Source organism: Ranitomeya imitator, chromosome 5 (genome assembly GCF_032444005.1).
Source record: "Ranitomeya imitator isolate aRanImi1 chromosome 5, aRanImi1.pri, whole genome shotgun sequence".
Lineage (NCBI taxonomy): Eukaryota > Metazoa > Chordata > Amphibia > Anura > Dendrobatidae > Ranitomeya > Ranitomeya imitator.
Window position 1 is genome coordinate 320,859,140 of NC_091286.1, and position 72,089 is coordinate 320,931,228.

The window sequence follows — 72,089 nt, forward strand, 5'->3', positions numbered from 1 at the left end:
AAAAAAATTTGTTTCCAAAATTGTGCTGATGTAAAGTAAACATGTGGGAAATGTTATTTATTAACTATTTTGTGTCACATAACTCTCTGGTTTAACAGAATAAAAATTCAAAATGTGAAAATTGCGAAATTTTGAAAATTTTCGCCAAATTTCCGTTTTTATTACAAATAAACGCATAATTTATCGACCTAAATTTACCACTAACATGAAGCCCAATATGTTGCGAAAAAAAATCTCAGAACCGCTAGGATCTGTTGAAGCGTTCCTGAGTTATTACCTCATAAAGGGACACTGGTCAGAATTGCAAAAAACGGCAAGGTCTTTAAGGTCAAAAAGGCTGGGTCATGAAGGGGTTAAAAAAATTACTGTATTTTGTTTTTTTTTTTTTAATGCTTTCTGATGGGGCAATGCATGCCAGGAAGGGTGTGGGGAGCAATCATAAGGATGGGGCCATGCATACCAGGACAGGGATGGGGCCAATCATATTAGAATAGCGAAGGGGCTATACATACTAGGATGAGATGGGGGCCCTGCATATCAGGGATGGGGCCATGCATACTAGGATAGGGATGAGGGGGGCATGCATACCAGGACAGGGATGAGGGGGCCATGTGTATCAGGATGGGGACACGGGACCATATATACCAGGATAGGGGATATTAAATACAGAATTGACCACATTTTTGCTTCAATTTTTTTTCCTAATTTCCTCCTCTAAAACTTAGGTGCATATTATGGTCCGGTGCGTCTTATAGTCTGAAAAACACGGCACCCCACACTGTCTCACTTATGGTACTCCATAAGTACCACACTATTCTCTCCTATAACATATTCCCACCACACTGTCTACCCTAGTGAAATATGACAGTAACACCATCCCCTCAAACAAAAAACACCACACAATCCCCTCCATAATGAGTCCCCCAAGTGGTCACCATACCGAGTCCCCACGTGTTCTCCAAACTGAGTCCCCCCATATTCTTCATGTCGAGTCCCCCCTGTATTCTTCATACCAAGTCCCTCCCGTGTCCTATACTGAGTCACCCCGGGTTCTCCATACCAAGGCACCCTGTGTTCTACATAGTTCCTACCAATATTCTCCAGAATTCTCTCCCCGTGTTATCCAGAGTTCTACCCCCTGTGTTACCCAGAGTTCTACCCCTCGTGTTATCCAGAGTTCTACCCCTATGTTATTAAGAGTTCTAATCCACGTGTTATCCAGAGTTCTACCCCCTGGGTTATCCAGAGTTCTACCCCTATGTTATTCAGAGTTCTAACCCACATGTTATCCAGAGTTCTACCCCTATGTTATTAAGAGTTCTAATCCATGTGTTATCCAGAGTTCTACCCCCTGTGTTATCCAGAATTTTACCTCCGTTTTCAACATATTCTGCAGCACTTTACAGTTTGCACAAATTATCATCGCTGTCACCATTGGGGCTCACAATCTATGTTCCCTACCAGTATGTCTTTGGAGTTCGGGAGGAAACCGGAGTACCTGGAGGAAACCCACGTGAACACAGGGAGAACATACAAACTCCTTGCAGATGTTGTCCTTGGTGGGATTTGATCCCAGGACTCCAGCTCTGCAAGGCTGAAGTGTAAACCACTGAGCCACCATGCTCCCCATTGATATCAACTGAAACTGCTCAAGCCCCCAGAAACCTTTTTGCTAAGTGGAGGATGCAAGTGTAAGTGGTTCTGTTTAGGGAAAAGAAAATAATTTACTTTTCATATTGATTTAATAAATATTGATAATCTCCCCTGATTGATAAAAAATGCTTTGTATTTTGAGAACAACTCATTTTATTTTAGCCATTTTTGCGGAGTGTAAATTACTATCAATTAGAGACTTTTTGATTTGTGAGGAATTTATCAAATCATTAACACATTTTTTAAATTTTCATTTGGTGTTTATTTTATTTGAATGTCAATACTTTTTCCAGATGTTTTGGGCTAATTCATCAAATGCTACTTGAAAAAAAGAGTAAAAAAAATTTGGCACAAATGTACTTCAGGCCACCCTAGATTAATATTAAATATACTAGTTGTTTTTTGTACCATTTTTGCTCTGTTTTACAAAACATTAAACTTTTTGTGCTAAAATTTGCAAAAAAGTAATGATGATTTTTGACTTTGTGCAAAAGTCATGCGTGGCGTGACCCATTTTTAATACTTCGGCACAAACATGGCCGGGACAAATTATTTTGGTGCCCTATGCAGATGAAGCGAATGGCGCCATCCCACCCCATTGTACAGGAGTGGGTCAGAGACTAAGGTAACAGGAACCTAATGAACCTCCCTCCTCCCCCTCCGAGGGGTTAGCAAGCGATCTCTGATCACCACTTCCACTAGAATTGTTACCTTTTTCCCCAAAAAAGTCATTAAAAGTAAAAAAAAGTGGTGTACTTTAGGGATGTGACTTAACAGAGTGTGAAACTTCAAAGTTAGATACAGAATCACTCAGGTTTTGTGGATCATTCACACAATACAGGGGGAAATGGCGATATTCAACCTTACATCCTATATTTGAAATGTAGAATCCAAGGTTAGCTATGGAAACTAATAAAGCGCAACTATCATTGGGGCCGTTTGGATTCAATTAAGAAATCCAGCATTTGGCAGATACCCTAATGGAAAATAAACAGACCCCATTATAGATATGTGTCTGAGATGGGGAAATCTCTCCAGCAGACCACTGAGGTGATCAGGTCTTTTTGGTGCCAATCTGGCTTGGATGGCAATGTAGATAATGGGTTTTATTTACACTTGATGAAAAAATCAGGCAAGTATGAAGAGAATTACAGATTTTAGTAGAAAAAATAGAGATATTTACCACAAGGAAGGTTGTGTGTTTGGCTTCAGTTAACATTATATTGTTAGCAGTGCTTCATGACATGTACTATATATGTAAGGCACAAGTCGGAAAATCGCCGGGTTCTCGACTACCAAGAGTAGCTGAAACCTTGTAGAACATGATCAGGGCTGGTTTTTACAGTCCCCTGTAACATGATTGCTGTTAATCACCGAATAATGGCGATCACAAAGAAAAGGTCTGATTTACAATTTATTTCTCTTTCCTCTGATATGATCTAGCATACCAAAGGAGAGAGAAATGGTGTCCCCCCTGAGCCTCCCTGGTACCTCCACCATCCCTGGACCATCCTGCTTTGTTCACTGGCCCTCCGCATCATCTTCCTGGAAGAAAATGGCGGGTGCATGCACAGTGCGCACACCGAGATCTTCTGGCTGGTACCTGGCAACGGTAGGAAATTTTTCATATTCGTTCATTTTGATCACTGTGATAGGGTCTATCACTGTGATAGGGTCTATCACAGTGATCAAAATAAAAAAAAAAACAGTAAATCAAACACACACTTAGTAACATAAAAATGATAAAATAAAATGTTTTAATTTTTTCCATACTTTGAAGTTAGGGTTGGGGTTAGGGCTGTGTTTAGGGTTGGGGTTAGGGTTAGAGTGAGAATTGGGTTTATTTCAAAATAAAAAAAGTGATGACGATATGATAGCTAGTGTTGAGTGCAAGTGCTCGCTGCTTGAGTTTGCATCAGGTGCTCTGGTATGCACCGAGTATCTCAGATCCCCCGCATTTTTTTAGGGATGTCTAACAGCTAAGAAACATGTGAGGCAGAGATTTGAGCATGTCACTCGAGCACCCACGATATTTGGTGAATACCCGTGCACCTGATGCAAACTGGAGTAGCTAGCACTTGCGCTCAACACTAATAATGATATATTCAATATTGCAACCTAATGTTATCAAATTCTGTGTCATATCTGTGAGTTCAAAATGCTCACTAAACTCCTGGATAAAATACTTGAGGGGTGTGATTTCCAAAATGGGATAATTTGTGGGGGGGTTTCCACTGTTTAGACATATCCATCGATTCCAGACAATTTTGTCGTCAAAAAGTCAAACGTTGCTCCTTCCGTTCTGAGCTCTGCTGTGCACTCAAATAGTACAGGGTGGGCCATTTATATGGATACACCTAAATAAAATGGGAATGGTTGGTGATATCAACTTCCTGTTCGTGGCACATTAGTATATGGAAGGGGGGAAACTTTTCAAGATGGGTGGTGACCATGGTGGCCATTTTGAAGTTGAGCATTTTGGATTCAACTTTATTTTTTTCAATGGGAAGAGGGTCATATGACACATCAAACTTATTGAGAATTTCACAAGAAAAACAATGGTGTCCTTGGTTTTAATATAACTTTATTATTTCATGAGTTATTTACAAATTTCTCTTTGTTTACAGCCATTGACATGTCGCAGAGGTTGAAGGGGTTGTCCACTACTTTCAATTAACCCCCCAATGTACCCCCCGGGGCCCCTAATGAATTGTGCAATTACCTCCCGTTTTCACCTGTGAGCCGCGCTATTCTGGCTGCTGAGTCCGGGTCACGTGACCCCCAGGCTGCAGCCGCCGCTCATTTCCGCCGACGTCACGTCAATTTCCAGACTCTGGAAATTGACATGACGTCAGCAGCAGGTGTGACCTAGCCTCACAGTCAGCAGTCACTCATCAAGAGTGACTGGGCTGTGGGCGGGGCTGGGGGCTGCCTGCAGGGCTGTGCTGGGGGCGGGCGGGGCTGTGTGTGCTGACTGTGCTCAGTGCTGGGATCTGCGGGCGGGCGGGGCTGTGCTGCGGACGCCGGGGCTCTGCGTGCCAGCGCCGGTATGTGCAGACCAGCGCCGGTGTCAGCGTGCCGGCGCCGGTGTCTGCGGGCCGGCGCCGGTGTCTGCAGGCCGGCGCCTGTATGTGTGTGCCGGTGCTGGGGTCCGCTGTGGGGGTGGTGGTGTGTGTGTGTGTGTCTGTGTGTGGGCATCGTCCGATGGGACTACAAGTCCCATCGGGCTCTGCCTGCTACACTGACAGTGAGTGACACATTAGCCAATGATGGGACAGTAGTAGTCCCATCATCCGGCTAATGTGTTGAATGTAAAAAAAAACAAAACACATACACAGTACATACATACATACATACAACACACACCATGTGACATCATGCGACGACATGCACCATGAGATGACATGCACCATGTGATGACATGGTTCAAGAGAGGCCTGGATGTCTTCTTGGAGCAGAACAATATTGTAACATACAATTATTAGGTTCTGTAGAAGGACGTAGATCTGGGGATTTATTATGATGGAATATAGGCTGAACTGGATGGACAAATGTCTTTTTTTGGCCTTACTATGTTACTATGTTACTATGACATGCACCATGTGACGACATGCCACATGCACCATGCGGCGACATGCATCATGCGCCGACATGCAGCATGCATCGACATGCACTATGCGGCGACATGCATCATGCGACGACATGCACCATGCGCCGACATGCGACATGCACCATGTGGCGACATGCATCACGCACCGAGATGCATCATGCGTCAACATGCACCATGCGTCAACATGCACCATGCGATGACATGCACCATGCGACGACATGCGACATGCACCATGCGGCGACATGAATCACGCACTGACATGCATCATGCGTCGACATGCACCATGCGTCAACATGCACCATGTGACGACATGCGACATGCACCATGCGGCGACATACATCATGCACCGACATGCACCATGCGTCGACATGCACCATGCGACAACATGCACCATGCAACTACATGCACCATGCGACGACATGCGACATGCGACATGCACCATGCAACGACATGCGCCATGCACCATGTGACGACATGCACCATGCGATGACATGCGCCATGCAACGACATGCGCCATGCACCATGCGATAGCATGCACCATGCGACGACATGCGACATACAGTACATACATACATACTACAGACCTACAGTACATATAACAGAGTACATACTCACCATCACTTGTCACTTTGTTCCCCGAAGCCATTGTCACCTGTAAAAAATATTAAAATAATAAACAAACACTATACTCCCTGATCCGCAGAAATCCAATTAAAACGAGTGTCCCACGACGATCTTCCGTGGAGAGCAGGAGCATCAGCTGATGCGACCGCTCTCCAGGGGCTCCAGGAACACAATGATGGAATGTATCCTTCCATCATGTATTCCTCACAAGGTATTCCTACGCCCCTGTGAGAAAATAGTCCGTAGTCTCACTATTGGCATTGCTGGGTGAGACATTTTCCCACGCAGCAAATGCCATAAAGTGAGACCAGTGAACTATAGTAACCTCAGTGATGCACTGCAGGAGCCATTGTCTCCTGTCAGTGTGTCACTGAGGGTCCTATAGAGCAGTGACATCACCCGATGTCACTGTTCTATAGGGGAGATCATCGTGGGACACTCGTTATTAATTGGACTACGGCAGAAAGGTAGTATACGGTTTATTATTTTACTTTTTTTTGCAGGCGCTGAAGTATGCTAAGTATGGTTAAATGAAGAATATTAAAATACTTTTTTCCAAATGTGTGCGTGTTTTATTAACCCTTTCTTACTATTGGATTAATAATGGATAGGTGTCTTATTGACACCTCTCCGTTATTAACCCGGCTTAATGTCACCTTACAATAGCAAGGTGACATTAACCCCTTATTACCCCATATCCCACCGCCACTCGGGAGTGGGAAAAGAGGGGCTAAGTGCTGGAATTGGCGCATCCTTCAGATGCGCCATTTCTGGGGTGGCTGCGGACTGGTATTTCTAGCCGGGGGGGGCAATATCCATGGCCCCTCTCTAGGCTATGAATATCAGCCCGCAGCTGTCTGCGTAGCATTTCTGGCTATAAAATATAGGGGGACCCCACGTCATTTTTTTTTGGGGGGGTCCCCCTATTTTAATAGCCAGTAAAGGCTACGCAGACAGCTGCGGGCTGGTATTTATAGCAGGCTACAGATATTGGCCCCGGCCGTCGGCTTTCCCCCTCTGGCGCAGAAAATTGCGCTGGAGCCCACGGCGTTTTTCCCCGCTTTTTTTTTTTAAATTCAACGCTCATTAAGGCCTCTTTCACTCTTGCGTCGGTACGGATCCGTCGCTATGCGTCGGGCCTACGTACCGACGCACGTTGTGAAATTTGTGCACGACGTGGGCAGCGGATGCAGTTTTGCGGGCGCGACGACTAAAAAAACTTTCACTTGAACGTTTTTTCGTGCTGACGGTCCGCCAAAACACGACGGATCTGTTGCACGACGGAGGCGACGTCTGGCCATCCGTCACGATCCGTCGCTAATACAAGTCTTTGGATAAAACGCATCCTGCGAGCACATTTGCAGGATCCGTTTTTTTGCACCGGATCATTTTTTTCCGCCAGATCCGTTTTTTCAACCGGATCCGTTTTTTTCCACCGGATGGTTTTTTTTCTGCCTGATCTGTTTTTTCTCATAGAGTTGTATTAGCGCCGGATTGCGCCTGATGGCCACACGTTTAATCCGGTTTTTGCAGGATCCGTCAAAAAAGCGGAAAACAGATAGAGAGGAACGGTTTTTTTGTACGTCGAAAAAATGCACAGCGACGAATCTAGCAAAAAACGGATGAAACGTGTGGCCATCAGGCATACTCCGGCGCTAATACAACTCTGAGAAAAATACGGCGGAAAAAAAAGATCCGGCGAAAAAAAACGGATCCTGCAAATGTGCTCGCGGGATGCGTTTTGTACCCATAGACTTGTATTAGCGGCCGATCGCGACGGCTGGCCACACGTCGCGACCATCGTGCAACGGATCCGTCGTGTTTTCGTGGACGCGACGCACAAAAAAAGTTCAATGTAACTTTTTTTGTGCGACGTGTCTGCCATTTCCGACCGCGCATGCGTGGCTGGAACTCCGCCCCCTCCTCCACGCTCATCAAAATGGGCAGCGGATGCGTTGTAAAACTGCATCCGCTGCCCACGTTGTGCTAAATTTAGCATAACGTCCGTTGGTACGTCTGGCCGATGGTTTGCGACGGCCCCGTATCGACGCAAGTGTGAAAGTAGCCTTACATCTGAATTTGCTGAGTATAATGCAGCCACCCCAGAGTATAATGTAGCCCCCCAAAGAATATAATGCAGCCCCCCATAGAGAATGATGCAATCACCCTTCATAGAATATAAATATAATACAGCCCCCCATAGAATAAAATGTAGCCCCGAATAGAATAGAATGCAGCCCACCTCCCCATAGAATATAATGCAGCCCCATCAAAGAGTATGATGCAATCATCCCTCATAAAATCTAATACAGCCCCCCATAGAATATAATGCTGCCCACCTCCCCATAATAATGTACTGTAGCCCCCATAGAATATAATGCAGCCCCCCATAGTATATAAGACAGCCTCCCCCATAGAATATAATATACCCCCCATAGTATATAAGACAGCCTCCCCCATAGAATATAATATACCCCCCATAGTATATAAGACAGCCTCCCCCATAGAATAGAATATACCCCCGCAATAGTATATAACACAGCCACATAGTATATAACACGGCCAAAGCCCGCATATAATATAGCACAACTTGCATAGTATTTAGCACAGCCTGCATAATATAGCACAGCCCGCGCAGTAGTATACAGCACAGCCCGTGTAGTAGCATACAGCACAGCCCGGGTCGTAGTATATACAGCACAGCCCGCATAGTAGTATATACAGCACAGCCCGCGTAGTAGTATATACAGCACAGCCCATGTAGTAGTATATGCAGCACAGCCCGCGTAGTAGTATACTTGAGAAAGCGGCGTGGCGGTGCCGCGAAACGCGCGTCGGGGCGCTTTTTTCCAGTGGAAAACCCCCCCTCTGCCACCTTATCGGTAAGCCTATGTTGTGATACTTACTGCGCTATTATGCACTACTTACCATTATGACTGTAGCCTTGTGTTTGCTACCGCACCACTTTGTACACATCTAGGTTTGCCCAACTTTACCTTCTATATGGGGCCTTTTTTGCCCCACTTTTTTATAGCTACTTATGCATTTCCATATGGGGGTAATTTTTGGGGGGGTTATTCCCTTTCTGTGCTTGACTAGGAACGCCTATTACTGAAATGTATTACTGCTTGTTTTAACATTTTGTACTAATAAAGATAATTGTTTATATATAAAATAGCATTATATGCTCCTTATTCCTCTTGATTATACATGAATTCTATGGAGCTTATTTGATTTGTCTGGGAGCACCTAATATGTGTGTGCCTGGGTCCAGACTATCGCTATGACTCTGGGATTCTTGTTAACAGTGGTATATACACAGCACAGCCCACACAGTGGTATATACACAGCACAGCCCACACAGTGGTATATACACAGCACAGCCCACACAGTGGTATATACACAGCACAGCCCACACAGTGGTATATACACAGCACAGCCCACACAGTGGTATATACACAGCACAGCCCACACAGTGGTATATACATAGCCCACACAGTGGTATATACACAGCACAGCCCACACAGTGGTATATACACAGCACAGCCCACACAGTGGTATATACACAGCACAGCCCACACAGTGGTATATACACAGCACAGCCTACACAGTGGTATATACACAGCACAGCCCACACAGTGGTATATACACAGCACAGCCCACACAGTGGTATATACACAGCACAGCCCACACAGTGGTATATACACAGCACAGCCCACACAGTGGTATATACACAGCACAGCCCACACAGTGGTATATACACAGCACAGCCCACACAGTGGTATATACACAGCACAGCCCACACAGTGGTATATACATAGCCCACACAGTGGTATATACACAGCACAGCCCACACAGTGGTATATACACAGCACAGCCCACACAGTGGTATATACACAGCACAGCCCACACAGTGGTATATACACAGCACAGCCTACACAGTGGTATATACACAGCACAGCCCACACAGTGGTATATACACAGCACAGCCCACACAGTGGTATATACACAGCACAGCCCACACAGTGGTATATACACAGCACAGCCCACACAGTGGTATATACACAGCACAGCCCACACAGTGGTATATACACAGCACAGCCCACACAGTGGTATATACACAGCCCACACAGTGGTATATACACAGCACAGCCCACACAGTGGTATATACACAGCACAGCCCACACAGTGGTATATACACAGCACAGCCCACACAGTGGTATATACACAGCACAGCCCACACAGTGGTATTTACAGCACAACCCACATCTCATCCCCCCGATAATGGCTCCACAGTCCAGTAAAAAAAAAAAACAACACTCTCCTCACCTTTCCTCTTGCCCGCACTGCTCCTGGCTCCTGTCTCCTGTCTCGGCAGCAGTCTGCCCGGGACACAGCAGGTGTGCGATGATATGACGTCATCATGCACCCACAGTGTCAGAGGCAGAGCGGGGAATGATGGGAGAGGGAGCGTCAGCGGACGCTATCTCCTCCATCATTGCATTGAACTATAACGGCATCATAGACGCCGGTATAGTTGAATGCGGCAGCGGCGGCACTGGTGGGAGGAGGGGGGAAAGAGTGCAGCGGCCCACTACTGGCACCGGCCCTTCTGGCATTTGCCAGAAGTGCCCGATGGCCAGTCTGGCCCTGGTCACTACCCACACACTTCCCTCCTCCTGAACTGCAGCATTTCTCGGACCCACATCCGCAGCAAAATTGCAGATATTGTTTACATCTCAATGAAAGTCTAAGGCCGAAGTCACACTACAGCGAGAAACGGCCGAGTCTCGCAGGTTAAATACAAGCTCTGGCACCGGCACTCCGGAGCGGAGCGTGCGGCTTCATGTATTGCTGTGCGGCCGCACGCTCCGCTCCGGAGTGCCGGTGCCAGAGCTTGGATTTAACCTGCGAGACTCGGCCGTATCTCGCTGTAGCGTGATCCCGGCCTAAGGGTGCAGAAACGCTGCAGTTCGGCACAAAAGAAGTGACATGCTGCGGAGAAAAAAAAGCTGCGTTTCGGTGCGGCTTTTTCCGCAGTATGTGCACAACAAGTCTGTGGCTCCCATAGACTTACATTGATTGTGCACTACACTGCGGATTTGATGCAATTCCGTACGGCAAAAAATGCTGCAGATCTGCAATCAAATCCGCAACGTGTGCACACAGCCTTAGCATTTAGTGAACCTAGCAAAAAGGCAAGCAAAAAACAAGTGTGGGATTGCACTTTTTTTGCAATTTCATCGCACTTTGAATTTTTTTCACATTTTCTACTACACGATATGGTAAAACCAATGGTGTCGTTCAAAAGTAGAACTTGTCCCGCAAAAGATAAGCCCTCACATGGCCATATTGACGGAAACATTATGGCTCTGGAAAGAAGGGGAGCGATAAACGAAAAAAGCTCCAACATGGATATGGACATATCTATGGAAATAGATATATAGATATATCTGTATGTATCTATCTATCTATCTATCCCATATCTATCTAATTCTATCTGTCTGTCTGTGTCTGTCTATCTATCTATCTATCTATCTATCTATCCCATATGTATCTATCTATCTATCTATCTATCATCTATCTATCTATCCCATATCTATCTATCTATCTATCTATCTATCTATCATCTATCTATCTATCCCATATCTATCTATCTATCTATCTATCTATCTATCTATCTATTATCTATCTATCCCATATCTATCTATCTATCTATCTATCTATCTATCTATCCCATATCTATCTATCTATCTATCTATCTATCTATCTATCTATCTAATATCTATCTATCTATCTATCTATCTATCTAATTTCTATCTATCTATCTAATATCTATCTATCTATCGATCTATCTATCTATCTAATATCTATCTATCTATCTAATATCTATCTATCTATTTATCTAATATCTATCTATCCCACATCTATCTATCTATTATCTATCTATCCCATATCTATCTATCTATCTAATATTTATCTATCTATCTATCTATCTATCTATCTATCTATTATCTATCTATCCCATATCTATCCATCTATATATCCCATATCTATCAATCTATCTATCTATCTATATATCTATCTATCTATCTATCTAATATCTATCTATCTATCTAATATCTATCTATCTATCTATCTATCTATCTAATTTCTATCTATCTATCTAATATCTATCTAATATCTATCTAATATCTATCTATCTATCTATCTATCTATCTATCTATCTATCTATCTATCTAATATCTATCTATCTATCTATCTATCCCACATCTATCTATTATCTATCTATCTATCTATCTATCTATCCCATATCTATCTATCTAATATCTATCTATCTATCTATCTATCTATCTATCTATTATCTATCTATCTATCTATCTATCCCATATCTGTCTTTCTATCTATCTATCTATCTATCTATCTAATATCTATCTATCTATCTATCTATCTATCTAATTTCTATCTATCTATCTAAAATCTATCTATCTATCTAATATCTATCTATCTATCTATCTATCTAATATCTATCTATCTATCTATCTATCCCACATCTATCTATTATCTATCTATCCCATATCTATCTATCTATCTAATATCTATCTATCTATCTATCTATTATCTATCTATCTATCTATCTATCTATCTATCTATCCCATATCTGTCTTTCTATCTATCTATCTATCTATCTATCTATCTATCTATCTATCTATCTAATATCTATCTATCTATCTAATATCTATCTATCTATCTAATATCTATCTATCTATCTATCTATCTATCTATCTATCCATCTATTATCTATCTATCCCATATCTATCTATCTATCTATCTATCTATCTATCTATCTATCTATCTATCTAATATTTATCTATCTATCTATCTATTATCTATCCCATATCTATCCATCTATATATCCCATATCTATCAATCTATCTATCTATCTATCTATCTATCTATCTATCTATCTATCTATCTATCTAATATCTATCTATCTATCTATCTATCTAATTTCTATCTATCTATCTATCTAATATCTATCTATCTATCTAATATCTATCTATCTATCTATCTATCTATCTATCTATCTATCTATCTATCTGTCTATCTATCCCACATCTATCTATTATCTATCTATCCCATATCTATCTATCTAATATCTATCTATCTATTATCTATCTATCTATCTATCTATCTATCTATCTATCCCATATCTGTCTTTCTATCTATCTATCTATCTATCTAATATCTATCTATCTATCTATCTAATATCTATCTATCTAATATCTATCTATCTATCTATCTATCTATCTATCTAATATCTATCTATCTAATATCTATCTATCTAATATCTATCTATCTAATATATATCTATCTATCTATCTATCTATCTAATATCTATCTCATGGGCGGCACGGTGGCTTAGTGGTTAGCACTGCAGCCTTGCAGCGCTGGAGTCCTGGGTTCGAATCCCACCAAGGACAACATCTGCAAAGAGTTTGTATCTATCCGTGTTTGCGTGGGTTTCCTCCGGGCACTCCGGTTTCCTCCCACATTCCAAAGACATACTGATAGGGAATTTAGATTGTGAGCCCCATCGGGGACAGTGATGATAATGTGTGAAAAAATGTAAAGCGCTGCGGAATATGTTGGCGCTATATAAAAATAAAGATTATTATTTATTATCTAATATCTATCTATCTAATATCTATCTATCTATCTAATGTCTATCTATCTATCTATCTATCTATCTATCTATCCCATATCTGTCTATCTATCTATCTAATATCTAGCTATCTATCTATCTAATATCTATCTATCTAACATCTATCTATCTATCTATCTAACATCTATCTATCTATCTATCTATCTAATATCTATCTATCTAATATCTATCTATCTATCTATCTATCTATCTAATTCAAATTCAAATTCAAATTCAAATGAGCTTTATTGGCAGGACTAAGTACATGTTAGCATTGCCAAAGCATATGGTAAAAATACGGGGGTGGGGGAGGGGGGGCATATAGAGGTCCAGGGAATATCAAATTCCTTTTAGAGGATAGGGGATGTTTCCAGGGTGGGGTATAGGAGTCCATGACATATCGGGCTCTTTAGTCGGGGGATAGGGATATGTCCAGTGTTGGGGTACGGGAGTCCATGACATATCAGGCTCCTCTTAGTCTGTGGCAGGCACTGACATATTCCGCTGCTACGGCCACTGCACTTTCCTCTTCCCCCAGTATTATCGGCAGTTTCTCTTCCTCCTCCTTGGAGGTGAAGTCTGGGAGGAGATCAGACAGTCTCTTGAAGTGAGTGTCCCTCACTGCGGAGTATTTGGGGCACCTCAGCAGGAAGTGCGCCTCATCCTCCACGGCCTCCTGGGGGCACTGCTGGCAGAGTCTGCTCTCTCGAGGCTTGTAGTGCCGCCCGGATTCGATGAGTAGGCTGTGGGCGCTCAGTCTGTACCGGCTCAGGATCTGTCGATCTTTGGGGTTTTCTAGTTTCTCTAGATATGGGGCCAGTTTGTACTCGCTCTGTAGATTCCGGTATATTGTCAGTTTCTGGGATTTGTTTATGTCGTTCCTCCAGATGCTGAGATATTCCTCTTTGACTTTGTGTACCATTTTCTGGATTTCACCTTTTGTCAGGCCATGGAGGTTGATGGCTTGGTCAGACTGGCTTTCGGTACTTTTACTTGGGAGGCTTCCTGAGGCTTCCTGGTGTAGGAAGGCTTTGTGATGGTAGGAGCTGGGACTGCTACTTTGTAGATGAGCCTTGAATGACAGCGCCTTCTTCTTTATTGCGATGTGTAGTGGGAATCTGCCCAGCTCTGCTCAGCAGGCGCTATTTGATGTGCTCCGATGGACTTGGAGAAGATGCTTGAAGAACTCTAGGTGGAATATTTCTGTCGGCCCAGCGTCCCACTTTGACCAGTTTGGGTATGAGACTGGGCCCCAGACCTCACTACCGTATAGAAGAATTGGGGCAATGATGGAGTCAAAAATTTTTAGCCATACGGTTACTGGTGCCTTGAGGTGGTACAGACGCCTTCTGATGGCATAGAAGGCTTTGGATGCCTTGTCTTTTAGTGACTCTATGGCTTGCTTGAAGCTCCCTGACTGGCTGAGTTCTAGGCCCAGGTAGGTGTACCTGTTGGTTTCAGTAAGTGGACAGTTGTCTATCATAAAGGTAGGATTGCCAGTGGGTTTCTGCTTTCTTTTCTGGAACACCATGATATTAGTTTTTTTCTCGTTGATTGGCAGTGCCCATGTGCTGCTGAAGGTCTCTAGGATTTTCAGATGATCTTGGAGGCCTTTCTCAGTTGGTGATAACAGCACGAGGTCATCTGCATACAGCAGAAATTTCACCTGGGTGTCATGGAGGGTGAGTCCTGGTGCTGAGGAGGACTCTAGGGCCACTGCCAGCTCATTGATGTAGATGTTAAAGAGCGTTGGACTGAGGCTGCAGCCCTGTCTCACTCCTCGACTTTGTTGGAAATAGGCTGTCCTCCTTCCGTTGACCTTCACACTGCAACTGTTCTCTGTGTAGGAGCTTCGGATGACATCATATGTTTTGCCTCCTATTCCGCTCCCCAGCAATTTTAGGAATAGTCCTGGGTGCCTATCTATCTAATATCTATCTATCTAATATCTATCTATTTATCTAATATTTATCTATCTAATATCTATCTATCTAATATCTATCTATCTCTGTGTGTAATGGAGTGTGGGTTGGACAAATGTAAAAGAGAAGTTGGACAGAAATGACATCACAAATCTTTTTGAAGAGAGAGGAGGGAGAGGAGGGAGGGGTTTGGTTGTGTTTTTGGAGTGGGTGTGCTAGGTTCGGGCTTAGTGGCAGTGCAAAGCATCATGGAACTTGTAGTATTAGAGCACAATAACTCAGGAGAAAGGAAGTTGTCGATTAACCCCATGAGAGCTGAATGCAGCACTGAAGATGTGCTGCTACAGCATGATAACAGGTAATATTGCTAAAATAAACACAGTAGATGTTTTCAGTGGCACATAGTAGCAAGATTTATGAAAAAAAAAATTATAGTAGTGGACAACTTCTTTAACACATGAGGAGCGGATAGATATTGTGTTGATGTCTGGCAAACGCAGTACCTGGGTCATTGCAGCAGATTTCAATGCAAGACACCCTACGAGACCACCTATCTCCAATGCTACAGTTAGCAAACTGCTTGCCAAATTTCAGTGTTGGATTTGCCAAAATGTGGACACAAGAAAACTGTCACTAATCATCAGTGTCTGCCCTAGCTTCATTCAGCAAGAGCCCACAGGGTAGCACTCGCCGCATGTCACTGGAGAGTGGCATCAGTCGAACATCCCTTCGGATATTAGCAACTCACAAATGGCACCCTTACAAAATCCAGCTGCTTCAGCATCTCAACGAGGATGACCCAGATCAGCACGCTAAATTTGCAGAATGGGCAAAACAAAAATTGGAACAGGACCGTCAGTTTACACAGAACATTATGTTCAGTGATGAGGCAAACATTTTTGCGAATGTTGAAGTTAACAAACAAAACCATCCCTATTGGCCTGACACTAACCCACAGTGGATAGATCCCTCCAAGAATGTTATAATACAAAAATTGATGGTATGGTGTGGTATATGGGGTACAAAGATATTGGGGCCATTCTTCATCAATGGAAACCCCAATGCCACTGGATATCTTAAATTGCAACATGATGATGTGTTGCCCTCTTCATGCACTGAAGATGGCAGGTTCCCTGAGTTTTTCCAGCAAGATGGTGCACCACCACATTATGGGTGTCAGGTCTGAAAATTCCTACATGAACAGTTTCCTGGAATATGGATTGGTCGTCATGGGACAGTTGAATGGCCACCAAGGTCTCCCAATCTGACCCCCTTAGACTTTTATCTTTGGGGTCACCTGAAGGCAATTGTCTATGCTGTGAAGATATGAGATGTGCAGCATCTGTAACAACGGATATTGGAAGCCTGTGCTAGCATTTCTTCTATGGTGTTGCTATCAGTGTGTCAAGTGTGGGAGAAGAGGGTTGCATTGACAATCCAACACAATGGGCAGCGCTTTGAACACATTTTATAAGTGGTCATAAACTTGTAAATAACCCATGAAAGAATAAAGTTACATTAAAACCAAGCACACTATTGTTTTTCTTGTGAAATTCTCAATAAGTTTGATGTGTCCCAAGTTGGATCCAAAATGGCCGACTTGAAAATAGCCGCCATGGCCACCACCCATCTTGAAAAGTTTTCCCCCTCCCATATACTAATGTGCCACAAACAGGAAGTTGATATCACCAACCACTCCCATTTTATTTAGGTGTATCCATATAAATGGGCCACCCTGTAGTATTCCCCCACATATGGGGTATCAACATACTCAGGAGAAATTGCAAAACAGATTTTGGGGTCCATTTGTCCTGATGCCCTTGTGAAAGTAAAAAAAGGTTTGGGTCTAAAGTAAAAATTTTTGTGAAAAAGTTAAATGTTAATTTTTTCCTTCCACATTGCTTCAGTTCTTGTGAAGCATCTGAAGCAGTAGCGTAGCTACTGGGGGGCAGAGGGGGCCATCGCCCCAGGCCCCATGCTCTGAGGGGGCCCACCCTGAGCTACGCTACTGTAACCGTAACGTGCCAATACAGTTGAATTCTGCGGCAGAGCAGGGAGAATCGATCTCCATGCTCTACCGCTGGCCACTGTGGGGCCCCTGAGCAGGCGAGGGGGAAGGCCCGATGCCAGCAGTGGGCCCCCACCCGTCATAGCAAGGTCAGCTGTATCGGCATTTAGCCAATACAGCTGACCGCATTGATGAGATAAGGAGCGCTACGCGCCTTCTAAAATGATTCCCCTGTTATTGTCTGACATTGTCGACACTGACAGCGGGCACGATCATGTCACTACCTTGCACCCGCCGTCAAGAGATGAGTAAGTGCTCAGAGCACCGTGGAAACAAGGACAAAGAGAAGTCTTTATTTATTGTTTTTTTCTTTAACGGCACTTATACTACAGGGTCTGCCTATGAGGGTGCTGCCTTATACCACAGGGTCTGCCTATGGGGGTGCTGCCTTATACTACAGTGTCTGCCTATGAGGGTGCTGTTGGGTGCTGCCTTATACTACAGGGTCTGCCTATGGGGTGCTGCCTTATACTGCAAAGTCTGCCTGTTGGGGGTGCTGCCTTATACTGCAGAGTCTGCCTATGGGGGGTGCTGCCTTATACTACAGATATACAAACGAATCCAGGTGCATAATATTGGGGGTACTAAGTAGTAGCCCAACACATGAAGAGCGATTCAGACCCCATAGATACTATAGGACTCAGGAGCAAAATAGAGGAGTGACTCGAATCATATTATATAGAAAAAAGTAGAAATTTATTTAAACAAATATTTTTTTAAAAACACATAAGATATGATAAGGTTTCAGGATATGCAGTATATGGTAATGTGCACACAGCAGGCCAATAACAAAGTTTTAACAGTAGTTATATATCAAGATATAATTATCATATAACTTCAGCCCTTTAAGAGCAACATAAATAGTGCGGCGGATACATATAAAAATAAGTGCATGTCATGCAGTAATATAGAGCCCAGCCTTAATAACCACAGCACAATGTTATGTCATAGCAGTTATGTATAAAACGCTGACACAGGGGTTAAATATTATGGTTGTGGCTATAGTTTGTAAACAGCGGCAAGAGAGGCAGGTAATTCCAATATATAGCTGGATACAGCCCAGGTGGGCGTAAACTCAATACACGCTGTACTATGCTACAAGGCTCTATATAATAAATAGTGCGTGTAAGTTGACATATAGAGAGCGCTTACAACAATATCCACATCGCCAGTGAAATATGCTTATAGTTATGGCTGTAATCTGCGAAGAGCGGCAAGAGTAACAAGTAAGGCTACGTTCACACTAGCGTTGCGCCGCCCTGCGTCGGCGACGCAACGCGCGACGCACGGAAAAACGCGCGCAAACGCGCGCGTTTTGCGACGCGTGCGTCGTTTTTTTACCAAAATCGGACGCACAGAAAATGCAACTTGTTGCATTTTCTTGCGTCCGACGCTAGCGTCGGAAACGACGCAAGTGTCGAAAAACGCCACCCAAAAAACGCACGCGTCCCCTATGTTAAACATAGGGGCGCGTCGCCGCTGCATCGCCGGCGCAACAGCGACGCACATTGGCGGAACGCCAATGTGAACGTAGCCTAAGATCTGGCACAAAGCCAGGTGCAGCCCAAATGGGAAATAAAAAAGACACACTATGCCATGCTATGAAGTGCTGCAGAGCAGATATGAGAAAATAACACAAGGCGCGTACTGAGATAGTATCCGCAATGCTTACCGCTGTGTGCACAGTGTTGTGAATTCTGCTTTTGGGTTCCCTCCAGTGGTTGTAGGTGGGAATGCAGTTGTCCCTGAGTCGCAGTCCTGGCCAGGTGTGTCTGCTGATTGCAGTTCTGACTGGGATATTTAGGTATGCAGGATTCATTAGTCCTTGCCAGTTGTCCATGGTTCTGGGAGGTTTTGGATCTTTGTCTGGTTCCTCCAGCCTTGCTGCCATTTCAGCAAAGATAAGTGTCTGGTTTTTGTTTCTGTGGCACACATGCTGTGTGCTTAATAATTCTGTGCTATTCATTTGTTTTCTCTTGTCCAGCTTTGATTGAGTCAGTGTTTTTCTCTGTCTTGCTGGATTCTCTTGAGTTGCAGATCTACGCTCCACATCTTTAGTTAGATGGTGGAGTTTTTTGTATTTTCTGCTGTGGATATTTTTGGAAGGGTTTTAATACTGACCGCTTAGTATACTATCCTATCCTTTCCTATTTTAGCTAGAGTGGCCTCTTTTGCTAAATCCTGTTTCCTGCCTGCGTGTGTCTTTCCTCTACTACTCACAGTCAATATTTGTGGGGGCTGCCTATCCTTTGGGGTTCTGCTCTGAGGCAAGGTAGTGTTCCTATTTTCATCTATAGGGGTATTTAGTCCTCCGGCTGTGTCGAGGTGTCTAGGATTTGTTAGGCACACCCCACGGCTACTTCTAGTTGCTGTGATAAGTTCAGGATATGCGGTCAGTATAGTTTCCACCAACTCCAGAGAAAGTTCCATGCGGCTCCAAGGTCACCGGATCATAACAGCACAGACGCTCTCTAGATGGTGAGAAGGGAATGCTTATGGGGGTGCTGCCTTATATTAAAGTCTGCCTATGGGTTCTGCCTTATACTACATGGTCTGCCTATGGAGGTTGCTGCCTTATACTGCAAGGTCTGCCTCTGGGGTGCTGTCTTATACTACAAGGTCTGCCTATGGGGGTGCTGCCTTGTGCTATAGAGTCTGCTTATGGGGGTGCATTATACAACATAGAGTAGGCCTATGGGGAGTGCATTTTACTATATTTAGGACTATCTGGTGCATTATACTATATAGAGGTGATCTAGGGGCCATCATACAGTGTGGAGATTACAGTAAGGGACCATCACACAGTGTGGAGATTACAGTGAGGGGCCTTCATACAGTGTGCAGGTTACAGTGAGGGGGCCATCATACAGTGTTGGAGCCATCAAACAATTTGGGGGCTACTAAGGGGTCAGTATACTGTGGGGGTGGTACTATACAGGAATTATACTGTGTATAAGAGAGCATCATACTGTGTATAGGGAAGCTGTACAAGGGGGAGAATCGGGACATCATTAAATGTAAAGTGGGCACTTATGGTTATAGGGGAACTCAGGTTACTGTAACTATCAAAGGGGCACACATGGCATTATTACTTTTTAGGGGGCAAAATGTGGGCACTGTTTTCTAGGGTACTTGCATCCGGCATTACTATATTATAGAGGGGTGCTTTAGAATTTAGAAGGCACAGAGAACCACACAGCAGGGGCAGTAATAGGGACACATACAGCAGCGGCTCAGTATTGGGGTATCAGCAGGATGAGGAGTTTGTGCAGGTTGGGAATAGATGGTGATGGGGCTGGAATGTGAGAAGTGAAATGTGTCTTTGTTGTATTCTCTACAGCCGAGTCGTGGCTGGAAGAAGTTATCATGTCGGTCTGGGCCAGATGGGAAAAATGAACGATTCCAGCGGTAAGTCATTATCTGTAATTGTGCTGTGATGTCTTATATGTTCTGTAGGACTGGTATCTACCACTGACCCTATGGCTGTAATATCAATATTGGTCTTAATATAGAGATTATCTTCAGTAACAGCGCTGTCATCTGCTGAGGTTCTCCTCCACTGTTAGGGTACATCACCCAGTTTTAATCAAGGTTACCTGGTTAGGGGCCCTCAGAAATTTAGCCTCCCTGAACCAAAATCCTAGCTACGCCTCTGGCCTGAAGGATTAATTTATGATTCAGTCCTGCAAGTGGAAATAACTTATGTGTCGGGCCTCATGTTGCCTTTTAAATGTCTGGATGAATTAATGGCTTGAGTTTACATTTACCACATAGGAGACACTGAGCCCATCACCTTTATTTTGATGGATTATAAGTGAGAATCTGCATGACTACATGTCACACCTATATCTATATTTTAGTTTATGAGGGGTGTACTACTTTGTTAAGCTTATAGAGTACATACAGTTTGGTGCTGATCATAGTGTTATTTTCACAAATCTCTGGACAAGAGCCTCTAGTATTTTCCATCTTTATTTTTTGTGGTAGAAGGAAAGGCAAGTCACAGCCCCTTTGCGAGCATTTGTGTCTTTTTGACTTTTAAATGTCTTTTAAATTATTCTGTGTTGTTCTGTGTATATCAATAAAGTATCTACATTTTTTATGTTGATGTGGCCGGATGTGCATGTCATCTACTTTTAGTCACATTACAGCTCGGCAACTGGAACTACGGTACTCATTTCGGAGCTGCACAGCTCTGTTGATGGAAAAGTGGTCACGGCCGGGTACTGCACATCTGTCCTTGAATTGCTGGTGGATGTGCAGTACTCTGCTCTGGCCACTATACAGTTCATGGAGCTGTGCAGTTCCCAAAGGGTCAACATGGACTTTTAGGATGGCTACTTTCTATAAATGGCACTAAAGTTCTAGTTCTCTTCCTCTCTGAAGAGACAATTTGCATATTTCCCAGAGGAACATTGCGGCTTAAAAGTCTCCTCATCTTGGCATGCTGAACATGTCACTCTCCACAAGGAGGAGCGTTACCCCTTGGCTCCTTAACTGACGCGAGGAACAGCTGATCTGCGGGTGTACCAGGTGATGCACCCCCAAGGATAAGACATTGATGACTCATCCTAATGGATAAGAGAGGAGGAGGTGTGTGTTTATATGTAAAATCATCCTTAAAACCCATCCTGCGTGATAATATAGGTGAATCTAATGAAAATGTAGAGTCCCTGTGGGTGGAGATAAGGGAAGGGGGAAAAAATAATAAATTACTGAAAGGGGTTAGTTATAAGTCTCCAAAAATCATAGAAGCAACAAAGAATATCCTCGTAAAGCAAATAGATGAAACTGCGACTCAGGAGAAGTCATTATTATGGGGAACTTCAACTACCCTGAAATAGATAAGGGAACAGAAACCTGCAGTTCCAGAAAAGGTTTTTGACAACTATGAGAGACAATTACCTTTCACAGCTGGTTCAGGACCCAACAAGAAGGTGGGCACTGCTAGACCTAATATTAACCAACAGGCCAGACCGCATAGCAAATATAAGGCTTGGAGGTCACTTGGGGAATAGTGATCACAAAATAATAAGTTTTCATGCATCCTTTAATAAGATGTGCAGTCGAGGGGTTACAAGGTCACTAAACTTCAGGAGGACAAATTTCCAATGGATGAGAGATGATCTTAGTGCAATTAACTGGGACGATATCCTGAGACATAAAAATACACAAATAAAAATAATTATTTTATTCATATAGCGCCAACATATTCCGCAGTGCTTTACACATTATAGAGGGGACTCGTACAGACAATAGACATTACAGCATAACAGAAATCACAGTTCAAAATAGATACCAAGAGGAATGAGGGCCCTGCTCGTAAGCTTCCAAACTATGAGGAAAAAGGGGAGACAGGAGAGGTGGATGGTAACAATTGCTTTAGTTATTCGGACCAGCCATAGTGTAAGGATCAGGTGTTCATGTAAAGCTTCATGAAACAGTTCACTGCCTAAGTATGTAGCAGTACAGGCACAGAGGCTATTAACTGCATAAAGTGTATGAGAACATGATGCGAGGAACCTGATTATGGTTTAAGTTTTTTTTTTTTTTGAATGGGCCACACAGGGATAGTTAGGTTAATGCGTTGAGGCGGTAGGCCAATCTGAACAAATGAGTTTTTAGGGCATGCTTAAAACTGTGGGGATTGGGGATTAATCGTGTTAACCTGGGTAGTGCATTCCAAAGAATCGGCGCAGCACATGTAAAGTCTTGGAGACGGGAATGGGAGGTTTTGATTATTAAGGATGCTAACCTGATGTCATTAGTGGAGCGGAGGGCACGGGTAGGGTGGTAGACTGAGACCAGAGAGGATATGTAGAGTGGTGCTGAGCCATGGAGTGCTTTGTGGATGAGGGTAATAGTTTTGTACTGGATTCTGGAGTGGATGGGTATCCAGTGTAATGATTGGCACAAGGTAGAGGCATCGGTGTAACGGTTGGTGAGGAATATGATCCTGGCAGCAGCAGCATTCAGGACAGATTGGAGAGGGGAGAGTTTGGTAAGAGGGAGGCCGAATAGTATAGAGTTACAATAGTCCAGATGAGAATGAATGAATGAAACAGTGAGAGTTTTTGCAGAGTCGAAAGTAAGAAAAGGGCGAATTCTAGAAATGTTTTTGAGATACAGATAAGAAGAATGAGGCAGTGATCGGATGTGGGGGGTGAATGAAAGCTCAGAATCAAGTATGACCCCAAAGGCAGCGGGCATGTTGCTTTGGAGTAATGGTGGAACCACACACGGAGATGGCAATGTCAGGCAAAGGTAGGTTAGTAGAGGAATAAAACACGAGGAGTTCAGTTTTTGACAGGTTCAGTTTCAGATAGAGGGAGGACATGATGTTAGAGACAGCGGTAAGACAATCACTGGTGTTTTCTAAAAAGGCCGGCGTGATATCAGGAGAAGAAGTGTATAATTGGGTGTCATCAGCATAGAGATGGTACTGGAAACCAAATCTACTGATTGTTTGTCCAATAGGGGAAAATGGGAGACGTTTATTAGCATCCTGGATAGGACCTGTGCACAGTATATACCATATGGGAATACACATACTAGAAATAGGAGGAAACCAATATGGCTAAATAGAGCTGTAAGGGGCGCAATAAGTGACAAAAAGAAAGCATTAGGGAATTAAAGGAAGTAGGTGGTGATGAGGCATTAAATAAAGACAGAAAACTAAATAAATTCTGTAAAACGCAAGTCAAGGCAGCAAAAACTGAGACAGAGAGACTCATTGCCAGAGAGAGTAAAAATAATCCCAAAATACTTTTTAACTGCATAAATAGTAAGAAACTAAAAAATGATAGTGTTGGCCCCCTTAAAAATAGTCTGGGTGAAATGGTGGATAAGGATGAGGAAAAGGCCAATATGCTAAATGACTTTTTTTCATTAGTATTTACACAAGAAAATCCCATGGCAGACAAAATGACTAGTGATAACGAAAATTCCCAATTAAATGTCACCTGCTTAACCCAGCAGGAAGTACGGCAGCGTCTAAAAATCACTAAAATTGACAAATCTCCGGGCCCAGATGGGATACACCCCCTAGTACTGTAGGAACTAAGTACAGTCATTGATAGACCATTATTTTTAATCTTTAAAGATTCCATAATAACAGGGTCTGTACCACAGGACTGGCGTATAGCAAATGTGGTGCCAATATTCAAAAAGGGGACAAAAACTGAACTCGGTAACTATAGGCCAGTAAGCTTAACCTCTACTGTGGGTAAAATCCTGGAGGGCATTCTAAGGGATGCTATGCTGGAGTATCTGAAGAGGAATAACCTCATGACCCAGTATCAGCACGGGTTTACTAGGGACCATTCATGTCAGACTAATCTGATCAGCTTCCATGAAGAGGTAAGTTCCGGATTAGACCAAGGGAACCCAGTGGACGTAGTGTATATGGACTTTTCAAAAGCTTTTGATACGGTGCCACACAAAAGGTTGATACATAAAATGAGAATAATGGGGATAGGGGAAAATATGTGTAAGTGGATTAAGAGCTGGCTCAGGGATAGGAAACAAAGGGTGGTGTTATGACCTGGTGGTTATGAGCACCCGAAATGACCTGATAATTAAACCTCATACAGGACGAGCTCTGGGATGTGGGAGCTCTGCTGACCGCAAGCCCTAATCCTATCACACACACTAAAAATAGCCGTGGAGCGCTCCTGACCAGACCTAGGCACCTCGTCACAGCCTAAGAACTATCTAGCCCTAGAGATGGAAAATAAAGCCTACCTTGCCTCAGACAAATTCCCCAAAGGTAAAGGAAGCCCCCCACATATATTGACTGTGAGTAAGATGAAAGTCACAAACGCAGAGATGAAACAGGTTTCAGCAAAGGGAGGCCAGACTTACTAAATAGACAGAGGATAGGAAAGGTAACTTTGCGATCAGCACAAAACCCTACAAAAGACCACGCAGAGTGTGCAAAAAAGACCTCCACACCGACTCACAGTGCGGAGGGGCCACTCTGCATCCCAGAGCTTCCAGCTAGCAAGACAAAATCATGAAAACCAGCTGGACAAGAAAACAGAGAACAAAATAAGACTATAAGGAACTTAGCTTCTGCAGGAGAAGGCAGGTCACCAGAGAGATCCAGGAGCGAACTGAACGAATGCAAAAACATTGACAGCTGGCATGGAGTAACGATCTGAGAGGAGTTAAATAGAGCAGCCAACCAAAGGATAACCCACGTCACCTGTGTAAAGAACCTCAGAAGCAGCAGCTTCACTCAAAGCCACCAGAGGGAGCCCATAGACAGAACTCGCCGAAGTACCATTCACGACCAGTACCCCCCCCTTTGAGGAGGGGTCACCGAACCCTCACCAGAGCCCCCAGGCCGATCAGGATGAGCCAAATGAAAGGCATGAACCAGATCGGCAGCATGAACATCAGAGGCAAAAACCCAGGAATTATCTTCCTGACCATAACCCCTCCACTTGACCAGGTACTGGAGTTTCCGTCTCAAAACACGAGAATCCAAAATCTTCTCCACCAAATACTCCAACTCCCCCTCGACCAACACCGGGGCAGGAGGATCAACGGAGGGAACCATAGGCGCCACGTATCTCCGCAACAACGACCTATGGAACACATTATGGATGGCAAAAGAAGCTGGAAGATCCAAACGAAATGACACAGGATTAAGAACTTAAGAAATCTTATATGGTCCAATGAAACGAGGCTTAAACTTAGGAGAGGAAACCTTCATAGGAACGTGACGAGATGACAACCAAACCAAATCCCCAACACGAAGTCGGGGACCAACACAACGCCGGGGGTTAGCGAAACGTTGAGCCTTCTCCTGGGACAATGTCAAATTGTCCACCACATGAGTCCAAATCTGCTGCAACCTGTCCACCACCGCATCCACACCAGGACAGTCCGAAGGCTCAACCTGCCCTGAAGAGAAACGAGGATGGAAACCAGAATTACAGAAAAAAGGAGAAACTAAAGTAGCCGAGCTACACAATCATCCTGATCAGCATAAACAAAGCATCTCAGATATGTCTCCAAAGTCTGATTAGTTCGTTCGGTTTGGCCATTAGTCTGAGGATGGAAAGCCGAAGAAAAAGACAAATCAATGCCCATCTTAGCGCAAAAGGACCGCCAAAACCTCGAAACAAACTGGGAACCTCTGTCCGAGACGATGTTTTCTGGAATGCCATGCAAACGAACCACATGCTGGAAAAACAATGGCACCAAATTAGAGGAGGAAGGCAATTTAGACAAGGGTACCAAATGGACCATCTTAGAGAAGCGATCACAAACCACCCAAATGACCGACATCTTTTGAGAAACAGGGAGATCAGAAATAAAATCCATGGAAATATGCGTCCAGGGCCTCTTCGGGATCGGCAAGGGCAAAAGCAACCCACTGGCACGAGAACAGCAGGGTTTAGCCCGAGCACAAGTCCCACAGGACTGCACAAAAGAACGCACATCCCGTGACAAAGAAGGCCACCAAAAGGATTTAGCCACCAAATCTCTGGTACCAAAGATTCCAGGATGACCAGCCAACACTGAACAATGAATCTCAGAGATAACTCTACTAGTCCATCTATCAGGAACAAACAGTTTCTCCGTAGGACAACGGTCAGGTCTATCAGCCTGAAACTTTTGCAGCACACGCCGCAAATCAGGGGAAATGGCAGACAAAATTACCCCTTCTTTAAGAATACCCGCCGGCTCCGGAACACCCGGAGAGTCAGGCACAAAACTCCTTGACAGGGCGTCAGCCTTCACATTCTTAGATCCCGGAAGGTATGAAACCACAAAATCAAAACGGGAGAAAAAGAGCGACCATCGAGCCTGTCTAGGATTCAACCGTTTGGCAGACTCGAGATAAGTCAAATTCTTGTGATCCGTCAAGACGACCACACGATGTTTAGCTCCTTCAAGCCAATGTCGCCACTCCTCGAATGCCCACTTCATGGCCAACAACTCCCGATTGGCCACATCATAATTGCGCTCAGCAGGCGAGAATTTTCTAGAAAAGAAGGCACAGGGTTTCATCACCGAGCCATCAGAACTTCTTTGCGACAAAACAGCCCCTGCTCCAATTTCAGAAGCATCAACCTCAACCTGAAAAGGGAGCGAAACATCTGGCTGGCACAACACAGGGTCTCTAAACAGCAAAAGCACAAAAAGAGGATTCAGAGATCCTCCAAAAATTAGAAAAAACAGCAGCAAAACACGGCAGAGGTTCTTACCTGCCTAGGCCTCCAAACAAATGCACTAACAGGATGCAGTGGACCCATGTGGTAAAATCGAAACACAGGTGCAGCATAACCGATGACGCAGCCACTCACCAGCTACCAAACTAATGGAGGGGGTGGCTGCTTGGCACATAGCTGCACATAAAAACTTGTATGTGGCGCTGTTCACACAATGGAGATGCACAGCATCCAGGCAGGCCTAGTAGCGACACCCTTCTATTAGATCAGGCGGGCCTGCCCAGCGCTATCCAAATGCACCCCATGTGCACAGACACCACAGTTTACAAGCAGAAAATGGGCCCAACTGCACCCCGAAAAAAAGTGCAAAAAACACATAAAAAAAATATTATGTGAGGTATTGGATTATATTCTGGCCAAAATACGCAAGCTCATAACCCACGTCAAGGGTCCTCACGCTTATGAGTCCTATCTCTAAACAGCAAAAGCACAAAAAGAGGATTCAGAGATCCTCCAAAAATTAGAAAAAACAACAGCAAAACACGGCAGAGGTTCTTACCTGCCTAGGCCTCCAAACAAATGCACTAACAGGATGCAGTGGACCCATGTGGTAAAATAGAAACACAGGTGCAGCATAACCGATGACGCAGCCACTCACCAGCTACCAAACTAATGGAGGGGGTGGCTGCTTGGCACATAGCTGCACATAAAAACTTGTATGTGGCGCTGTTCACACAATGGAGATGCACAGCATCCAGGCAGGCCTAGTAGTGACACCCTTCTATTAGATCAGGCGGGCCTGCCCAGCGCTATCCAAATGCACCCCATGTGCACAGACACCACAGTTTACAAGCAGAAAATGGGCCCAACTGCACCCCGAAAAAAAGTGCAAAAAACACATAAAAAAAATATTATGTGAGGTATTGGTTTATATTCTGGCCAAAATACGCAAGCTCATAACCCACGTCAAGGGTCCTCACGCTTATGAGTCCTATCTCTAAACAGCAAAAGCACAAAAAGAGGATTCAGAGATCCTCCAAAAATTAGAAAAAACAGCAGCAAAACACGGCAGAGGTTCTTACCTGCCTAGGCCTCCAAACAAATGCACTAACAGGATGCAGTGGACCCATGTGGTAAAATAGAAACACAGGTGCAGCATAACCGATGACGCAGCCACTCACCAGCTACCAAACTAATGGAGGGGGTGGCTGCTTGGCACATAGCTGCACATAAAAACTTGTATGTGGCGCTGTTCACACAATGGAGATGCACAGCATCCAGGCAGGCCTAGTAGCGACACCCTTCTATTAGATCAGGCGGGCCTGCCCAGCGCTATCCAAATGCACCCCATGTGCACAGACACCACAGTTTACAAGCAGAAAATGGGCCCAACTGCACCCCGAAAAAAAGTGCAAAAAACACATAAAAAAAATATTATGTGAGGTATTGGTTTATATTCTGGCCAAAATACGCAAGCTCATAACCCACGTCAAGGGTCCTCACGCTTATGAGTCCTATCTCTAAACAGCAAAAGCACAAAAAGAGGATTCAGAGAATCTCCAAAAATTAGAAAAAACAGCAGCAAAACACGGCAGAGGTTCTTACCTGCCTAGGCCTCCAAACAAATGCACTAACAGGATGCAGTGGACCCATGTGGTAAAATAGAAACACAGGTGCAGCATAACCGATGACGCAGCCACTCACCAGCTACCAAACTAATGGAGGGGGTGGCAGCTTGGCACATAGCTGCACATAAAAACTTGTATGTGGCGCTGTTCACACAATGGAGATGCACAGCATCCAGGCAGGCCTAGTAGCGACACCCTTCTATTAGATCAGGCGGGCCTGCCCAGCGCTATCCAAATGCACCCCACATGTGCACAGACACCACAGTTTACAAGCAGAAAATGGGCCCAACTGCACCCCGAAAAAAAGTGCAAAAAACACATAAAAAAAATATTATGTGAGGTATTGGTTTATATTCTGGCCAAAATACGCAAGCTCATAACCCACGTCAAGGGTCCTCACGCTTTTGAGTCCTATCTCTAAACAGCAAAAGCACAAAAAGAGGATTCAGAGATCCTCCAAAAATTAGAAAAAACAGCAGCAAAACACGGCAGAGGTTCTTACCTGCCTAGGCCTCCAAACAAATGCACTAACAGGATGCAGTGGACCCATGTGGTAAAATAGAAACACAGGTGCAGCATAACCGATGACGCAGCCACTCACCAGCTACCAAACTAATGGAGGGGGTGGCTGCTTGGCACATAGCTGCACATAAAAATTTGTATGTGGCGTTGTTCACACAATGGAGATGCACAGCATCCAGGCAGGCCTAGTAGTGACACCCTTCTATTAGATCAGGCGGGCCTGCCCAGCGCTATCCAAATGCACCCCATGTGCACAGACACCACAGTTTACAAGCAGAAAATGGGCCCAACTGCACCCCGAAAAAAAGTGCAAAAAACACATAAAAAAAATATTATGTGAGGTATTGGTTTATATTCTGGCCAAAATACGCAAGCTCATAACCCACGTCAAGGGTCCTCACGCTTATGAATCCTATCTCTAAACAGCAAAAGCACAAAAAGAGGATTCAGAGATCCTCCAAAAATTAGAAAAAACAGCAGCAAAACACGGCAGAGGTTCTTACCTGCCTAGGCCTCCAAACAAATGCACTAACAGGATGCAGTGGACCCATGTGGTAAAATAGAAACACAGGTGCAGCATAACCGATGACGCAGCCACTCACCAGCTACCAAACTAATGGAGGGGGTGGCTGCTTTGCACATAGCTGCACATAAAAACTTGTATGTGGCGCTGTTCACACAATGGAGATGCACAGCATCCAGGCAGGCCTAGTAGTGACACCCTTCTATTAGATCAGGCGGGCCTGCCCAGCGCTATCCAAATGCACCCCATGTGCACAGACACCACAGTTTACAAGCAGAAAATGGGCCCAACTGCACCCCGAAAAAAAGTGCAAAAAACACATTAAAAAATATTATGTGAGGTATTGGTTTATATTCTGGCCAAAATACGCAAGCTCATAACCCACGTCAAGGGTCCTCACGCTTATGAGTCCTATCTCTAAACAGCAAAAGCACAAAAAGAGGATTCAGAGATACTCCAAAAATTAGAAAAAACAGCAGCAAAACACAGGGGCAAAAGCAAAACAACGCTTCAACTCCTGAAAAGCCTCTACAGCCGCAGAGGACCAATTGACCACATCAGCACCTTTCTTGGTCAAATCAGTCAACGGTTTAGCAATACTGGAAAAATTAGCGATGAAGCGACGATAAAAATTAGCAAAGCCCAGGAACTTCTGTAAGCTCTTCACAGATGTCGGCTGAGTCCAATCGTAAATGGCCTGAACTTTAACAGGGTCCATCTCGATAGCAGAAGGGGAAAAAATGAAACCCAAAAATGAAACCTTCTGAACTCCAAAGAGACACTTTGACTCCTTCACAAACAAGGAATTCGCACGAAGGACCTGGAACACCATTCTGACCTGCTTCACATGAGACTCCCAATCATCCGAAAAGACCAATATGTCATCCAAATATACAATCATGAATCTATCCAGGTACTCTCGGAAGATGTCATGCATAAAGGACTGAAACACAGATGGAGCATTAGAAAGCCCGAATGGCATAACCAGGTACTCAAAATGGCCCTCGGGCGAATTAAATGCCGTTTTCCATTCATCACCCTGTTTAATTCGCACAAGATAATACGCACCACGAAGATCTATCTTGGTGAACCAACTAGCCCCCTTAATCCGAGCAAATAAATCAGACAGCAGCGGCAAAGGATACTGAAATTTGACTGTGTTCTTATTAAGAAGGCGGTAATCAATACAAGGTCTCAAAGAACCATCCTTCTTGGCCACAAAAAAGAACCCTGCTCCCAATGGTGACGACGACGGACGAATATGACCCTTCTCCAAGGATTCCTTTATATAACTCCGCATAGCGGCGTGCTCTGGCACAGATAAATTAAACAGACGGCCCTTGGGAAACTTACTACCAGGAATCAAATTAATAGCACAGTCGCAATCCCTATGAGGAGGTAGGGCACCAGATTTGGGCTCTTCAAATACATCCCGGTAATCTGATAAAAACTCAGGGACTTCAGAAGGAGTGGAAGGCGAAATTGACAGCAATGGAACATCACCATGTACCCCCTGACAACCCCAGCTGGACACAGACATAGATTTCCAATCCAACACTGGATTATGGACCTGTAGCCATGGCAAACCCAAAACGACCACATCATGCAGATTATGCAACACCAAAAAGCGAATATCCTCCTAATGTGCAGGAGCCATGCACATGGTCAATTGAGTCCAGTACTGAGGCTTATTCTTGGCCAAAGGCGTAGCATCAATTCCTCTCAATGTAATAGGATACTGCATGGGCTCCAAGAAAAAATCACAGCGCCTGGCAAACTCCAAGTCCATCAAATTCAGGGCAGCGCCTGAATCCACAAATGCCATTACAGAATAGGACGACAGAGAGCAAATCAGAGTAACGGACAAAAGAAATTTAGACTGTACCGTACCAATGGTGGCAGACCTAGCGAACCGCTTAGTGCGCTTAGGACAATCGGAGATAGCATGAGTGGATTCACCACAGTAAAAACACAGCCCATTCCGACGTCTGTGTTCTTGCCGTTCAGCTCTGGTCAAAGTCCTATCACACTGCATAGGCTCAGGCCTATGCTCAGAGAATACCGCCATATGGTGCACAGCTTTGCGCTCACGCATGCGCCGATCGATCTGAATGGCCAAAGACATAGACTCATTCAGACCAGCAGGCGTGGGAAATCCCACCATGACATCCTTAAGGGCTTCAGAAAGACCCTTTCTGAAAATTGCCACCAGGGCACATTCATTCCACTGAGTAAGCACAGACCACTTTCTAAACTTCTGACAGTACACCTCCGCTTCATCCCTTCCCTGACACAAAGCCAGCAAGATTTTCTCTGCCTGATCCACTGAATTTGGTTCATCATAAAGCAATCCAAGCGCCAGAAAAAACGCATCAACATCATGCAATGCAGGATCTCCTGGCGCAAGGGAAAATGCCCAGTCTTGAGGGTCACCACGTAACAAAGAAATAATGATTTTTATCTGTTGAACGGGGTCACCAGAGGAGCGGGGTTTCAAAGCTAGAAACAGTTTACAATTATTTTTGAAATTCAAGAACCTAGATCTATCCCCAGAAAATAAGTCAGGAATAGGAATTCTAGGCTCTAACATAGGATTCTGAACCACAAAATCTTGAATGTTTTGTACCCTTGCAGTGAGATGATCCACACAAGAGGACAGACCTTGAATGTCCATATCTACACCTGTTATTGTGAATTCTGTGGCTGAATTCACTCCTGTGGTCACAAGTGGTACTGCAGCTTCTGAGCTTCCTCCCTCAGGTGTTCTGGTGAGCTCGTTAACTGCTTCATTACTTAACTCCGCCTGATGCTGCTATCCTTGCTCCTTGTCAATGTTTCAGTGTTGGATCTGAGCTTCTCCTGATTGTTCCTGTGACCTGCTGCTCTGTATAGCTAAGTGCTTTTTGCTTTTTTGTTGCTTTTTTTCTGTCCAGCTTGTCTTTTGTTTTGCTGGAAGCTCTGAGACGCAAAGGGTGTACCGCCGTGCCGTTAGTTCGGCACGGTGGTTTTTTTTTGCCCCCTTTGCATGGTTTTGCTTTAGGGTTTTTTGTAGACTGCAAAGTTCGCTTTACTGTCCTCGCTCTGTCCTAGAATATCGGGCCCCACTTTGCTGAATCTATTTCATCCCTACGTTTTGTCTTTTCATCTTACTCACAGTCATTATATGTGGGGGGCTGCCTTTTCCTTTGGGGAATTTCTCTGGGGCAAGTCAGGCCTATTTTTCTATCTTCAGGCTAGCTAGTTTCTTAGGCTGTGCCGAGTTGCCTAGGTAGTTGTTAGGCGCAATCCACAGCCGCTTTTAGTTGTGTTTAGGATAGGATCAGGTGTGCAGTCTACAGAGTTTCCACGTCTCAGAGCTCGTTCTTGTATTTTTGGGTATTTGTCAGATCACGGTGTGCGCTCTGATCGCTAAGCACACTGTGTTTCTGGATTGCCTTCATAACACCTGTCATTCGCAAACCTAACAGTACAAGGAGCCAAACTAATGATTCTCAATAGAGGGAAAGAAAAAGTTCTGACATCATTTTTTTTTTTTTTTTTCTGCTCTGTGTTCACTTTTTTTTTTTCCCCTAGACATTTGGGTGATTCTGGACACAGGTGTGGACATGGATATTCAGGGTCTGTGCTCTTCAATGGATAATCTCGTTATAAATGTACAAAAAATTCAAGATACTATTGATCAGAAATCTATGTTAGAACCAAGAATTCCTATTCCTGATTTGTTTTTTGGAGATAGAACTAAGTTTCTAAGTTTCAAAAATAATTGTAAGCTATTTCTGGCCTTGAAATCTCATTCTTCTGGTAATCCTATTCAACAGGTTTTGATTATTATTTCTTTTTTGCGCGGCGACCCTCAAGACTGGGCATTTTCTCTTGCGCCAGGAGACCCTGCATTGAGTAGTGTCGATGCGTTTTTCCTGGCGCTCGGATTGCTGTACGATGAGCCTAATTCAGTGGATCAGGCTGAGAAAAATTTGCTGGCTTTGTGCCAGGGTCAGGATGATATAGAAGTATATTGTCAGAAATTTAGGAAATGGTCAGTACTCACTCAGTGGAATGAATCTGCGCTGGCAGCTTTGTTCAGAAAGGGTCTCTCTGAGGCTTTTAAGGATGTCATGGTGGGATTTCCTATGCCTGCTGGTTTGAATGAGTCTTTGTCTTTGGCCATTCAGATCGGTCGACGCTTGCGCGAGCGTAAATCTGTGCACCATTTGGCGGTACTGCCTGAGGTTAAACCTGAGCCTATGCAGTGTGATAGGACCTTGACCAGAGTTGAACGGCAGGAATACAGACGTCTGAATGGTCTGTGTTTCTACTGTGGTGATTCCACTCATGCTATTTCTGATTGTCCTAAGCGCACTAAGCGGTCCGCTAGGTCTGCCGTCATTGGTACTGTACAGTCCAAATTCCTTCTGTCCATTACCTTGATATGCTCTTTGTCATCGTTTTCTGTCATGGCGTTTGTGGATTCGGGCGCTGCCCTGAATCTGATGGATTTGGATTATGCTAAACGTTGTGGGTTTTTCTTGGAGCCTTTGCGGTGTCCTATTCCATTGAGAGGAATTGATGCTACACCTTTGGCCAAGAATAAACCTCAATACTGGGCCCAGCTGACCATGTGCATGGCTCCTGCACATCAGGAAGTTATTCGCTTTCTGGTGTTGCATAATCTGCATGATGTGGTCGTGTTGGGGTTGCCATGGCTACAAACCCATAATCCAGTATTGGATTGGAACTCTATGTCGGTATCCAGCTGGGGTTGTCAGGGGGTACATGGTGATGTTCCATTTTTGTCGATTTCGTCATCCACCCCTTCTGAGGTCCCAGAGTTCTTGTCTGATTATCAGGATGTATTTGAAGAGCCCAAGTCCGATGCTCTACCTCCGCATAGGGATTGTGATTGTGCTATCAATTTGATTCCTGGTAGTAAATTCCCTAAAGGTCGATTATTTAATTTATCCGTGCCCGAACACGCCGCTATGCGCAGTTATGTGAAGGAATCCCTGGAGAAGGGACATATTCGCCCATCGTCATCACCACTGGGAGCAGGTTTCTTCTTTGTAGCCAAGAAGGATGGTTCGCTGAGACCGTGTATTGATTACCGCCTTCTTAATAAGATCACTGTTAAATTTCAGTATCCCTTGCCATTGTTATCTGACTTGTTTGCTCGGATTAAGGGGGCTAGTTGGTTCACTAAGATAGATCTTCGTGGTGCGTATAATCTGGTGAGAATCAGGCAAGGAGATGAATGGAAAACTGCATTCAATACGCCCGAGGGTCATTTTGAGTATCTAGTGATGCCGTTCGGACTTGCCAATGCTCCATCTGTGTTTCAGTCTTTTATGCATGACATCTTCCGTGAGTATCTGGATAAATTCCTGATTGTTTACTTGGATGACATTTTGATCTTCTCAGATGATTGGGAGTCTCATGTGAAGCAGGTCAGAATGGTTTTTCAGGTCCTGCGTGCTAACTCTTTGTTTATGAAGGGATCAAAGTGTCTCTTCGGTGTGCAGAAAGTTTCATTTTTGGGGTTCATCTTTACCCCTTCTACTATCGAGATGGATCCAGTTAAGGTCCAAGCCATCCAGGATTGGATTCAGCCGACATCTCTGAAAAGTCTGCAAAAGTTCCTGGGCTTTGCTAATTTTTATCGTCGCTTCATCTGTAATTTTTCTAGCATTGCCAAACCATTGACCGATTTGACCAAGAAGGGTGCTGATTTGGTTAATTGGTCTTCTGCTGCTGTGGAAGCTTTTCAGGAGTTGAAGCGTCGTTTTTGTTCTGCCCCTGTGTTGTGTCAGCCAGATGTTTCTCTTCCGTTCCAGGTCGAGGTTGATGCTTCTGAGATTGGAGCAGGGGCGGTTTTGTCACAGAGAGGTTCTGATTGCTCAGTGATGAAACCATGTGCTTTCTTTTCCAGGAAGTTTTCGCCCGCTGAGCGTAATTATGATGTGGGCAATCGAGAGTTGCTGGCCATGAAGTGGGCATTCGAGGAGTGGCGTCATTGGCTTGAAGGAGCTAAGCATCGCGTGGTGGTATTGACTGATCATAAGAACTTGACTTATCTCGAGTCTGCCAAGCGCTTGAATCCTAGACAGGCCCGTTGGTCGTTATTTTTTGCCCGCTTCGACTTTGTGATTTCGTACCTTCCGGGCTCTAAAAATGTGAAGGCGGATGCTCTGTCTAGGAGTTTTGTGCCCGACTCTCCGGGTTTATCTGAGCCAGCGGGTATCCTCAAGGAAGGAGTCATTGTGTCTGCCATCTCCCCTGATTTGCGGCGGGTGCTGCAAAAATTTCAGGCGAATAAACCTGATCGTTGTCCAGCAGAGAAACTGTTCGTCCCTGATAGGTGGACTAATAAACTTATCTCTGAACTTCATTGTTCGGTGTTGGCTGGTCATCCTGGAATCTTTGGTACCAGAGAGTTAGTGGCTAGATCCTTCTGGTGGCCATCTCTGTCACGGGATGTACGTACTTTTGTGCAGTCCTGTGGGATTTGTGCTAGGGCTAAGCCCTGCTGTTCTCGTGCCAGTGGGTTGCTTTTGCCCTTGCCGGTCCCAAAGAGGCCTTGGACACATATTTCGATGGATTTCATTTCTGACCTTCCCGTTTCTCAAAAGATGTCAGTCATTTGGGTGGTCTGTGATCGCTTTTCTAAAATGGTCCATCTGGTGCCCTTGGCTAAATTGCCTTCCTCCTCTGATTTGGTACCTTTGTTCTTTCAGCATGTGGTTCGGTTGCATGGCATTCCTGAGAATATTGTTTCTGACAGAGGTTCCCAGTTTGTTTCAAGGTTTTGGCGAGCCTTTTGTGGTAGGATGGGCATTGACCTATCCTTTTCCTCGGCTTTCCATCCTCAGACTAATGGCCAGACCGAACGAACCAATCAGACCTTGGAAACATATCTGAGATGTTTTGTTTCTGCAGACCAGGATGATTGGGTGTCCTTTTTGCCGTTGGCTGAGTTCGCCCTTAATAATCGGGCCAGCTCGGCTACCTTGGTTTCTCCATTTTTTTGCAATTCTGGGTTCCATCCTCGTTTCTCTTCAGGACAGGTTGAGTCTTCGGACTGTCCTGGTGTGGATTCTGTGGTGGATAGGTTGCAGCAGATCTGGACTCAGGTAGTGGACAATTTGATCTTGTCCCAGGAGAAAGCTCAACTTTTCGCTAATCGCAGACGCCGTGTGGGTCCCCGACTTCGTGTTGGGGATCTGGTTTGGTTATCTTCTCGTCATATTCCTATGAAGGTTTCCTCTCCTAAATTTAAACCTCGTTTTATTGGTCCGTATAGGATTTCTGAGGTTCTCAATCCTGTGTCTTTTCGTTTGACCCTCCCAGACTCCTTTTCCATACATAATGTATTCCATAGGTCGTTGTTGCGGAGATACGTGGCACCTATGGTTCCATCTGTTGAGCCTCCTGCCCCGGTTTTGGTGGAGGGGGAATTGGAGTATATTGTGGAGATGATTTTGGATACTCGTGTTTCTATACGGAAACTCCAGTATCTGGTTAAATGGAAGGGTTATGCTCAGGAAGATAATTCCTGGGTTTTTGCCTCTGATGTTCATGCTTCCGATCTTGTTCGTGCCTTTCATGCGGCTCATCCTGGTCGGCCTGGGGGCTCTGGTGAGGGTTCGGTGACCCCTCCTCAAGGGGGGGGTACTGTTGTGAATTCTGTGGCTGAATTCACTCCTGTGGTCACAAGTGGTACTGCAGCTTCTGAGCTTCCTCCCTCAGGTGTTCTGGTGAGCTCGTTAACTGCTTCATTACTTAACTCCGCCTGATGCTGCTATCCTTGCTCCTTGTCAATGTTTCAGTGTTGGATCTGAGCTTCTCCTGATTGTTCCTGTGACCTGCTGCTCTGTATAGCTAAGTGCTTTTTGCTTTTTTGTTGCTTTTTTTCTGTCCAGCTTGTCTTTTGTTTTGCTGGAAGCTCTGAGACGCAAAGGGTGTACCGCCGTGCCGTTAGTTCGGCACGGTGGTTTTTTTTTGCCCCCTTTGCGTGGTTTTGCTTTAGGGTTTTTTGTAGACTGCAAAGTTCGCTTTACTGTCCTCGCTCTGTCCTAGAATATCGGGCCCCACTTTGCTGAATCTATTTCATCCCTACGTTTTGTCTTTTCATCTTACTCACAGTCATTATATGTGGGGGGCTGCCTTTTCCTTTGGGGAATTTCTCTGGGGCAAGTCAGGCCTATTTTTCTATCTTCAGGCTAGCTAGTTTCTTAGGCTGTGCCGAGTTGCCTAGGTAGTTGTTAGGCGCAATCCACAGCCGCTTTTAGTTGTGTTTAGGATAGGATCAGGTGTGCAGTCTACAGAGTTTCCACGTCTCAGAGCTCGTTCTTGTATTTTTGGGTATTTGTCAGATCACTGTGTGCGCTCTGATCGCTAAGCACACTGTGTTTCTGGATTGCCTTCATAACACCTGTCATTAGCAAACCTAACAACCTGTGTCCTGAACCACCCAAAGGTCTAGGGGAAAAGAAAGACAAAACACAGTGCAAAGAAAAAAAAATGGTCTCAGAAGTTCTCTTATCCCTCTATTGAGATGCATTAATACTTTGGGCCAGCTGTACTGTTATGACCTGGTGGTTAGGAGCACCCGGATTGACCTGATAATTAAACCTCATACAGGACGAGCTCTGGGATGTGGGAGCTCTGCTGACCGCAAGCCCTAATCCTATCACACACTAAAAATAGCCGTGGAGCGCTCCTGACCAGACCTAGGCGCCTCGTCACAGCCTAAGAACTATCTAGCCCTAGAGATAGAAAATAAAGCCTACCTTGCCTCAGAGAAATTCCCCAAAGGTAAAGGAAGCCCCCCACATATATTGACTGTGAGTAAGATGAAAGTCACAAACGCAGAGATGAAACAGGTTTCAGCAAAGGGAGGCCAGACTTACTAGAGGATAGGAAAGGTAACTTTGCGATCAGCACAAAAACCTACAAAAGACCACGCAGAGTGTGCAAAAAAGACCTCCACACCGACTCACAGTGCGGAGGGGCCACTCTGCATCCCAGAGCTTCCAGCTAGCAAGAGAAAATCATGAAAACCTGCTGGACAAGAAAACAGAGAACAAAATAAGACTATAAGGAACTTAGCTTCTGCAGGAGAAGGCAGGTCACCAGAGAGATCCAGGAGCGAACTGAACGAATGCAAAAACATTGACAGCTGGCATGGAGTAACGATCTGAGAGGAGTTAAATAGAGCAGCCAACCAAAGGATAACTCACGTCACCTGTGTAAAGAACCTCAGAAGCAGCAGCTTCACTCAAAGCCACCAAAGGGAGCCCATAGACAGAAGTCGCCGAAGTACCATTCACGACCACAGGAGGGAGTTCGACAACAGAATTCACAACAGGGTGGTTAATAATGGAGCACACTCGGACTGGGTCACGGTTAGCAGTGGAGTACAACAGGGGTCAGTATTGGGACCTCTTCTTTTTAGCATATTTATTAATGACCTTGTAGGGGGCATACAGAGCAGAATTTCAATATTTGCAGATGTCACTAAACTCTTCAGGGTAATCAATACAGAGGAGGACAATTTTATATTACAGGATGATTTATGTAAACTGGAAGCTTGGGCTGATAAATGGCAAATGAGCTTTAATGGGGATAAATTTAGGATCATGCACTGGGGTAGAAGTAATAAGATGTATAATTATGTGCTTAATTCTAAACCTCAGGGCAAAACTGTCAATGAAAAAGACCTGGGTGTATGGGTGGATGACAAACTCACAATTAGTGGCCAGTGTCAGGCAGCTGCTACAAAGGCAAATAAAATAATGGGATGCATTAAAAGAGGCATAGATGCTCATGAGGAGAACATCATTTTACCTGTATACAAGTCACTAGTGCGACCACACTTAGAATATTGTGTACTGTTCTGGCCTCCTGTGTATAAGAAAGACATAGCTGAACTGGAGCGGGTGCAGAGAAGAGCGATCAAGGTTATTAGAGGACTCGGGGGTCTGCAATACCAAGATAGGTTATTACACTTGGGGCTATTTAGTTTGGAAAAACGAAGGCTAAGTGGTGATCTTATTTTAATGTATAAATATATGAGGGGACAGTTCAAAGACCTTTCTGATGATCTTTTTAATCATAGACCTGAGACAGGGACAAGGGGGCATCCTCTGCGTCTGGAGGAAAGAAGGTTTAAGCATAATAACAGACGCGGATTCTTTACTGTAAGAACAGTGAAACTATGAATTGCTGTATGTGGAGTTGGGAAGGAATTTTTTTCCCCAATGTGGATCTTACTCTTTGCCACATGGGATTTTTTTGCCTTCCTCTGGGTCAACATGTTAAAGCATGTAAGGTTAGGCTATGGGTTGAACTAGATGTACTTAAAGTCTTCCTTCAACCTTAATAACTATGTTACTATGTAAGGATATCCCATCAGTGTTAAAGTCCCTGACAACCCCTTTAATAGTTTTGCACACAGTGTACCAATACTACCACATACAAGAAACAATTAAATTAAAAAAAAATAATGTCCCTCTATGTGCCTCTAATATATTAATCATTTCCTCCTATGTGACCCATATACCGTAATATTGTCCCCTTATCTGGCTCCCATATAGTAATAATGTCCCCCTATGCTGCCCCCATACATTAATATTGGCCCCTATGTAGCACTCATCTGGTAAAACTGTCCCCCATGTGTTCATCATGAGTTAATATTGTCACCCTAGGTGGCCCAGTAGTAGTAATGTCTCCCTGTGCCCCAACACATGAATAATGTCTCTCTATGTGGCCCCCATACATTCATAATATCCTCTAACGCGGCTTGGTCCTTGTCCATTAATATTATATTAATCATATATAGATTGATGACATCATCCGCTCCTTGTGTTGTCCATTGTGACATCACGGAATGTGTGGTTATAAGGCAGCGACGCTGCAGGAAGAGGCTTTGTCTGAAGAAGCTCACTGTGTATTACACATTAAGCGATATTTCTCCAGGCTGAAATGCTCTTTCGATTTCTTTTAATCGCGAGTGTGCTATTAGCATCTGTGGAAGGCGCGCCTGTCATCATCCGCCGCCATGATTCCTGGCCAAAGCCTACAATCCCAGCAGGTAAGTACTTTTCCAAATATTCACATATTATGGGGTAAACCTCATTAGGCTGGGTCAAGGCTTACTTTTTGCGCCCTGAGTTGACAGTGTTAGGCTGTGTGCACACGTTGCTGTTTTTTTGTATTTTTTCCCGATAAAAACGCTATAAAACTGCAAAAAACAGCATACAATAGGCATCCCATCATTTAGAATGAATTCCGCATGTTTTGTGCACAAGATGCGTTTTTTTCCGCAAAAAAAATGCATCGCGGTAAAAAACGCAGCATGTTCATTAATTTTGCGTTTTTTTTGCGGATTTCCCATTACAAAATGCATTGGGAAATGTCCAGTAAAAAACGCATCAAAAACGCACCAAAAACGTGGCAAAAGCGCATGCGGATTTCTTGCAGAAAATGTCAGGTTTTTCTCAGGAATTTTCTGCGAGAAATCCTGAACTTGTGCACATAGCCTTACTGTTACCATTTTGGGGTCGATTCAATGTTTTGATCGCCTTTTATTGTAAGGTTGCGGCTGCCAAAAATTTTACTTTGGCGATTTTAATTTTTAATCATTTCCTCCTATGTGACCCATATACAGTAATTTTGTCCCTTTTTCTGGCCCCCATATAGTAATAATGTCCCCCTATGCTGCCCCCATACATTAATATTGGCCCCTATGTGGCACTCATCTGGTAAATCTGTGCCCCATGTGTTCATCATGAGTTAATATTGTCACCCTATGTGGCCCAGTAGTAGTAATGTCTCCCTGTGCCCCAACACATGAATAATGTCTCTCTATGCGGCCCCCATACATTCATAATTCCCTCTAACGCGGCTTGGTCCTTGTCCATTAATATTATACTAATCATATATAGATTGATGGAGCTGCTCCATGTTTAGTGGTTGCCGTTATCTGACCCGTGTTCCGCTCCTCGTGTTCCGCTTCTTGTGTTGTCCATTGTGACATCACGGAATGTGTGGTTATAAGGCAGCGACGCTGCAGGAAGAGGCTTTGTCTGGAGAAGCTCACTGTGTATTACACATTAAGCGATATTTCTCCAGGCTGAAATGCTCTTTCGATTTCTTTTAATCGTGAGTGTGCTATTAGCATCTGTGGAAGGCGCGCCTGTCATCATCCGCCGCCATGATTCCTGGCCCAAGCATACGATCCCAGCAGGTAAGTGCTTTTACCCCATTAGGCTGGGTGAAGGCTTAGTTTTTGCCCCCCTGAGTTGACATTTTTGCAGAGACCCTTTTGGGGTTGATTCAATGTTTTGGTCACTTTTTATTGCAATGTTGCGGCTGCCAAAAATTTTTATTCTGGTAATTTCGAATTTTTTTTCTCATTTATGCTGTTTACAGCATAAAATTTATTTTAGATTTTGATAGATTGAACTTTTAAAAATGCAGCGATAACAAAAGTGTATTTAGAATTATTTTTTTTAAGTGTTTAATTTTTAATGACCTTTTTTCATTTTTTACTGCATTTTTACTCTACTCAATAGTCCTCTTTAGGGACTTGAAGCTGCGATTGTCTGGTTGATTGTGCTATACATAACAGTGGATAAACACTGCCATGTATAGCTAAAACCACGTTCTCCTATGAACGCCAGCTACAGGCTGACTTTCACAAGAGGATCCTCACAACAAGCATCTTCAGCAGACCCCCAGCTGTCATGGCAACCCATCGTCACCCCACAATCATGTCACGGGTATTCCGATCAGCTTCTGATATGACCCCCCCACGGCACATGTTAAATGCAAATATCAGAGATTCATAGCGGCATTAAACAGGTTAACACCCATCGGCAGAGCACTACTCCACCCACAACTGTTAAAATCACATGAATCAGCCATTAACTACTGGGAGACATGCAGGCTTGACATGGGAAGGGCATTAAAGACAAGGACACGACCTATGACGTACATGTACGTCAAAGGTCATAAGGGAACAAATGCTAAATACATGGCCAGGACTGATACAAGTGTTTAATCAAATAATATATAGATAAGATATAGAGGTGTAATACTGCGGGCTGGATACAATAACTTCTACATGTAATAAAAGGGAGGTATAGGAAATACATCTCACTTCTGATTTTGTCAGCAGATATCTTCTTTAATGTCTACTTTTCATTTCTAGGCAACACTAATCACCTGATCTTTGGTCCGTGCTCAAAAACATGCGGTAAGTAACTCACAATTAAGATCGAACCTTCACATACAACATTTCACATCTGGCACCAGAACCTTCTGACAATCCCTAATAGGACCCAGTGTAATCTGATGGGTGTCGGACTCTGCTTCATTAGAGATACCGAATATTTGCTCTTATATAACTTTTATTGAGTGGCTGAGATTGTTATTAAGTCACATGATACATTTCATGGCGGAGTTTTCATGTGTTACCCCCTCCCATCCTGTATTCCCTATTCTTGGCTCTCAAACTAATTGTAAGAGTAAATGTAGATCTTCCCGTATGGAATAATGGAGTCACTTGTGTCTGTGATCGTCAGTCGTGTGATTTCATCATTATCACAAGGGAAATAACACAGTTTTATGACTAGTGGGGACTAATTTGTCCAACATGTTGGTGTTTCCTATAATTGTGATCTGTGCAGTCCTAGAGTTACTTATAAGAAATGGTCCTAGGTCTGGATACGTAAATTAGGTGCCGTGAATAATGTATATATTAGTAGCTGTAGACATCTGATGTTCTCCTCCACTAGAAGACTACTGAGAAAAGTTCCTACAGTGTTTTCCTACAACTAATTCATGTCTCATTCTTTTCAGGCATTGGTACCAGGGTGGTCTATAACACCAGAGGCTGCCAAAACGGACAGGACAAGTGTTTTCTCCGCACGGAACAGTGCAAAGGACCTGAGGACTGTGGATGTAAGTCACATAGTTACGTGGATAGGTTATCTATTATCTATTTGTAGTAAACCCAATGTTCTGTAGCCAATGTTCCTTCCTAATAAATACTGCAATTAGACTCCACTCCTGGATCCATCCCTCTTCTCCAGTAATCAAGAGCAGATATCTAGTAATATTATCTATTTATGGAAAAGCCTCCAGATGTCTTTTAAACTTTTTTCCTCTAGACAGACAGGTCCTTTTGATATGTTTACATGCCTGGATATAGAAAGATAGATCCAAGGGCCTAACGATCGAGGTCACAGTGAGTGCCACCAGGCCTGGGTAGGTGGGCCCTGCAGACATACATTGAGCTGAGATTCACTGCGGCACAAATCTTCACCGAGTGACGCATACTAGTGATGGCATGCACTTCCCGTCACTTTCACGCTAAAGTCAGCTGCCGCCTTCTGCTCCGGCTATGGAAGATGTCACAAGTAGTGGGAGTGGGGGAATTTAAATAGAATTATTTCATTTTTTACTTTTGTTAGAGAAGAGCTGTAGAACAGGGACATTATTACTGGAAAAATATGCCGGGATGGGGGATATAAATTACTGGAAGGAGCCCAGAATGGGGGGCATTATACCAGGAAGAGGCAAAGGATCGGGGACATTATACCAGGAAGAAGCAAAGGGTCGGGGACATTATACCAGGAAAGGGAGACATTATAACAGGAAAGGCCCAGGATGGAGGACATTATACCAGGAAGAAGCAAAGGATCGGGGACATTATACAAGGAAAAGGCCCAGGATGGAGGACCATTATACCTGGAGGAGACCCAGGATGGAGGACATTATACCAGGAAGGGGCCAAGGATAAAGACTTTATATCAAGATGGTGGATATTATTACTGAATGAGGTCTAGGATGAGGAACATTATTACAGGAATGGTTTAGGACATTATACGAGGAAGAGTCAAAGGATTGAGGACATTATACCAGGAAAGGGAGACATTATGTCAGGAAAGGGCCCAGGATGGATGACATTATACCAGGAAGAGGCAAAAGATTGAGGACATTATACCGGGAAAGGGAGACATTTTACCAGGAAAGGGCCCAGGATGGAAGACATTATACCTGGAAGAGGCCAAGGATATAGACTTTATATCAAGATGATGGATATTATTACTGAATGAGGTCAAGGATGGAGAACATTATTACAGGAATGGGTTAGAATGGGGACATTATTACGATAAGGGGCCAGGATGGGTGCTATTATTATATGAAGAATTGGGGACTTTATTACAAGATGGGGACACTGTACATGAGGGGGCAAACACATATGTCTTCACAGGATTTGGAATGCTACAAGGGACCATACATCTGACAAATATGCAGGTGGGGGCCCAGGTCAAATTTTTTCACCGGGACTCATCTCCTCTACCTAAGCAACTGGATAGATCTCTATATTGTCCATTATATCTAATATATAAAGCTGAATGTGTGTATGTGTGTGTGTGTGTGTGTGTGTGTGTATGTGTGTATGTCCGGGATTGGCATTTGCACCGTCGCAGCTACAGCCACAAAATTTTGCACAGTCACACGTCTGGACCCCGAGAGCGTTATAGGCTATGTTGTGAGGCGAAATTTTAACCCCGCGCGTTCCAATTCGCCAAACAATTTTGCCCCTATGTACATAATGGGGAAAAAAGTGAAAGGAAAAGTGTTGGAGGCGTCGTAGCTACAGCCACAAAATTTTGCACAGTCACACGTCTGGACCCTGAGAGCGTCATAGGCTATGTTGTGAGGTGAAATTTTAACCCCGTGCTTTCCAATTCACCAAACAATTTTGCCCCTATCTACATAATGGGGAAAAAGCAAAAGGAAAAGTGTTGGAGGCGTCGCAGCTACAGCCACAAAATTTTGCACAGTCACACTTCTGGACCCCGAGAGCGTCATAGGCTATGTTGTGAGGTGAAATTTTAACCCCGCGCTTTCCAATTCACCAAACAATTTTGCCCCTATCTACATAATGGGGAAAAAGCAAAAGGAAAAGTGTTGGAGGCGTCGCAGCTACAGCCACAAAATTTTGCACAGTCACACTTCTGGACCCCGAGAGCGTCATAGGCTATGTTGTGAGGTGAAATTTTAACCCCGCGCTTTCCAATTCACCAAACAATTTTGCCCCTATCTACATAATGGGAAAAAATGAAAGGAAAAGTGTAGGAGGCAAATTGACAGCTGCCAGATGTGAACAAGGGGGACTTAAAGAATGAGAGCGATGGCGCCAAAGAGTATATACCGTACAGTTGCTAAGGTGGGGCCCCGACATGGGATACTCACCACACACGGGGATATGAACACACACACAAAATGCGCCACACACTACCACGTGCTTGAACACATATTACCCTCAGCACACTTTCACCACAAATACACCAACCTCGCCACATAAAAGTCAAAACACAAAAGTCGCCGCTCAAAACTCGCCACGCGCAGAACTCGCCACATGCAAAAACTAGGCTCTTGCAAAACTCGCCACAAGTGCAAAACTCACCTCATGGAAAACTTGCCACACGCAAAACTTGCACATGCGGAAAAATTGCCACATGCACAAAAGTTGCAACACATGCAAAAGTTGCCTCACACAAAACTTGCACATACTCAAAAGGCACCACACATAAAACTCGCCACACGCAAAACTCGCCATGCGCAAAACTTGCTGCACACAACTTGCTACACTAACCTGTCACATGCAACTCGACACACAAAAAGTTTCTACACGCATGTTGCCACACAAAACTCATCTCACAAAAGTCGCTATATGCATGTCGCCACACGCAACTCAACACACACAACTTGACAAACGAAACTCGCCCTAAAACACACAAAAGTCTGGTATTATCCTTCAAAAATAAAAATCTGATTAATAAGCAGACAAACTACAACAAATGTACCATATAGGAAATACGGCAGCTGTCAGTCACATGACCTGTCTATTATGCGTATGTGTGAGCTAATATATACTGCCAGGGGGAGAGCTTCCTGTTGGCTGGGGATTTATCAGGCTGCCAATTTAGCTTACAAATACTGAGGTAAAAATACTGAGCAAATAACGTGTGAACGAGGTCTAATACAGGAGGAGATGACACACAGGTATATACTATATACAGGGGAGATGTCACACAGATATATACTATATACAGGAGAGATGACACACAGGTATATACTATATAGAGGAGGAGATGACATACAGGTATATACTATATACAGGAGGAGATGACATACAGGTATATACTATATACAGGAGGAGATGACACACAGGTATATACTGTATACAGGAGCAGATGACCTTCAGGTATATACTATATACAGGAGGAGATGACACACAGGTATATACTATATACAGGAGGAGATGACACACAGGTATATACTATATACAGGAGCAGATGACCTACAGGTATATACTATATACAGGAGGAGATGACATACAGGTATATGCTATATATAGAAGATGACATGCAGGTATATACTATATACAGGAGGAGGTGACACACAGATATATACTATATACAGGGGAGATGACACACAGGTATATACTATATGCAGGAGGAGATGACATACAGGTATATACTATATATAGAAGGAGATGACATCCAGGTATATACTATATATAGGGGAGATGACACACAGCAGGTATATACTATATACAGGGGAGATGACATACAGGTATATACTATATACAGGAGATGACATACAGATGTATACTATATATAAGGGAGATGACAAACATGTTTATACTGAGGTGATGAGGTGAAAATGAGAGGTGTGAGGTGAAAATGAAAAGGTGTGAGTGCAAAATGAGAGGAGTGAGGAAAAATAGTGGAGTGATCAGAAAATGACAGATGTGAGGTTGAAATGACAAGTGTTAGGGGGGAATGAGAGGAGTGAGGGAGAAAATGAGAGGTGTGAGGGAGAAAATGAGAGATGTGAGGGGGAAAATGAAAGATGTGATTGGGAAAATGAGAGGCGTGATGGGAAAATAAGAGAAGTGAGGTGCTATAACTAACCACAGATATTTACTATGCCCAGGCAACGCCAGGCTCTTCAGCTAGTCTATTATATATTAATATGGCATCATCCCTGAGACATAGTTTTGCAAAACTAAAGTCCCATATTTTTAATCGTCTTGCCGGGTCCTACAGTCCAATAGAATATATGATAGAGTCACAGATTTCTCTGCTGCAGATTGAGCAGATCTCAGTTTTTGAGCTGTGTATAACCCCGCCACAGTTTTGTGTTTACATTGTATATTGACAGAAAGTGGCTAATCAGTGCTGGAGGCCTGGCTGGACTAGGAGGCGCAAGACCAGTTGTCCTGCGGTGATAATCAATTGCTGGTTAAACAGTGATTCTATTGAAACAGTCCAGTAATTGACACATCGCTATAATAAAGGTCTATGCTTCCACATTATGGTTCTCTCAGATAACATGGCAAAAGCCTGGTGACAGATTCCCTTTGTAGGACTGCTTTGATAATAATGGCATAGTGTAATACAGACAAGTTATTGAAAATATATAATATACATATTCTTTCTTCTTTTTCAGTGGATGGTATTGTTCCTACAAAGATCGATTGGAATAATAAATACATCATTTATATTGTAGTTTCCATCAGCATATTCCTCCTTGGAATATTCATTGGTGTCATCTGTAGTATCATATATAGGTGAGTATTGTAGAGGATGATTTATATTGTACATGGGAGTCTGTAAAAAAAATTACATCTTTATTACAGATGAGAGGCTCTGACAAAATTCTGCCAAATCATGCAGATTTTATTTAGAGATTCGATTCAGAGCAAAATTATTCTTCACAAATTGATTGTTCCCTATTATGCTCTGGGGTCTCCCCAGTCCCAGATCATAATAAATGAAGGATGTAAGAAGAAAATGAAGTTCATACATCACCAAGCCCCTCTCCGGAAGTCCCCACTGCTCTCTGCACACAACTCCGGCCCAGTGTTGACTCTTGGTTGGGACTTACTATTGCAAAGACCTTTCGGGGCCCGCTTGTAGCCAAAGTTCCAATCCAAAGGGAACACTTGGCCAGAGGCGCGGTACAATGGTGGTGTGGAAAACTGGCCATCGAGAATAAAGCGCAGAAGTCGGTCAGAGAGGAGAGCAGCGCTCTACTGTTCCGCAAGCTGGCGGCTGCAGATAGCTTCCACTTTACCTTATTCGCGTGGAGTGAATTAGAAAAAATCTGTGTTCTCCAAAATTCTGAGTTTTGTAAATATGAGCAGAATTCAGTTCCACGCAAATAAATCCACTCATGTCTAATCTTCATATGACCTTACAATCCAGTGTGATCCACACATATTGAACTTTCATGTACATGAAAAATGGTTGATAAATACCAAAATTTTACTCATTTCCAATGTTTCTGCAGAATGTAACAGACAAAATGACTGAAGAAACATGAGTCTATATTTCATTCTGCAGAATAAAGATATGTTACTTTGTAATTCACAATATACCTTATATTTTACTATTTTAAAGACATCTGAAAAAGGATAAATCCAGGAGAAATGATGAGTCTCAATGTTCTACTGATGACGATAGAGAGACTACTGCTAAACCTCTTGGTAAGTACAGCCTAACCAATCTGACACTAAAGCCGTTCTCCAGGATAAGAAAAACATGGCTGCCATAAAAAGAACAAAAAAACCCCCTGTGCTTTCAAAATCTTCAGCTTGTTCATGGTATTGCAGCTCTGTAGCATTCCCTTCACTGGATCTGAGCTACAGTACCAGGCACAACCTGGAGACAGGGGTGGTCGTATTTTTCAAACAAACCAATTATATTTTTCTAACCCTGGACAAGACTATAAAATCTATATGCAAATAGTTATTGTTTTGCTTTTTTACAACTTGGTAACAGCTTTATGACGTGGATGACTTACTCTGGGGACATTTGATATGTAATTAATAGAAGAACATCTTTTTAAAAATGGTCTCTTAACCCTTTTGCGCCAGAGCCTTTTTTTGCCTTCATGACCAGGCCAATTTTTTTCATTCTTCTGACCTGTGTCACTTTATGTGGTAATAACTCTTGAACGCTTCAACGGGCCCCACCGATTCTGAGAGAGTTTTTTAGGTACATATTGTACTCCATTATAATGGTAAAATTTGATGAATATAAATTGCTTTTATGTCTGAAAATATTCAAAATGTGAAGAAAATTCTGAAAATGTTGCAATTTTTTAATTTTTAAGTCCTTAAACCAGAGTGTTGTCACACAAAATAGATAATAAATAACATTTCCCACACGTCTATCATCAGCACAATTTTTGAAACATAATCTTTTTTCTTAGGAAGTTAAAGGGGTTAAAAGTTGATCAGCGATTTCTCATTTTTCCAACTAAATTTGCAAAAACAATTATTTTAGGGACCACATCACATTTGAAGTTACTTTGGGGAGATTTTAATACAGAAAATACCCCAAAGTGACACCATTCTAAAAACTGCACCCCTCAAAATGCTCAAAACCAAATTCAAAAAGTTTATCAACCCTTCAGGTGTTTCACAGGAATGATGATACCTGTCAGAGCTATCACTCTGCACTGGAATTACAGTGCTTGCAGGATCCTGGGGGTCATGAGTGCTGCGGGACCACCGACTATGTCTTTACAAACGTTGGTGCTGCACAGAGCCCAGCAAGCGCCAACGTTTATCTACAGTGGGCGGTTGTGAAACTGTTAAAGTATCTTGTCAAAGATAAGCACAAACAGTAGACGTAATAATCTATAAGAAACATGGAGAAAATTTTATTTAAACAAAATTATGATTTCTTTGATCTCTTTAACAGGAAAACATGAGGATGGACCAATGGTCAATGAGAGAGATGTCCTTGAGAACGCCAACATCTCTACTCCAGGTCCAGTTGACGTCATCAATATTGAAACAGATAAGGATGTGCCCATTTCGACTGACAGTAAGTTCTCAGGGCTTTTATGACATATTTTTGATATAAAAAAGAGCTTAAAGGGAACCTGTCACCCCGTTTTTTCAGATTGAGATATAAATACTGTTAAATAGGGCCTGCGCTGTGCGTTACTATAGTGTATGTAGTGTACCCTGATTCCCCACCTATGCTGAGTTTGCATCTCGGCTTTGGGAAAATGGCCACCGCGATCTCTTCTGCGCACGCGCGGCATCCCGCGGCCATTTTCCTGAAGCCCCGTGCAGCAGAGCACTCCATCCCCACCGATGAAAGGGATAACAGCGCAGATCGCGCGCTGTTTCTTCACGTGCGCGCAGGGAATTCGGAACTTGGACATGCGCACACCACTACGCCACCAACGGAAAGCTGGGGAAGAAAAGAGCGATGTCACCACGCCCACCTGACCAGACCAGCCTGATTAACAGGCGAAAACGGCGACTTTGGTAATGTATTTCTCAGCATAGGTGGGGAATCAGGGTACATTACATACACTATAGTAACGCACACCGCAGGCCCTATTTAACAGTATTTATATCTCAATCTGAAAAAACGGGGGTGACAGGTTCCCTTTAATAAAAACAGTATTAACGATTTACTTACAATGCCATCACTGTCCCCATTGTGGCTCACAATCAAGATTCCCCATTAGTATGTCTTTGGAGTGTGTGAAGAACCCAGAGGAAACCCACACAAACTCCTTGCAAATGTTGTCCTTGGTGAGATTTTAACCAAGGATCTCAGTGCTGCAAGGCTGTAGTGCCAACCACTGAGCCAATGTTTCAATGTTTTTTTTCAATAAACATATGGAAGCTTTTGTTTGGGAATATTTTAATACTAATTTCAATATTCTACTTTACAGGAAAGCATGAGGAACAAACAAAAATTGTGACTGATGTCGCTCCTCACGGACCCATGGTGGAAAAGAGAGATATTCTCAACAGCACCATGATCCCTATGCCTGATGACGGTGATGAAGTAATCAACATGGGCCCAGATGAGTATGCTGTCACCACTCCTGACAGTAAGTTAATTTTGTCTTAACCCTGATAGAAAATATTGCTGACGTCACCCACCCATTTATACAAACTGTTTATGAACTGTTAATACCAATCGGTCCCTTAAGTCTCTCTTTGGTGATTTATATATTGATTATAAAGAACATATCAAATCCTGGTGGGAAATAAAGGCACTGGAAAATAACATAAAAACAGAGTGGTGCCCAGAGGTCTCAGGGTTAATCTTAATCCATCACCCAGAACTGCATCTCCAGAGTTGCTTACTAAGGGGTTAGTCAGTAGACTCATCATTGAGGTTTATGTAGACACTGTTGGAGGAAGAAAGAAAGCTTTTTGACTTATCTGTAAAACAACTAAATAAGTCAATAGATTTAGATAACATCTTGAAACATAAGGCAGATCCTGATTTCAATAGAAGGGAGGGCCTTTTACAAACCTCAATTGAGAAATACCAGTCCTTTATAAAAGATAGGAAACAGCCACAGTTCCAGAGGGACCTTAACCCTGCTGTTCTGTTGGTCAAAAATGACCGACTTTGAACTTCAATATTCTTTAAAATATTCAAGATGCGGCTCTGAAACCCGTGGCCGACCGACCCATCCTCATTTAAGTCAATCAACCACAAGTTTCAGAACCGCATCTTGAACACCCCAAAAAATACCAAAGTTCAAAATAGGTCTCCCCAGACCGAACAGAACAGCAGGGTTAAAACCTTTGGGGACAATCAGGCTTATAATTTTCAGCCACACAGTGTTTCTGATATCTCTTCATCAGATATTGAGACATCTGATACTGAACGCAATAATCCGGGCATTTGCCTTAGGTGGTGGGAGAATCATAGATAAGGGGGAGGCAGAGGGAAATACAACACAACAGGACCCCAAAGAGGTGGTTTATCACAACAGAATACGATGGGACCCATTGTTGGAGACAATACTTTATTCTCAGCCTCCTCTTCCTTTTTTTTAGAGAGGAATTCCAGGGCCTGGTATTATCTGAGACCCAAAGTGGTTTAAATCAGGGTCAGATAATTAATTTGTCCACCTACACCCTATCCACTTAGGATTATAGTGTTTTGAAAAAAGGCCTAAATTATGTTCCTACCAATAAATATGATTGCTTTGGTTGGACTAAAGACATCAATCTCTTCTGTAGGAAGCTTAAATGGAAACAGTTTTTGCACGTAATGATCAAATTGAATGTGAAAGATTGGGATTACAGGATGATGAAATTGAGGGCCATAGGGCCTTGGCTGGCTTGTTGGCAGAAAACAACACAAGGGAGGGATTGGGTCTCTTTACGAATCTTAGGAATAAAAGTACCAAGATGCCACCACAGACAGGCATCTCCAGCATAGACATCTGTCTCAAACTTGTCAAAGATAAGCACTAACAGTAGATGTAATAAGAAACATGGAGAAACTTTTATTTCAAAAACTTATGATTTCTTTGATTTCTTTAACAGGAAAACATGAGGATGGACCAATGGTCAAAGAGAGAGATGTCCTTGAGAACGCCAACATCTCTACTCCAGGTCCAGTTGATGTTGTCATCAATATTGAAACAGATAAGGATGTGGCCATTTCCTCTGACAGTAAGTTCTCAGGGCTTTTATGACATATTTTTAATATACCGTATATACTCGAGTGTAAGCCGACCCGAGTATAAGCCGACCCCCTAATTTTGCCACAAAAAACTGGGAAAACTTAATGACTCGAGTATAAGCCTAGGGTGGAAAATGCAGCAGCTACCGGTAAATGTCAAAACTAAAAATAAGTACCAATAAAAGTAAAATTAATTGAGACGTCATTAGGTTAAGTGTTTTTGAATATCCATATTGAATCAGGAGCCTAATATAATGCTCCATAAAGTTTATGATGGGCCCCATAAGATGCTCCATATTAAAATATGCCCCATATAATCCTGCATAAAGATTAATAATGGCCCCATAAGATGCTACATAGACACATTTGCCCAATATAATGCTGCACAAATGCTGATTATGGCCCCATAAGATGCTCCATAAAGATATTTGCCCCATATAGTGCTGCACAAACCTTGATTATGGCCCCATAAGATGCTCCATACAGACACTTGCCCCATATACCGTAATGCTCCACAAACGTTAATTATGGCCCCATGCAGACACTTGCCCATATAGTGCTGCACAAACGTTATGGCCCCATATAGTGCTGCACAAATGTTATGGCCCCATATAGTGCTGCACAAATGTTATGGCCCCATATAGTGCTGCACAAACGTTATGGCCCATATAGTACTTCACAAATATTATGGCCCCGTATAGTGCTGCACAAATGTTATGGCTCCATATAGTGCTGCACAAACGTTATGGCCCCTTACAGTGCTGCACAATCGTTATGGCCCCATATAGTGCTGCACAAACGTTATGGCCCCATATAGTGCTGCATAAATGTTATGGCCCCATATAGTGCTGCACAAATGTTATGGCCCCATATAGTGCTGCACAAACGTTATGGCCCCATATAGTGCTGCACAAATGTTATGGCCCCATATAGTGCTGCACAAATGTTATGGCCCCATATAGTGCTGCACAAATGTTATGGCCCCATATAGTGCTGCACAAACGTTAAGGCCCCATATAGTGCTGCACAAACGTTATGGCCCCATATAGTGCTGCACAAACGTTATGGCCCCATATAGTGCTGCACAAATGTTATGGCCCCATATAGTGCTGCACAAATGTTATGGCCCCATATAGTGCTACACAAATGTTATGGCCTCATATAGTGCTGCACAAATGTTATGGCCCCATATAGTGCTGCACAAATATTATGGCCCCATATAGTGCTGCACAAACGTTATGGCCCCTTATAGTGCTGCACAAACCTTATGGCCCCATAGATGCTCCATACAGACACTTGCCCCATTTGCTGTTGCTGCAATAAAAATAAATAAATCACATACTCACCTCTCCGTCGCTCAGGCCCCCAGCACTTTCAATAGTTACCTGCTCCTTGTTCTGGCGCCACTCCATCTTCAGCACTGATGTTCAGCAGAGGGTGCGCACTGACCACATCACCGCGCCCTCTGACCTGAGCGTCACTGCTGAAGACAGAGTGACGCCCGGAACGAGGAAAGGTGACTATCGCACAGCGCTCCCCCTCCCCGTATACTTACCTGCTCCTGGCGCTGTGCAGGTCCCTGCTTCCCCGACACTGCAGCTTCATCCTGTACTGAGCAGTCACCATTACCGCTCATTACAGTAATGAATATGCGGCTCCACCTCTATGGGAGGTGGAGCCGCATATTCATTACTGTAATGAGCAGTACCATATGACCGCTCAGTACAGGAAGAATCTGCAGCTGCTGCCGGCGCCGTGGAAGCAGGGACATACAGGGACCGCACCAGGAGTAGGTGAGTATAATTTCACAGCCCCCGCCCCCCTCCCTGCCGACCCCTGGGTATGACTCGAGTATAAGCTGAGAGGGGGACTTTCAGCCCAAAAAAGTGGGCTGAGAATCTCGGCTTATACTCGAGTATATACGGTAAAAAAAGCTTAATAAAAACAGTATTACCTATTTACTTACAATGCCATCACTGTCCCCATTGTGGCTTACAATCAAGATTCCCCATCAGTATGTCTTTGGAGTGTGGGAAGAACCCAGAGGAAACCCACACAAACCCCTTCCAAATGATGTCCTTGGTGGGATTTTAACGAAGGATCTCATTGCTGCAAGGCTGTAGTGCCAACCACTGAGCCAATGTTTAAATTTTTTTTTTCAATAAACATTTGGAAGCTTTTGTTTCGGAAGCTTTTAATACTATGTTCAATATTGTACATTACAGGAAAGCATGAGGAACATACAAAAATTGTGACTGATATCGCTCCACAAGGACCCATGGTGGAAAAGAGAGATATCCTCAACAGCACCATGATCCCTATGCCTGATGAAGTAATCAATATGGGCCCAGATGGGGACGCGGTCACCACCTCTGACAGTAAGTTAATTTTGTCTTAACCCTGATAGAAAAGATTGCTGACATCACCCACCCAAAATACACCAAAACAGCTGTTATTCTAACTTTTTTTTGCTTGCATAAATAAACAATTTATAACAATATGTTATTGACTTGCAGTTTAAAGAAGACGTTTCACAAATTGTTTCTGGTTGAACTGGTCACATGATGTAATAGTGACTGCAGAGTGAAATAAAATGATTTTGTTATTTTTTTATTTTGCATTAGACATTAGTGTGATGACTGATACATCTCTGGACAGACAGTGTGGGGAAGAGGCAGGACAGCAGAGATGGTGACTGTGCTATCAAAGAAGGATGAAAGCTGATAGAAGGGTTTGTAATGTGACACAGATAAACTCAGTTGTGCTGCCTCTGCCTCCACACTGACTCACGCAGAAGATTAGACCAGGATATTAGGGCTGTATTCTCACATCTCACACATTGAGAAACTTGCTCTAAGCTATTGTGGGGCTGTGTTCTTTTTCTGATGTGTTGCTTGTTGCTTATGCTTTTTCTTTCATAGGTTGAAAAAGACTTAGGTCCATCAAGTTCAACCTTTCTCCACCAATTGTGCATTCTGTCACTAAATTAACTATAACCCACAATGTTATGTGTATTGAGGAAATCCTCCAGATCTTTTTTAAAAGCTGCTATAGTGTCTGCCATTACTACCACTTGTGGTCTCAGCATTCCAAAGTCTGACTGCTCTAACTGTAAAGAACCCTTTCCTAATTAGCTGCAGTTATCGTCTGTCTTCCATTAGTAATGTGTGCCTCCTTGTCCCAAATATGGTCCTTGCAATGAATAACTCATGTGCTAAACCTCAGTATTGACCACACATATATTTATATATGTTAATGAGATCTTAGGTAAGAAGCCCAACTTTTCCACATCTCATCCTATGAGTGGCCTTCCATCTCATGTAATAATCTAGTTACCAACCTTTGAACTGACTATAATTTCTGAATATCCTTTTTTAAATGTGCAGCCTTAAACTGGATCCCATAATCTAGATGTGGCCAGCATCATAGAGGGAAAAGAAGTACACCCCCAGTGAAAACTCTCTGGCAATTCCCACTCTGATTTCACAAAAGTTACCTTAGGAACGACAAGTATTTTAATTAATAAATTCTACTGAACTGAGGCAAATTTAAAAAAAAGTTTTATTCCACTTTACTGCCAATATTCCATCATGTGTCCAGTTCAACAAGAAACATTAGTGGTGAATAGTCTTCTTTAAAGAGAACCTGTCATCGAGAAAATACAGTGTAAAATGCAGGTTCCATATTATAGAGCAGAGGAAGAGGAGTACATTGAAATATAGTTTTGTGAGGAAAGATTCAGTAAAACCCATTTTTTAATCCCGTCACGACATTGAGGTTTTCTCTTTTTGCGTTTCTGTTTTTTTCTCCCTTTCTGAAAATATATTAGAAACACAATGAAAAGAAAAACAACCTTGTAAAAATCTTCTCTTAAAGAATCTTGTCGGTAAAAGATCCCTAGACGTAGAGTTAATAATCTATGGGAAACAACATAGAGAAGTGTTTGTTATCAAAATACTGATTTCTGTGGTTTCTGTTACAGAAAAACATGATAATAAACTGAATATTGGAAATGATGAAGCTCCTCGAGGACCCCTGGCTGAAAAAAGTGACAATTTCAAAAACATCAAAATCCTCCCTCCCGTTCTGGTTTGTGATATAGTCGCCAAATTCAAGGCACAACAGAACGCGATCGTCAACTCTGACAGTAAGTACTCAGGGCTTTTATGACATAAATTTAATGGGAAAACGCCCTTATAAAAAAGTCTCTTAAAGGAAAATGTCAGTGAATAAACCCTAGACACAGAGGTAACTCTAGTGGTTTGGTCCATCTTTTTTATACATCACTGCACCAATTAGAGGTTATAACATTTATATGATGATTATTTTATATATTTATCTCACTTATAGTGGGGAATATAAGTATTTGATGCAATGACTATTTTGCACGTTTTCTCACCTACAAAGAATGGAGAGGTCTGTAATTTTTATCATAGGTACACTTCACCTGTGAGAGACAGATTCTTATAATGTGATTTTCTGGATTTAGTTTATGATTTTCACATCACTGATTTGCATTTTATTGCATGAAATAAGTATTTGATCACCTACCAACCAGCAGGAATTCCGGCTCTCGGAGAACTGTTTTTTCTTTAAGAATTTCTCCTACTCTACACTCATTACCTGTATTAACTGCACCTGTTTGAACTTGTTATCTGTATGAAAGACACCTGTCCACACACTCAATCAATCACACTCCAACCTGTCCACCATTGCCGAAACTTGACAGATCTGGAGAAGATCTGTATGGAGGAGTGGGCCAACATCCCTGCTGCAGTGTGTGAAAACTTGGGAAAGAACTACTACATGTGACCTCTGTAATTGCAAATAAAGGTTTCTGTACCAAATATTAATTACTGTTTTTCTATTGTATCAAATACTTTTTTCATACATTAAAATGCAAATTAATTGTGCAAGAACCATACAATGTGATTTTCTGGATTTTTAAAAAATTCTATCTCTCACAGTTGAAGTGTACTTACAATACAAATTACAGACCTCTCCATTCTTTGTACGTGGGTAAAATTGTAGAATTGGCAGTGTGTCAAAAGCTTACTTTCCCCACTGTATGTAGCGCCATTATTTCCACAACATTTTACTTACATTGTTATCTCTGTCCCTATTGAGGCTTACGATCAAAATTCCCCCTCAGTATGTCTTTGGAGTGTGGGAGGAACCCGGAGGAAACCCACACAAACTCCTTGCAAATGTTGTTCTTGGTGAGATTTTAACCTAATTTCTATATTCTACTTTACAGGAAAACATGAGGACAAAACAAATATTGTGACTGATGTCGCTTCTCACAGACCCATGGTGGAAAAGAGAGAAATCCTCAAAAGCACCATGATCCCTATGCCTGATACAGGTGATGAAGTAATCAACATGGGCCCAGATGAGGACGCCGTCACCGCCCCTGACAGTACGTTAATTTTGCCTTGACCCTGATAGAAAAGATTGCTGACATCACCAACCAAAAATCCCAAAACAGCTGTTATTCTAATTTTTTTTGCTTGCATAAAATAAACATTTGGCTTTTATAGCAATATGTTATTAATTTGCAGTTTAAAGAGGACTTTTCACCAAAGTTTTGTGGTTGAACTGGTCATATGATGAGTGACTGCAAAGTGAAATTAAATGATTTTGCTATTTTTTTTATTTTACATTAGACATTAGTGTGATGAATGATGGATCTCTGGACAGACAGTGTGGAGAAGAGGCAGGACAGCAGAGATGGTGACTGTGCTCTCAAAGAAGGATGAAAGCTGATAGAAGGGTTTGTAATGTGACACAGATAAACTCAGTTGTGCTGCCTCTGCCTCCACACTGACTCATGCAGAAGGTTAGACCAGGAGATTAGGGCTGTATCCTCACACCTCACACTTTGAGAAACTTGCTCTAAGCTATTGTGGGGCTGTGTTCTTTTTCTGATGTGTTGCTTGTTGCTTATGCTTTTTCTTTCATAGGTTGAAAAAGACTTAGGTCCATCAAGTTCAACCTTTCTCCACCAATTGTGCATTTTGTCACTAAATTAACTATAACCCACAATGTTATGTGTATTGAGGAAATCATCCAGCCCTTTTTTAAAAGTGGTAATAGTGTCTGCTATTACTACCTCTTGTGGTCGGCATTCCAAAGTCTGACTGCTCTAACTGTAAAGAACACTTTCCTAATTAGCTGCAGTTATCGTCTTTCTTCCATCAGTAATAAGTGCCCCCTAGTCCTAAGTATGGTCCTTGCAAGGGATAAGTAATGTACTAAACCTTTGTATTGACAACACATATATTTATAAGTAATGTACTAAACCTTTGTATTGACGACACATATATTTATATATGTTAATGAGATCTCATGTAAGAAGCCCAACTTTTCCACATCTCATCCTATGAGTGGCCTTCCATCTCATGTAATAATCTAGTTTCCAACCTTTGAACTGACTCTAATTTCTGAATATCCTTTTTTAAATGTGCAGCCTTAAACTGGATCCCATAATCTAGATGTGGCCAGCATCATAGAGGGAAAAGAAGTACACCCCCAGTGAAAACTCTCTGGCAATTCCCACTCTGATTTCACAAAAGTTACCTTAGTAACGACAAGTATTTTAATTATTAAATTCTACTTAACTGAGGCAATTTTTTAAAAAAAGTTTTATTCCACTTTACTGCCAATATTCCATCATGTGTCCAGTTCAACAAGAAACATTAGTGGTGAATAGTCTTTTTTAAAGAGAACCTGTCATCGAGAAAATACAGTGTAAAATGCAGGTTCCATATTATAGAGCAGAGGAAGAGGAGTACATTGAAATATAGTTTTGTGAGGAAAGATTGAGTAAAACCCATTTTTTAATCCCGTCACGACATTGAGGTTTTCTCTTTTTGCGTTTCTGTTTTTTCTCCCCTTCTGAAAATATATTAGAAACACAATGAAAAGAAAAACAACCTTGTAAAAATCGTCTCTTAAAGAATCTTGTCGGTAAAAGATCCCTAGACGTAGAGTTAATAATCTATGGGAAACAACATAGAGAAGTGTTTGTTATCAAAATACTGATTTCTGTGGTTTCTGTTACAGGAAAACATGAGAATAAACTGAATATTGGAGATCATGGAGCTCCTCGAGGACCCCTGGCTGAAAAAAGGGACATCCTCAAAAACATCACATTCTCTCCCATTGTGATTGGTGATGTAATCATCAAATTCAAGTCACATCAAAACGCGATCGTCAACTCTGACAGTAAGTACTCAGGGCATTTATGACATAAATTTAATGGAAAAACGCCCTCATAAAAAAGTCTCTTAAAGGAAAATGTCAGTGAATAAACCCTAGACATAGAGGTAACTCTAGTGGTTTGGTCCATCTTTTTTATACATCACTGCACCAATTAGAGGTTATAACATTTATATGATGTTTATTTTATATATTTATCTCACTTACAGTGGGGAATATAAGTATTTGATGCAATGACTATTTTGCACGTTTTCTCACCTACAAAGAATGGAGAGGTCTGTCATTTTTATCATAGGTACACTTCACCTGTGAGAGACAGATTCTTACAATGGGATTTTCTGGATTTAATTCATGATTTTTACATCATTGATTTGCATTTTATTGCATGAAATAAGTATTTGATCACCTACCAACCAGCAGGAATTCTGGCTCTCGGAGAACTGTTTTTTCTTTAAGAATTTTTCCTACTCTACACTCATTACCTGTATTAACTGCACCTGTCTGAACTTGTTATCCTTATGAAAGACACCTGTCCACACACTCAATCAATCACACTCCAACCTGTCCACCATTGCCGAAACTTGACAGATCTGGAGTCCAGTTCAACATAAAATATTTTTGGTGAATAGTCTTCTTTAAAGGGAACCTGTCACCCCCAAAATCGAGGGTGAGGTAAGCCCATCAGCATCAGTGGCTTATCTATAGCATTCTGGAATGCTGTAGATAAGCCCCCAATGTAACATAAAAGATGAGAAAAAGAGGTTAGATTATACTCACCCAGGGGTGGTCCCGGTCCGGTCCAATGGGCGTCGCTCTCCGGCGCCTCCTATCTTCATCAGATGACGTCCTCTTCTGGTCTTCACGCTGCGGCTCCAGCTCCGGTATACTTTGTCTGTCCTGTTGAGGGCAGAGCAAAGTACTGCAATGCGCAGGTGCCGGACCTCTCTGACCTTTCCCGGCGCCTGCGCACTGCAGTACTTTGCTCTGCCCTCAACAGGACAGACAAAGTACGCCTGCGACAGAGACGTAGCGTGAAGACCAGAAGAGGACGTCATCCTATGAAGATGGGAGGCCCAGGAGTGGACTGCAACGCCCATCGGATCGGACCGCCCACCCAGGTGAGTATAATCTAACCTCATTTTTTCATCTTTCAGGATACAGTGGGGGCCTATTCAGCTACAGCATAACAGAATGCTGTAGATAAGCCCCTGATTCCGGTGGGCTTAGCTTTGGGGGAGACAGGTTCCCTTTAAAGAGAACCTGTCACCAAGAAAATACAGGAGTGGAGGCGGAGTAGATTGATTTATAGTTTTGTGAGGAAAGATTCAGAAAAAAAACATTTTTTAATCTGTTTAAAACATTGGACTTTCTGTTTTTGCGTTTCTGTTTTATCTCCCTTTCTACCCAGAGCTGTAATTTTTTTTATCTTTTAGTCAATATGGTCATCTGAGGGCTTTTTTTGTGTGGGACAATTTTTCCTTTGGATCAACAACAAAAGGACACCATATTGTGTACTGTAAAACAGGACAAAAATTAAAAGTGCGGTGAAATGGCAAAAAAAAAGTGCAATTCCACAACTGTGTTTTTTTACCATGTTCACTAAATTCTAAAACTGACCTGCCATTATGATTCTCCAGCTCATTATGAGTTCTCTTACGCCAAATATGTCTATTTTTTTTTTTATTCACAGTAAGTGGTAAAAAAAAAATCTAAAGTTTGTAAAAAAAAAAAAAAGAAAAAACCAATGGCACCATTTTCCTAGACCAGTAACGTCTCCAATTTTTAGGACCTTGGGCCGGGTGAGGGCTTATTTTTTGCGCACCAAGCTGACGTTTTTATTGATGCCATATTAATGCAGATAAGATCTTTTGATTGCCTGTTATTGCAATGTTGCGGCGACCAAAGAAACTTAATTCTGAAATTTAGATTTTTTTTTTCTCATTACGCCGTATACTGATCAAATTAATTATTTTTATATTTTGATAGCTCAGGCGTTTCTGAATTCATCAATACCAAATATGTGTGTATTTTATTTTTTTGTTTTATCACTTTATTTTGAACGGGGCAAAAGAGCGTGATTTGAATTTTTATTTTTTTAATTCTCTTCATATTTTAAAACCTTTTTGTTTCTACTTTTACTTGCTTCAATAGTCTATTTAGGAGACTTGAAGCTGCAATCATCTGTTCTCTTCAGCCCTGCTACCTGTAGCAGAATTGATCATTTGCTATAAGCACTGGCCTTAGGGCGGCGCTCATAGCAGATCAGCAATCACAACCACAGGGGTCTCTTGCAGACCTCGGGTTGTCATGCTATCCCATTAGCACCTCATATTTATGTGACGGGCATGACGATGGGCGAGATTAGTGATGCGCTTCTGCCGTGACCATGATAAATGCCGCCATTTTAAAGATTGACAGCAGCATTTAACAGGTTAACAGCTATGGGTGGATCGTGATTACACTCACGGCTGTTATGGGCACATGACAGCTGATCAGATCAGCTCTCATGTTCCTAAAAACATGAGGGCTCAGAATAGTAGCCTGCATGTAATGCAGGGCACAAACTATGACATATATATATATCATAGGTCAAACGTCTGCCCTTTCTGGAATTTGTGGTCCAGTGGGCAGTCCTATCCGTGGTTGACAGCTACCTCTGTATACATACTTGTACAAAGAAATGTGTCAGTTAGTGATAGTACCGCCAACTGGTGAAAAAGCAAAGGAATCAATTATTAAAACACAGGTAATACTAAATGTTTTCTCACACAACTACATTATATATCAATCTACTCATCCCCCAGATCTATTATATGATGTCTGCAGATTGAACTGTGTATTCATAGTGACAGTTTCCCTTTTAGTAATTTCCTAGTCTGCTGGGGGTCTCCAATCCCAGGATGACTGTAGAGTAGAATCAACGTCATTTTTATGATCAACTAGTCTCACTAACAGTGTATTTTACAGAACATCAAGAGCACGAAAGACATATTCCACCTTCTCTGCCTGTTTTAAGAAAAACATCTGAACATCCTAATTGCTTCACGGGACATAAAGCCCGCCTCAGCCAAAACCGACAGTAAGTTCTTAAGACTTAAATATATGTTTAATGATATACAGTATGTTATGTTCTAGCATTAACATGCAGTGGGATAAGTAGTTAGAAATTGATCACTCGAGACCTAAATGTTGATAGCAATATTTTTATTTGTGCAAGCTAAAGCTTCAGACTGGGAGCCAAAACAGGTCTTTGTAAGGCTACGTTCACATTTGTGTTGTTGGGCGCAGCGTCTGCAACGCATACCGACGCATGCGTCATGCGCCCCTATCTTTAACATGGGGGGCGCACGGACATGCGCCGGTATGCGTTGTATTGCGTTTTACGACGCATGCATCATATTGATGCATAGACAGGGCGCAGAGGACGCTACTGGTAGCGTTTTCCCTGCGCCGAAATTCCTGCTCTGTACGATCTTATGACAATGCATGCATCACAAAACGCTGCGCTGTGTACATGCGTTGGTTACGTCGCCGACGCTGCGCCCAACAACGCAAATGTGAACTTAGCCTATGGAGTCTAGCTGGTACCAGCAACATATTATTATTATTATTATTATTATTTATATAGCACCATTGATTCCATGGTGCTGTACATGAGAAGGGGTTATATACAAATTACAGCTATCACATACAGTAAGCAAACTGAAACTAACAATGACAGACTGATACCGAGGGGAGTTTCCAGACTGGTTCTATTAATGTTTCTAAAATCTATTTCCTTTCAATAAGAGACTAATCAATAATCTAGTAGTCAATCTGTCAGAGGATGGCCTGTAAGGCTAGGATCAGTTCATTGCGTGTAAAGACTAGTGCTGTAATATAATGTAAGAAGCCGCTTCAGAGAGGCAGAGGACATGAACACCTATTCCAAGTAGCAATCTTAAAAGTCAATATCGACTCTTTAAAAAACCTTGCCACATAACCTAGGATAAGAAGCCAAAGCAGAAATTCCCATCGCCGATATGTGTTTCGGGGTGTTTGCTTCTTATCAGTGTAAAGCAGGAGATCTGATTTTTCTGCGTAAGAGACGTCTGACATGGGGTTTAAGGGTTTAGTTTTCTCCTTGTAGACAATTCTTCCGTGGGAATTTGAGAGAGTTCTCGTCCTCTTCCTCTCAGAAGAGGCTATTATTCAAATTGCCTGGGAAGCATTGCCTGGCCTTTAAGTCTCCATATGCCAACTTGTTTTTCTCCACAAGCAATATAATCTGGAAATAATGAATGACATATAAACTTTTCCATCTGTCTTGCTCGTTAAAATCTGTCTCCATATCCATATAATCATCTTTACTGTTTTGCTAATGTTGTGACATTTCTATTGCAGGTGAGGCAGGGCGCGGTCTCGCTGTGAACCCACAATGAACATGGGATCCAGCTGGAGACGACTTTACATCAGCAAAGAGAGGAAGACGACTTTACATCAGCAAAAGAGAGGCAGATTCCGGGCTCGGTCTCTGTTCTCCACCACTGGATATGACATTACTAGACATTCAGCAGCTAGATGCACTCACAAAACCAATGAGTTTCCTACTGCAGAACGAGGCAGATTCCGGGATCGGTCTCTGTTCTCCACCATTGGATACGACATTACTGACTGGACATTCCGCAGCTAGATGCACTTACAAAACCAGTGAGTTTCCTACTGCAGAACGAGGCAGATTCCGGGCTCGGTCTCTGTTCTCCACCACTGGATATGACATTACTGGACATTCAGCAGCTAGATGCACTCACAAAACCAGTGAGTTTCCTACTGCAGAACGAGGCAGATTCCGGGTTCGGTCTCTGTTCTCCTCCACTGGATATGACATTACTGGACATTCAGCAGCTAGACGCACTCACAAAAACAGTGAGTTTCCTACTGCAGGACGAGGCAGATTCCGGGCTCGGTCTCTGTTCTCCACCACTGGATATGACATTACTGGACATTCAGCAGCTAGACGCACTCACAAAACCAGTGAGTTTCCTACTGCAGAACGAGGCAGATTCCGGGCTCGGTCTCTGTTCTCCACCACTGGATATGACATTACTGGACATTCAGCAGCTAGACGCACTCACAAAACCAGTGAGTTTCCTACTGCAGAACGAGGCAGATTCCGGGCTCGGTCTCTGTTCTCCACCACTGAATATGACATTACTGGACATTCAGCAGCTAGACGCACTCACAAAACCTGTGAGTTTCCTACTGCAGAACGAGGCAGATTCCGGGCTCGGTCTCTGTTCTCCACCACTGAATATGACATTACTGGACATTCAGCAGCTAGATGCACTCATAAAACCAGTGAGTTTCCTACTGCAGAATGAGGCAGATTCCAGGCTCGGTCTCTGTTCTCCACCATTGGATATGACATAACCGGACATTCCGCAGCTAGATGCACTCACAAAACAAGTGAGTTTCCTACTGCAGAACGAGGCAGATTCCGGGCTCGGTCTCTGTTCTCCACCATTGGATATGACATTACTGGACATTCAGCAGCTAGACGCACTCACAAAAAAAGTGAGTTTCCTACTGCAGAACGAGGCAGATTCCGGGCTCGGTCTCTGTTCTCCACCACTGGATATGACATTACTGGACATTCAGCAGCTAGACGCACTCACAAAACCAGTGAGTTTCCTACTGCAGAACGAGGCAGATTCCGGGCTCGGTCTCTGTTCTCCACCACTGAATATGACATTACTGGACATTCAGCAGCTAGACGCACTCACATAACCTGTGAGTTTCCTACTGCAGAACAAGGCAGATTCCGGGCTCGGTCTCTGTTCTCCACCACTGAATATGACATTACTGGACATTCAGCAGCTAGATGCACTCACAAAACCAGTGAGTTTCCTACTGCAGAATGAGGCAGATTCCGGGCTCGGTCTCTGTTCTCCACCATTGGATATGACATAACCGGACATTCCGCAGCTAGATGCACGCACAAAACAAGTGAGTTTCCTACTGCAGAACGAGGCAGATTCCGGGCTCGGTCTCTGTTCTCCACCATTGGATACGACATAACCGGACATTCCGCAGCTAGATGCACTCACAAAAACAGTGAGTTTCCTACTGCAGAACGAGGCAGATTCCGGGCTCGGTCTCTGTTCTCCACCATTGGATACAACATAACCGGACATTCCGCAGCTAGATGCACTCACAAAAACAGTGAGTTTTCTACTGCAGAACGAGGCAGATTCGGGGATCGGTCTCTGTTCTCCACCATTTGATACGACATAACCGGACATTCCGCATCTAGATGCACTCACAAACACAGTGAGTTTCCTACTGCAGAACGAGGCAGATTCCGGGCTCGGTCTCTGTTCTCCACCACTGAAAACACTTAAAGCCTAAATGAAAGGCAATCCTTCAGCCATGGTTTGCTAGAGAGATTTCCTCCATTGGGGGTTTTCCTTTCCTGCTGAAGGTTGACTCTTTGTGAGTCAAGGGCCCTTTGTCATCATCATAAGGGCCACATTTCAAACATTTATTACGTTGGCTTCTATGAGAACTTTTACATTGAACACCTTGAAAAAACAAATAAAGAAGTCAGTGAATAATATGTAGCAGTGTATCTGAGCCTCTATGGATCTTTATAACACAGAATATACATTTCATTGTGCGGAGGGATTATTTCTATAGTCACTGAACACATGGCTGCTTATAAGCATATTTCCTTACAAAGAAGTACATTGGGGTACATTTGTGTTGTGTTAAAAAATGAAGATGATTAAAGACGATTTAAAAGTGGCACACAAAATGTGGAACTGGTTGTATATCAGTCTAGGTGGCATTATATACTTCAATGTTGCTAGAATATAAATTGCACAGTATTCAAAGAGTAACCGTCATTTTAATTTTGTTAATCAATAGTACAAATGAAAATGCAATATATCTTATCAGTGAAATGTGCTTCTTCCCCTGGACTGACCTTTCAATCTCAATTCAATCAAAATTCTATCAAATCTGTATTCAGTTGTAAAGGGTTGGCAAATGGAAGCTGCATTCAGTCAACATTGCACAGCACCTGCAAGTAAATGCCACCATCTGCTGATTGCACTGGATAGACAGGAACTGAAGGGTGGAGAGTGTGTTCCCTAGAGGAAATAATTTGAGGGGGACATTGGGTCAAGTGACATCTGTGGCACAGTCGCTAAATATAAAAGGCTGGGACGGTGAAGCACAAGTCAGGGCAAAAGGACGGGCTTGTGGAAGACATTGCGCTCATTGTACCTCAGAGCAGTCTGATCCTGGGGACGTCTCGTCTACGTAGTTCAAGCACCAAAGATGGAGTTTTTAGGTAAAACATTGAAGACCGACTTCGCAGATCAAGCCATAAAAGTCAGATGTTGATCACCGGCCATAGAAAAAAACCTGTCATTCCTAAAAGAAGACCCTGAGTGAACTGAGATGTTATTTCCAGTTTAGACATATGGTGCAGGGTGTGAGCAGGGGCCATGCATAATGGAAGAAAGATGGCCAGTGCGAGGAGTGGGCTGTGTACAAAGTGACTCACATATTTAGGCCAAAAGTGTAGGTGTTTTTATATTAGCAGGAGACTGAGGAGTTCCTCCTATTTTTGCTCTCAGTCCACAGTCTGAGAGCTTGTGGAACGTGAGTTTTTTACAATTTATCACTGGTGTTTGTGCTGTGTGGTGGCCATTGTTGCTGTGGTGTTGTGCTTGTGGGGTGTTGTGACCTGAAGCCATGGGGACTCAGCCTCGCAGCATGGGTGCTGTGAGGCACCAGGTCGCCCGCCCTGCTGGTGTATCATCGCTGCGATGATGGTTTGAACACCATGCTGCACCTTTTAGTCTAGGGACCCACTGAGAGGTTCACTGTGACATGGTAGTGGGCTTCATAAAGTCTGATCAGAATGTTAAACTAAGAACCTCCTGTTTAGTTTTCTAAATCTGTGCCTAGCAGAATTAAATCAACTTATGAGTTTTTGGATGTGTGGTCTATGTCTTTTTTTTCTACAGTTTTGGCACTCACATATTTAGGATTTGTGACCTAGCAGGAAATATCGATGAACCATATCCGTTAAGGCCAGAGTAATATTCAAAGGTGCTAAAAGAGAATACAACGGTGATAGGGCTAGTATTGAGAGTGACGCACGTTAACCCCTTCATAACATGCTGCAGGAGCCATGTCAGCGGCAGGCTGGGCCGGGTGGCAGTGAGGCAAATGCCCCCGGGCTGCTCCCCCATCAGCTGTACAGGGCCGGCCACCTAATGGATATGCACAGCAAACTCAGTGCGGGCCCGCGAGGTTGTAGTAGTGGGCGTGTCAGGGGAGTGGCAGTCTCTTGGAGCTGCAGCCGCTCATTGGCTGTGCAGCTCAGTGCTTTGATTGACTGCCCGGCTGCAATTGGTCTGATGCTGATTGGTACATCAGGGCAGGGTGGGGCGGGCTTATAAGGTGCAAGGCGCGCATTCAGGAGCACACTCAGTCAGTAAGTACACACCGTAAGCTCTATACTGTAACCAGAGAGCTCGAACCCGGGATATCATTGTGTCCCTGGGAAAGAGCCAGCCTAATAGGGAGGGAGGAGAGCCGCCAGGACCTCTCTCCTCTCACCATGGCAGGTCCTGCACCCACAGTGTGAGGGGTTATCAGGGGAGTGGGGGTATGTGTGGACAGCTCCTGCAGAGCATTGCACTCCTCACTGCACACAGGGACATGCAGGGTGACAGTCTGCAGAGCATTGCTTCTCTACTTGTCCATGTATCTGCAGAGCATCACTTCCCTACCTATGCATGTATCTGCAGAGCATTACATCCTACGTGTGCATGTATCTGCAGAGCATCACTTACCTACCAGTGCATATATCTGCAGAGCATCACTTCCCTACCTGTGAATGTATCTGCAAAGTCTGCAAAGCATCACTTCACTACCTGTGCATGTATCTGCAGAGCATCACTTCCCTACATGTGCATGTATCTGCAGGGCATCAATTCACTACCTGTGCATTTATCTGCAGAGCATCACTTCCCTACATGTGCATATATATGCAGAGCATCACTTCCCTACGTGTATCTGCAGCACATCACTTCCCTACCTGTAAATGTATCTGCAGAGCATTACTTCCCTACCTGTGCATGTATCTGCAAAGTCTTCAAAGCATCACTTACCTACCTGTGCATGTATCTGCAGAGCATCACTTCCCTACGTGTGCATGCAACTGCAGAGCATCACTTTCCTACCTGTGCATGCATACCTCCCAACCTTTGAAGAAGGCAAAGAGGGACAAAGGTAGCGGTGCGCGCATCGTGCCGCAGCAAATTTTATGACACAGCTCTGACCACACCCTTTTCACTACTAGTCACACCCATATCCATGCCCAAACCACACCCATTTAGCACTGCTGATCACAATGTTTCATAAACAATAATTATAAAACAGAAAACAATATGGCCACACAGTGCTCCATACTGTATAATGGCCACACATGATGCTCAAACCTGTATAATGGCCACACAGTGCTCCATACTGTATAATGGCCACACATGATGCTCAATACTGTATAATGGTCACACAGTGCTCAATACTGTATAAGGGCCTCACATGATGCTGCGTACAGTATAATAGACACACATGATGCTCCATACTGTATAATGGCCACACAGTGCAAAATACTGTATAATGGTCACACAGTGCTCCATACTGTATAATGACCACACATGATCCTCAATACTGTGTAATGGTCACACAGTGCTCCATACTGTATATTGGCCCCACATGATGCAGGGTACAGTATAATGGCCAGACATGATGCTCCATACTGTATAATGGCCACACAGTGCTCCATACTGTATAATGACCACACATGATACTCAATACTGTATAATGGTCACACAGTGCTCCATACTGTATACTGGCCCCACATGATGCAGCGTACAGTATAATGGCCACACATGATGCTCAATACTGTATAATGGTCACACAGTGCTTCATACTGTATAATAGCCCTACATAATGTTGCATTCAGTATAATGGCCACACAGGATGCTCCATCCTGTATAATGGCCACACATGATGCTCAATACTGTATAATGGTCACACAGTGCTCCATACTGTATAATAGCCCTACATAATGTTGTGTTCAGTATAATGGCCACACAGGATGCTCAATACTGTATAATGGCCACACAGTGCTCCATACTGTGTAATGGTCACACATGATGCTCAATAATGCATAGTGGCCACAGTGTGCTCCATACTGTATAATGGCCCCACATGATGCTGCGTACAGTATAATGGCCACACATGATGCTCCATACTGTATAATGGCCCCACATGATGCTGCGTACTGTATAATTGCCCCACGTGATGCTGCACACAATATAATGGCCTCACATGATGCTCAATACTGTATAATGGCCACACAGTGTTCCATACTGTATAATGGCCACACATGATGTTCAATACTGTATAATGGCCACACAGTGCTCCATACAGTATAATGGCCACTAGTGTTGAGCATTCCGATACCGCAAGTATCGGGTATCGGCCGATATTTGCGGTATCGGAATTCCGATACCGAATTCCGATACTTCCCGCGTATCGGATACCGGAATCGGAAGTTCCCAGAATTCAAATTGAACGCAGCAGCCAATGAGGAATGAATGAAAGTGTGGGCACATCCTGTTTAGCATGGTGGGCATGTAAGTACTGGCAAGGCTTGGATTGGCTGCTGAAATGATGTCACTCTGCACTATAAAAAAGCGCTGCCGCCATTTTGCGCTCACTCTGCTGTGATTTCAGTTAGGGACAGGACGCTGTGTTCTAACTGAGGGCCAGTTGAGCTAGCTAATTGCTTTATTTTCCTTTCCAAAGGCTAATTTAGCAAA

General features: G+C 43.2%; 1 long non-coding RNA gene across 1 annotated transcript; it reads left to right on the forward strand.

Moving 5' to 3' along the window:
- The first annotated feature begins 20,932 nt into the window (after positions 1 to 20,932).
- LOC138680706 (uncharacterized) lies at positions 20,933 to 44,376 on the forward strand. The gene is made up of 3 exons (XR_011321741.1): positions 20,933 to 20,990; positions 43,647 to 43,691; positions 44,297 to 44,376. It is a non-coding gene; the product is annotated as an uncharacterized lncRNA (long non-coding RNA).
- The last annotated feature ends 27,713 nt before the right edge of the window (positions 44,377 to 72,089 follow it).